This window comes from Ruditapes philippinarum, unplaced genomic scaffold (assembly GCF_026571515.1).
Source record: "Ruditapes philippinarum isolate M1 unplaced genomic scaffold, ASM2657151v2 ctg4496_1_1_1_1, whole genome shotgun sequence".
NCBI classification, from domain to species: Eukaryota; Metazoa; Mollusca; class Bivalvia; order Venerida; family Veneridae; genus Ruditapes; species Ruditapes philippinarum.
Genome location: NW_026852564.1, coordinates 69,958 through 142,046, shown reverse-complemented (window position 1 = coordinate 142,046; position 72,089 = coordinate 69,958). Strand labels below are relative to the sequence as shown.

The 72,089-nt window shown below is 32.0% G+C and overlaps 3 protein-coding genes across 3 annotated transcripts; 1 reads left to right on the top strand and 2 right to left on the bottom strand.

Moving 5' to 3' along the window:
* Positions 1–21,977: 21,977 nt before the first annotated feature.
* LOC132717163 (uncharacterized) lies at positions 21,978–27,540 on the bottom strand. Its single transcript, XM_060700576.1, has 6 exons — positions 27,409–27,540; positions 26,563–26,649; positions 24,732–24,965; positions 23,418–23,501; positions 22,646–22,731; positions 21,978–22,307 (listed from the first exon to the last, which is right to left on the bottom strand). Exons 2-6 carry the CDS (start codon positions 26,639–26,641, stop codon positions 22,194–22,196), a joined length of 597 nt encoding a protein of 198 aa, XP_060556559.1. The 5' UTR covers positions 26,642–26,649; positions 27,409–27,540; the 3' UTR covers positions 21,978–22,193.
* A 2,206-nt stretch (positions 27,541–29,746) lies between these two features.
* Positions 29,747–42,221, bottom strand: LOC132717153 (pre-mRNA-splicing factor ISY1 homolog). Its single transcript, XM_060700563.1, has 11 exons — positions 42,116–42,221; positions 38,705–38,727; positions 37,823–37,874; positions 37,436–37,544; positions 36,675–36,787; positions 36,229–36,290; positions 35,708–35,763; positions 34,952–35,074; positions 32,646–32,758; positions 31,731–31,829; positions 29,747–31,595 (listed from the first exon to the last, which is right to left on the bottom strand). The coding sequence occupies exons 1-11, from the start codon at positions 42,116–42,118 to the stop codon at positions 31,506–31,508; spliced, it is 843 nt and encodes a 280-aa protein (XP_060556546.1). The 5' UTR covers positions 42,119–42,221; the 3' UTR covers positions 29,747–31,505.
* Position 42,222: 1 nt separating this feature from the next.
* On the top strand, positions 42,223–70,463 carry LOC132717167 (U3 small nucleolar ribonucleoprotein protein IMP4-like). The gene is made up of 8 exons (XM_060700591.1): positions 42,223–42,365; positions 61,751–61,859; positions 62,243–62,318; positions 63,370–63,487; positions 65,056–65,343; positions 65,687–65,781; positions 66,513–66,589; positions 69,135–70,463. The coding sequence occupies exons 1-8, from the start codon at positions 42,363–42,365 to the stop codon at positions 69,245–69,247; spliced, it is 879 nt and encodes a 292-aa protein (XP_060556574.1). The 5' UTR covers positions 42,223–42,362; the 3' UTR covers positions 69,248–70,463.
* The last annotated feature ends 1,626 nt before the right edge of the window (positions 70,464–72,089 follow it).

Sequence of the window (72,089 nt, the reverse complement as noted above, 5' to 3'; positions counted from 1 at the left end):
GAAACACGTCAATTATAAACTACAAATTAGCAATCTCCATCATCATCAACAACAGCAGCAAGGCTTCTGACTCAATATGTTGCAATCTCTTTTTCTTTTTTCTGTAAATCTAAGAAACATGCATGTTATGTGCATGTCTATATTCAAGGGCATCTGCAATGCCTTGATTGTGTAAAATGTATATCTTCACTTCATGATGATGATGTATTGTAAGTTTGTAACCAATCCCTAAAGAATTGTGAAAGAAGCTGGCGCCACAAGAATGTAGGTATTTATGCATACAGACCAACCGACCACCCCAACAACCGACTCAATAATTTCCCTTCTTAAACTTCTTTTGCGGGAGAATAATGTACATGTATAACAAATGAATCGATAATTCTTTATTCTTAATTTTATTGTGACACCGTGATTTTATTTACATGTATTCCAAATCTTTTCACTTCTATATATTTCCATGATCAAATATGAAAACAGTTCAAATGCTCTATCAAGATTAGTTGGCATCTGCCATCTGTATTGTTCAATGACAGAAAGGGGCCAGTCGGAAAACATTTTTGACAGCAATATTGATTACGTTCATAACAGTTTTTATTTGCACAATGATCAACCTCCACTTCATCAGCAACTTTGCTCGGTACAGCAATACAATTCAGCAGTAGTGTACATCATGTTTGGTATTTCAGAAAGATCTTACATTCTTCATCTTTCGCACACGATGCTTATTCCAATGGTGTGCATGATGTTGAAGTTCATTACGAATTGCAGGAATGAAACAGAACTTCAAGCAATATATATGAAGAACGTTGTCTGTTTGCAAAACACCACTCAAATTAACCCATGCAAATTAATCCATGCACGTCTGTAACAGAGATTATCTCAAATATTGCCCAAACCATTCGATCCTTTGGTTGTGATTCGATAAAATATCCATAATTACAGCACATCTTGTAAACGTATCATTGTGGTATGAACGAAGAAGCGTTTTGACATCAGCAATATTTACATATTCTGTAGCCGGTCCATATGAACGGAACCTTCTTGAGTTCACGAATTGACTTTAAAAAGTAGGTGCAAATCAGACATGGATTTTTGTTTGTTTCGTCTACTTTGAGCCAAATCAACCTTCTGCTCAAACCATCTTTTGCCCCATGAATACAAATCCCTAAAGGCTTTAATTTGTCGTTTCCATCTATATGCCACATATTGTTTGAACCTTTAACTCTCTGTAATTGATGCAGCTCTTTGTGGATCGTTACAGATACAGTGTATTACGTCCCTGACAGTTGACTTACAAAACCGGGGGAGGGGGGGGTTAGTATAAATAATTTAATACTGAATCTTAGAATGTATAGTCCGACTACTAGTAGTACATGTAACTGTAAATGGAATGAGAGACACAAGTTTAATTTGTATGTGCCAGTTTATATAAATTCGTCAATTTGCTGGTCATCCATTCCAGCCCCAGAGAGTAAGAAGCGCATATAGCCATTTCGCATTTGTCATTTCGCAATAATCATTAGCAAATGTCATTTCGCAATTGCATTTCGCATTTATAATTAGCAAATGTCATTTCGTAAATTGCAATTGGCATGGCAGAATGGCGTTCCATAGCTTTCCATAGTTTACTACCTACCTTCCTGGAAGACAGCGATCTGAATTAATGGTGGAAATTGATCTGAAATAACATTGTGCCCATAAGCATTTTGCATTTATCATTAGCAAATATCATTTCGCATTTGTCATTTCGCAAATAGCAATTCGCAAATAGCAATTCGCATGGCAGAATGGCTTTCCATAAATACCGAATCTTAGAATGTATAGTCCGACTATTAGTAGTACATGTAACTGTAAATGGAATGAGAGATACGAGTTTAATTTGTATATGCCAGTTTATCAAAGAATAAAAGATAAATTCGTCAATTTGCTGGTCATCCACTCCAGCCCCAGAGCGTAAGAATTATGCGCATATAGCAATAACATTTCGCATTTGTCATTTCGCAATAATCATTAGCAAATTGCATTTCGCATTTATCATTAGCAAATGTCATTTCTTAAATTGCAATTGGCATGGCAGAATGGCGTTCCATAATAATAATCAACAACAACAACACAACTTTTATTCACTCAAACATGCATACAACATGTGATATGAGGATAATGTCAAAATGTTTACATGTTCATCGCCATACATTCAATTGCGGTGGTTACATACAACATGAGAAGAGCGTAAGCATTAATACATCTATATCATGTGTATATTTAATTTAGTAGTATCATTAGACCAAAAAACATGACACTTAATTGAATTGATACGCTAACCAAAATTAGCGTGTTGATTGTCGATAGGTGGATACTGTACTGTTATATGCATGTTGTAAATGGTATTATGATTTTGCAAGTGAATTCTATAATTATATATTATTATATAATTTGTTTGTGGTTCAATTTGAATTATTATGTATTAATTAATTCAAAAAATAAATTTAAATGTTTAATTAACTTTTACAAGCTGATTTCGGTATGGTAACATATATTTCGGTTCGTGACAAATAAAGGAAGTAATGTTCATATTAAGATATTTGTTTCTAATTTCATAATTATAAACTATTGTAATAAATTATGATGAAAAATATATAATAAACACTTAATTGTGATTTTATAAATTGATTTCGGTAATGAAAAGTTGATTTGGATAACTTTACCGAAATCAAGTTGATTTCGGTATCGTAACGTACCGCGAAAAATAGTTCCCGATTGGTCGAAGATTTCTAATATTGTGTTATTCTCATAGATATACATGCTTATATTCAGCTCCATGATAATTTACTCAGTGTTAATCAACGTTAAACAACAGGTTTACCGTCGAAATTAAAAAGGGTTACAAACTCTAATTTTGAATAAAATGGTATTCTTCATAACTCCCCATGGTTGAGAGGTTTACACGCTCGCTTTGGAAGCGAGAGGACTGGAGTTAATTAGTGCATATGTCCCAGTTCAGGCAACTCATGTTTTTTTTGTTTGTTTCCTTTTTTTAATTGTTTAAGCCAAATAAACATTGAATTGAATATCAGTGTTGCAATTAACTATAGTAATAACACTGGAAACAGCATTGGTGACACTATACAAACAAATTGGTTTATAATCTCACAACCTTCACCTTTCTGACATTCTGAGACCCAAACAAATTCGGCGCCTTCTGTGCTTTGATTTTCTATAGGATTTGTTTTGTTTGGTTTTTACGGCGCACCAACCTAATATAGATCATATGGCGCCGTAACTGGAATGATTGGTTTGGTTAACTTCGGATGTTACAAACTTAAAGCAACACCAGGGGCAAAACCACCTTAGCTGCTGGAGCTTAGAGATGGATAGACTCCAATAATTTGACCCATTTATTCGTCCTTTAGCAGGGATAAACAGTTGCTGCAATTCTGACGCCTCGAACCTTAAAGGAAACCTCTCAGCAACAAGGGTTTTCTTTCTAAAGAAAATGATAAACTGTTATAAATGATAACTGTTACCGTCATAGGGAATGATAAACTGTTAAAGGGAATGATAAACTTTCATAGGGAGTGAATAACTTTAATAGGGAATGATAAAACTTTTATAAGGAATGATTAACTGTTAAAGGAAATGATAAAACTTTTATAGGGAGTGATTTAACTTTTATAGGGAATGATGGAATGATTAACTGTTAAAGGAAATGATAAAACTTTCATAGGGAGTGAATAACTTTTATAGGGAATGATATAACTTTTACCGGAAATGATAAATTGTTAAAAATGATAAACTATTACTGTCATAGGGAATAATAATCTGTTAAAGGGAATGATTAACTTTAATAATAGGTAGTAAATAACTTTTATAGGGAATTATTTAACTTTTATAGGGAATGGTAAACTGTTAAAGGCAATTGTTAACTTTATAGAGAACTGTAAAAAGGATTGATAAATTTCATCTTTGACGAAAAAATATGCTTTTTTCAGCACATCATAGATACACATACATTTATGCTGCGATATACGTTGTAATTCATAAAACACAAACAGCAGAAGTTATCAAAATATAAAGTTTATTCAATAAGTTTCATGATTTCTATACAGTTCAATAAAATATAATGAAGGAACAATGAAAAAGTTAATCTTTGTATACTGTATGTCAATATACAAATGTATGAACAATTAACCATATCAAAAAAATAGCACTACTTTTTGCAATCATTCTTAATTTCTTACCACTTTTCCATATACTGTTCAAAAGTGTTATATTAAAGACCTGTTATGCCTCAGAAATGTCTCATTTTTATTTCTCAAAAACCTTTTATGTTTTGTGTCTATAGTTTCAAGAAAGTTACTCATTGGTCAGTTTACTGAATCATCTTTTGCTTCTGTTGCTTTTTGGAAATTATTAAACTTATAGTGGTTTAGTATTTTGTATTGAAGTCAAAATACTACTTTGTTTACATTTTGTTACTTTATGACAAAAATTATTTCACATTTTATGATTCAGCTCTATTTTTTCAGGTTAAAAGCATGTGACATGATCTAAAACCATTATTTACATGTTATAAAATTCCTGTTTGCTCTTTAAGACGTAAAAATTTATTCCATACTGAGGCATAATGTGCACATAAAAAAAGACATTTCCTTATTCAATATCCATAAAGACACAAGTTGTACAGAAACAGTAAGTAAAGAATAGGACCTAGTAAAAAGTATACATTCATGTTGTCGCTTCTAACATTCAACTTCTACAATTAGCTGCCAAGTCAATTCCACTTTAACTTCCTGCTTGTAATAAGACACATTCACAATAACAATAAGAAATAATAAAGACACATACGTCAAACTTGAAATTCTTTGTAAAGAAGAAAAAAAACACTAATAAGAACAACAGCTGTCCATATGACAGCGAGCACGCTCTACTATTCTCAGTGCTTGATAATAAGAAAAGAGGCATAAATCTGTAAAAATGTAATTCAGAGTTACAATACATGTGACCATCGTGTTAGATAATCACATTGAAAAAATTTGTGAAGTTTCAACCCTTTCTTTTCAATAGTTTTAAAGATACATTTTTTCAACAACAGTGCCACTTCAATGCTAGGGGGAATACAAAAGCTCTTCATATTCTTTTAACAGTTGAGCAAAATATGAAACTGTCACAAAACATCCTCAGTGCCTGATAGTAAAACATGAGCCATGTAATTATGTTCTTGGTTTACAATTGGCAATAATTCATCAAAATCCATGCTAGAGATACAGGTTACTGGTATTGGCTAGTGACCTGCATATATTGCACTTTTCAAATGAATATCTTTTGTGGCTGTTGAAAAATAATTTCTAGGATATTAAAGGGATTTAACTCAGTTACGATGTGCACACCTTAAAAAGACCACTATGCTTTCAAAAGTCAAGCTAGAAAAAAATGATAATCTATCAAATTAGTAATATTTCTTTGAGAATCAGTGTGAACAGCTAGATCTCTGATGATTAAGAGAATGATCATACACCTGATTGCAAAATAAATTTACAGTATCACTTTCTTGACATATCATTTATAGATAAACCTTCATCCCACCTTGTACCTGCCCCCCCCTCTCTCTCTCTCTCTCTCTCTCTCTCTCTCTCTCTCTCTCTCTCTCTCTCTCTCTCTCTCTCTCTCTCTCTCTCTCTCTCTCTCTCTCTCTCGCCCTGACAAATATCCCATCATTTCAGTAATCTGCCTTTTTCAACATCATTACATCAATAGTAAGGCGTATCTTCTTTTTTTCATTGCCATTGAGCCAAAGTTTTATCACTTTGCGTTTTGTCAAAAGTTAAGTCACTTGGTATTTATGCTCAATTATAACCCAAATATTTGCCTACCAATGAGCTAAGTTTTCACACTCTGAGTTTTATCAAACATTACGTCACTTTGTACATTTTGTATTTCTGCAAAATTTACCATAACCTAACATTTGCCTTTCACTGAGCAAAGTTTTATCAAATTGTTAAGACACTCTGTATTTCTACAAACTATCATAACCCTAACATTTGCTTCACTTCACCCTCCTCAGCTTGCAGATCATCACTGGCATATTTTTGAAGTAATTCCATCTTTTTTCGTTCCAGTAAAGCTTCTTCTATCTGAATCAGAAAAAGGAATATAATAATTATGAGGTACCGGTATATAGATTCTAGAAGTATTAGAAGATAACACCAATGGCTATTTAAGTTGAGTAAAAGTCTTGTCCTTTGCAATGACAAGAAAGTTACTGACCTGTTTTTGTGATGGTACATCAACATGTGCAATAAAATGTGTCATGTCGGATTCCTCTGCAGTGCTCGGTTCTTCAACATCAGCATCCATATCTTCTTCCTGTAATCAAATACATATACTGATAACTATATATACAAAATTTAATTTATTATTAGAAATACTTACTATATCAGGGACAGTAACTCTTGTTTTACTCAACTCACGCTTTACAGATACTATACATTTAAAAGCTTTGAGTATGTACATATACAAACACAATTATAACACCATCACTTGTGTTACCATGAATCATCTATGAGCTATCAGATGGACAGTGTGCTCAGCTTTTCTAATTCAAAAATATCAATCGGCAAATGTTCTTTTTAAGTTGAAACAGCACAAAATTGAGTGAAAATTCATTCATGAATACTAAGGAGTTGCACGTGAAATCACTTGGTAGACACAAAATCTGCCCATATGACCAGTGCAGCACAGGAGCAGCTCGCACATACACGCCACCCTTCTGATCATTGCCTGCGCTGCCTGCTATTCAGTCAATAAATATTTTGAATGGTATTGTCCAAATTGAATAGAAAAATAATGACAAATTATTTATCTAACTGAAATGAATATGACATTAGTGGCCTTCAATATTTTTGCTCTGGATATCTACATTTTTTTAAGATTGATCATGGAATCTGAATGATAGCCTATTTTTCTATAAAGATCTAATTAATGTTAAGTAAACAATGGTGGTAACTCAGAAGAGCTCAATGTAAATGCAACTTTGCTTTAAAGTGGCTAAACTCAAGAAGGTGCAAAATCAAAATTAAATTTCATAATTTCTTTATGTTTTTCATAAAAATTAACATAAATTTTGAAGCATGCTACTTTTTTTATTTAGCTGTGCCATGTAAATATCATACTTCTCTCTCAAACAATCTTGGTACTTCTGAAGTCACCTCAGAATCTTCCGTTTTTTCTCCTCTAGCAATCTGTTCTTGTTTCTCTTTCCATGCTCGTACCTTCTCTGCTATTGCTACAATGATAAATCGCTTGTTATTTTACGGCAATTTCAACACAGTTTTGGTGGTATCTCTGCAGTCTGTCAATCTTTACTGAATATCTAATCAGTAATTATCAATGCCTCTGCAAGTGACTGACTGCTAATCCCGCATGATGTCTGAATCAGAGGTGAGAGATGCATGACCATTAGACTTGATACCCTAGATCAATTGTCAAAAAGAAATTTCGCCTCATCCAAGGATTGAACCAATGATCCCTGGTTTACAACCCACCATAGTATTTAATAAATATCACATAATGTAAACAAATTTCATACATCTATAAATTATAAGTTGGACTTAAAGGAGCTTCACTGTGATTTTTGAATACATGTATTATCATTTTTAAACTTAAAATTCTTTCACACATCTACTGGGACACGTGACAAGGAAAAATTTACAAAGATATTAAAGTCAGAATTGAATTAATAATGGATTTTCTACCTCCAGTATTTTACTGGACAGAAAAAGGGCAGATAACCGAGCTGACATTAGCACAAACTTAAATCTAATTTTATATTGATATATAATGTTAAACCTTTCTTTTCTGCTTCTTTTTCTAGAGGTATAATAACACCATCATCTTCATCTCTGTAACCATAATAATCAGCATCTATATCCTTCATCAACTCTCCTCGTGTCTTTCTAGGTGGTGGGGGGGGGGGCTGTAACAAATACAAGCAAAATACTGTACATACTCAGTTATAAGACGCATCTTTGGCCATTCTGATTTTGGTATCAAACTAGGGACTGTGTCTTACAAGCGTGACCTAATAAGGTATCACTAAAGATTTGCAAGATCAGATTTACATGTTTTTGAGACTGTTTATGGACATTCCCCTTTTAGCTATCTATCTGACCCTGTTAACTTTGGTTTGCTGAACTGTACCTCATAAGCTAAGAATCTCTGGAAATCTAGTCAATTTCAATGTCATTCAGAATTAAGAAAAATCCACTTTTTTCTTATTGACTGTACATTACTTTCATTGCCTAGAAGTATCACCATGCTCTACACTATTGGTTGACCAACTTCAAATTTTCATCTTGAAATAACAAACATTGATAATGTCTCAACAAATCTTTTTAAGAAATTCTGTAGGTTACAGGTTAGATTCTACCAACTCTGTAGCAATGATAAAGTGTTTTTCCAGTGTTTTTCCAGCTTTACAGGTGGATTGTATCAGGCAAAAGGGGGCACCAAAGTAAGGCCACAAAATTTATGTAGGTAGTTAGATAGCTCCTGCACATAAAAGTCCTTGTTAGAATTCAAGTCACAGTGGTGAGAGGCTTTGATTCTTGTAAATCACCAAGTTTAGCCTTCTGTCAGAGGTGCCCACAATAGTTAATATTATTTGGGCTTCTATTTATAAATTTTCATTTGGAGTTTCTCATTTCTAACACATTTTAAATATCTTACGTTCTTGTTCAAACAATTCTCTAACACCAGGCAAATCTTTCGCTGCTCCAAAGTACCTGAAATAAAAGGAAAAATAAACAATGTCAAAGGGTATCAGGCTTTATTAGCAGGTCTGTCATTGGTGAAATATTGGTTTGTATCTTGATAAAAGTTACACTACCAGTAATTGGTGACATATTTGTTTGTATTTTGATAAAGATCACACTACCATATTCATTTTAAAAGAATAATCTTTGTCCACTTCAGGTAATTTGTATAGCACATGTGTAGAATTATCACTAAACATACTTAAATTAGGAGAAGCATATTGGGAATGAGTTTTATCCTATTTTCTTACATCATCTATATTTAATTACAGGTCAAATAAACACACTGATTCAATTAAGACATTCTATTCTTTATTCTAAACACATTTGTTATTAAGTCTACCCATAATTTTAATCATGAACTTGTAATACACACACCATTCTAGATTCGAATTTCAAGGCAATTTCAGACACCAAATATCAAATAACTTAGACTTTCAACAATTATAACAGAAAAAGTCTCACTTATAGCCTCTATTCCCTGGGACTTCTTTTCCTTCATGGTCTAACATTTTTGGTCCAATTTTCTGTGGTAAAAAAGTGAATATTTCAAAATATCATTAGGAAAGGGGCCTGTAGAGTACAAAGAATAATAAAAAGAAATGTAAAATGTGTTAAGATTATCCATTTCTTCAGGCTTAAATTCACGAAAACATGAAAGTAAAACTGAAAAGTACATCTTTTGGATATGATAATCGCTAGAAGGCAAACATACAAAGATTTCTTTGAAGATACAATAATACAAAACATAAAAATTACATATAAAGGAAGGTACATCACAACAGTAACTGTATGGTGGTTCCACAGGTCAGCAATGAACCAAACATTGATTTATAAAATATAAATGCCACAAGCATGATTTCTATCAAGCAAAATTGTTTCCGAAGGTCTTCTAGCCATAAAAAACATATTAACTTCATACCCTATAATCTGGTCCATCCAGTTCCTTTATTCTGTCCTCCCAATGTCCCTTCTCTCGTAATGCATGTAGTTTGTTGATTTCATCATTTATATCTCGCAATTTAAACTCTCCAAGATCAGCTGTAAACAAAAAGAATATATGCACTTAGATTTTAAAAAATATTTAAAATTCTCTGCTTAACCTTGTTTGGATATCAAAATGAGAACATTATACTTTTTCAGGACCTCTCTGGTTATTTATGTCACAATTAAGAACTATTCACAATATAGGGTAGAGAATGTGTAAGCGCTGGATAGCTCAGATGGTAGAGTTGTGAAACATTATTCTGAGGGTCCTGTTTAGAGTCCCAGTTAGGCTGCACTTAAATTTGATACTTTGATTTCTGGTCTAATATATAAAAGTTAATAATGTTTGTCATAAGAGTAACCTGTTTTGACCAACAAAATATCAAGCAAACAAACATTTCTTTGTAATATTTCAAGGACATAAAAACCCATCAAAATCAAATCAATGAAAAAAAATAACATGCAATATTACATTTTTTTTAACCACAGGTTTGCTGTAGATCAGAAAAAGAGATAAAATTTGAGTGGTAACACATCTTTCAGTGCTCATGTTGCAACTTTGTTATCTGACTAGGGTAAATCTGGGCAGGGGTTTTATTTTGAATAACAAAAAAGTGTTTGTGACTATGTTATATTTATGTTCTGTACACTTTAAACTTTATGAATTTCAACTTAAGTAATTTTGAGTCTGGAACCACACTTGAAATATCTTAACTTGGTTTGAGTCTTGAAGAATACTTGAAACATCTTAACTTAGTTTGAGTCTTTGAGAATACTTGAAATATCATAACTTTACTTAGTTTGATTTTTGAACAATAATTTATATATCTTAGTTTGAGTCTGGAACAATACTTGAAATATCATAACTTAGTTTGAGTCTGGAACAATACTTGAAATATCTTTACTTAGTTTGAGTCTTGAAGAATAGTTGAAATATCATAACTTAGTTTGAGTCTGGAACAATACTTGAAACATCTTAACTTAGTTTGAGTTTTGAATACCTGCATTTACTAATGAAGTGCAAGAAAGATCTGGTTTACATGTACTTTAAACATGCTATGCTAAAATCATAATTCATAAGAGCTTTCCGCGCCATAGGTAGCACCTAACTTCATATTAAATATTGTATCATGCAACAGTTTTGTCTTTTATGCAGTTGATTGATATCATTGATTTTGTAAACAAAAACAATTACATGTATTTTTGTATGCAAATTATTTTGAAAAACGATGAAATAGTACTGGAATTAAAAAGGATTTTTCTGAACGTGTTAAGTTATCTTTCCCCAATTTTATTAATAAGATACTTATCTAATATTTGTCAGATAGAGTAACATCCCCCGATAAATTCAAATTGTGTAAGGGACCGGATAGAGTAACATACCCCGAAAAATACAAATTGTGTAAGGGACCGGTAAACACACTTATCCTTCATTATTATGTCTATCTGATAGTGTTACACTCCACTGAAAATTGCAAATGGAGTGAGAAAGCTAAGGGAAATCAGTCTAACCTTATATTATTTATCCAGATAGAAAAATCACCCATGAAAATAAAACCAAAGGGAAATCACTCTTAAGTTTCATTATTAAGTCAGATAGAGTAACCTCCCCTGAAGGAAAGAAAGGGATATCACTCTGACCTTTCATTAATAAGCCAAATAGAGTAACCTCCCATGAAGGAGAGAAGGGAAATCACTAACCTTTCATTATTAGGCCAGATAGAGTAACCGCTCCTGTAGAAAACAAAGGGAAATCACTCTAACCTTAAATTATTAATCCCGATAGAGTAACCTCCCCTGAAAACAAAGGGAAATCACTCTAACCTTTCATTTTTAAGTCAGATAGAGTAACCTCCCCTGAAGAAAACAAAGGGAAATCACTCTAACCTTTCATTATTAAGTCAGATAGAGTAACCTCCCCTGAAGAAAACAAAGGGAAATCACTCTTACCTTTCATTATTAAGTCAGATAGAGTAACCTCCCCTGAAGAAAACAAAGGGAAATCACTCTAACCTTTCATTATTAAGTCAGATAGAGTAACCTCCCCTGAAGAAAACAAAGGGAAATCACTCTTACCTTTCATTATTAAGTCAGATAGAGTAACCTCCCCTGAAGAAAACAAAGGGAAATCACTCTAACCTTAAATTATTAATCCAGATAGAGTAACCTCCCCTGAAAAAACAAAGGGAAATCACTCTAACCTTTCATTATTAAGTCAGATAGAGTAACCTCCCCTGAAGAAAACAAAGGGAAATCACTCTAACCTTTCATTATTAAGTCAGATAGAGTAACCTCCCCTGAAGAAAACAAAGGGAAATCACTCTTACCTTTCATTATTAAGTCAGATAGAGTAACCTCCCCTGAAGAAAACAAAGGGAAATCACTCTAACCTTTCATTATTAAGTCAGATAGAGTAACCTCCCCTGAAGAAAACAAAGGGAAATCACTCTAACCTTTCATTATTAAGCCAGATAGAGTAACCTCCCCTGAAGGAAACAAAGGGAAATCACTCTAACCTTTCATTATTAAGTCAGATAGAGTAACCTCCCCTGAAGAAAACAAAGGGAAATCACTCTTACCTTTCATTATTAAGTCAGATAGAGTAACCTCCCCTGAAGAAAACAAAGGGAAATCATTTTTACTTTTTATTATTAAGCCAGATAGAGTAACCTCCCCTGAAGGAAAGAAAAGGAAATCACCTTAACGTTTCATTGTTAAATAAAAAAGAGTAACCTCCTCTGAAGAAAACAAAGGGAAATCACTCTTACTTTTCATTATTTAGCCAGATAGAGTAACCTCCCTTGAAGGAAAGAAAGGGTAATCACTCTAACCTTTCATTGTTAAATCAAATAGAGTAACCTCCCCTGAAAAAAACAAAGGGAAATCACTCTTACCTTTCATTATTAAATCAGAGTTACGTACCCTAATGAAAAGAATGGGAATAATACATTGGCCCTAACGGGCTTTTAACCGTTAAACTTTTGGTTCTAGTTACAGTAGCCTGATTGAAGCAAGTTGAAAATATTTTTTGAAAACTAAAATATACATTTTCAGATAAAATACACAAAATGCATTTTTTTTCTATATTGAGGCATGAATGAATGATCATTCATAAGATACACATAAAATATTATCATCGAATCATGTATTCATGTATACCTATTGTACTCAGGAATTTGAAATACTTAAAAAAAACCTGCCAAATACAAGCTTAAAAGCACTTTGAAACTTTGGAAGAATACACTATTTATACAACTAACATATTCAAATTCAAATTTTATTGTAATTAACAGAAATAAACTTTAGATCAACGACATTAAGACTAGGCAATGTCAACTGTATTTAACATTAAAGTGTCTGAACTCTATGTTACAATACCATAGTCTAATTCCCGTCACACAGTGTCCAATGGCCCAATGTACAATAACCTTCGTTATTATTTTAATAATTGTAATTAAATAAATAAATTAAATGTACCAATGTCAAGGTCACTAGAATTTTCAAATTTTTTCGGGAGATAAAAATTTCATTAAAATAAATAGTTAGCCAGTGTTTAAAGTGTGTGGGATATGGCGAGTGGATATGATAAGTTTGTGGATGAAGATTTTGGATATACGGATTTAGATGAAGGTCAGGATACCGAGGAATCTAGCGTTTTCTTTGCTGTCTCAACACACAACAGATTCGAACAAATGGAAAATGGCGGAGATTTTAAACAAATAACAAAGAAGAGGAAAAAGGGTAGTAGTGCTGGAAGTAGTGATTGTTTTAATGGATTAAGAACGGATGATAAGTTAGAACGCATCTATGATCAAGTGACTAAAACTATGACAAAATACGAGGAATTGAGAAGCAGCAGTTATCACTACATAAGGAGCTTCATAATGTAAACAAAGGTTTTCAGGACCTAGATGAGAGACTGAGTAAAATGGAGGATTTGTGTATAGAACAAGACTGGAAAGTAAAGGTATTGTCTTACAAATCAGTTGATTGTGAATCAAGGAGCATGAGAAATAATTTAGTGATATATGGTCTCACAGAAAAATCACATTTTCAAAATTGTAAAAGCCTCGTTTTGGGTATATAATTACACGCACTGATAAAATCAGTGTATTCACTCATATGTCAATAGTTTGCAATTTGTTTGTGATTTGTTAGATTACTCATTTCTGAATGTGTGATAATCATACATAAAACGTTTGCATTTATATTAATTGCTCATATGTGATTTTTAAAAAGTAGTATTAAAGTTATAAAATTCGGTCTTTTTTATAATTGTTATGCTCTATATTATTTGTTTTTTATATAAATTATATATATGGTACGTATCCTCCAAAATTTATAAGTGGTACGTAACATTCAAAAATGGTACGTAACCTCCAGGTACGTATCCTCCGTGGTACGTAACCTCCAGTAATCACAGGGACTCACAGGGAAAACATACAATAAACTAGACTCCAATGAAATGAAACATATATTCGAAAATAATGATATTGTTCTTTTAACAGAGACATGGTCAAGTGATCTTTTTAACTATGAAGTTACAAACTTTGATTATTATATTTTACATAGAAAATTAAAAATCTAAATGTGCAAAAAGAGACAGTGGTGGTTTAATAATATATGTTCATCATAAACTATAACAGTATGTTGAACTTGTTAAATTTTCAGGTGACTGTTTGATATGGATGAAATTTAGTAAATCATTGTTTAATTTTGAAAATGATTTATTTGTGTGTTTGACTTATAACACACCAAAGGGTAGTAGTAGGGAAAATATTGATGACCAATCTATATTTAAAATTTTACTTGATGACATGTTGAATTTTGAAAATATGTACAATAATAAATGTAATTTTATTTTAACTGGAGATTACAATGCTAGAGTTGGGGAAAGATTAGATTATGTTGAAGAATCTTACCATATTTTACATAATTTTTTACCAGAAGATTATATACAAGATGAAATATTGCCTAGGAAAAGTCTAGATAAAACTGTGAATGAATATGGAAAATTACTGTTAGAGTTTTGTAAAGCTTCTGGTGTTAGAATATTAAATGGCAGATGTTGTGAAGATAATAATATGGGTAAATATACATGCATTAATACACAAGGCAGCAGTGTAATAGACTATGTTTTATGTAGATCAGATTTGATACAATTTATTTCACACTTTGAAGTGAGTGACCCAAATATTTTGTCTGATCATTGCTGTGTGCACTTTAATCTAAAATCTTGTAAAATATCTGAAAATGAAGATAAAACTGAAACTGATAATTCAAATATACCTTACAGTTATAAATGGGAAAACAGTAAAAAGGAATTGTATATTAGTAGTTTATGTAGTAATAGCGTTATGAATGAATTTGTAAATATATGTCAAAATGTTGATGGTGCTGTAAGTAGCCATGAAATAGATCAATCTTTGACAAATTTCTGTAATATATTAGAAGATGTATGTAATCCATTATTTAAAAGAAATGTCACAAATAACATTGGTTCTAACATAAGAAAAAATAATGTATATTATGATAATGATTGTAAAGATTTAAAAAAAAACATATTATAGATGTCTGAATATTTGGAGAAATAATAAATGTGATGAAACAAGGGCGGAAATGGTACAAGCTCGTAGTAATTATAAAAATACTATTAGGAAAAAGAAATTTATTTATGATAAGGAACAAACACACAGATTAGAAAATGCTAGGCTTTGTAATGCTAGGTTATATTGGAAAATGTTAAAAGGCACTGTTCATGAAAATAATAAATGTAAGCTAACCACAGATGATTTTCAAAGATATTTTAAATCTGTAAATGATCCTGAGTCTGTATTTTATCAAGCTGATGAAGATGTCTTATATTTTAATGATAGATACTTAAATGAAGAATTAAATGTCATGTTCTCTGAACTTAATGTTCCTTTCACTGGTACTGAAATTTTTAATGCTTGCAAACAGTTAAATGCTGGTAAATCAGCTGGGCCTGATTATTTACTAAATGAGTTTTTTAAGTTTGGATTTGATTTTGATCACTTTTTACAGGTTATAGTTTCTTTGTTTAATAAAATGTTTGATATAGGTTACTTTCCATCAAGTTGGACAGAAGGTTTTATTGTACCTATTCATAAAAAAGGGGATATAGATAACCCTAATAATTATAGGGGTATTACCCTTCTTAGCATCTTTGGGAAACTTTTTACAAAAGTAATAAATGAACGTTTAAATATATGGGCTGAAAAATACAATGTGTATATAGAATATCAGGCTTGTTTCAGAACAAATATGAGCACTTTTGATAATATGTTTTATATAACATGGTATTATAACACGTTTATTAAATAATAATAAAAAGTTGTATGCTGTTTTTGTAGATTTCACTAAAGCTTTTGATTATTTGGTAAGAGATGTTATTTGGTATAAATTAATTCAATTTGGAGTGAGAGGTAAAATGTTAGATATTATTAGGTTCATGTATGAGAATGTAAGATCAAGAGTAAAATACAATAATACTATTAGTGAAGAGTTTGTATGTTACTTGGGAGTAAGACAAGGCGAATCCCTTTCGCCGTTTTTATTTTCTATGTATTTAAATGATATAGAAGAATATTTTATGTTAAATGGTTTTGAAGGTATTGACTTAGGTATTTTAAAGATATTTTTATTATTGTATGCAGATGATAAAGTGATTATGTCTGAAACAGAGGTGGGCTTACAAAAAGGATTAAGATTATTAGAAATATATTGTGATAGGTGGAAATTAAGTGTTAACTGTACAAAGACAAAGGTTTTGATTTTTAAAAAAGGGGGTAGACTTAGACAGAATTTGAATTTTTATTATAAAGGTCAGTCAATTGAAATAGTTAAAAAGTTTACATATCTAGGCATTGTTTTTTCTGTTGGTGGATATTTTAATATGACTTTTGAAACACTCTCTGGACAAGCATTGAAGGCGTTGTTTAAACTTGAAAAAAAGCTGATAAGATTCCCTTGTATGTCAGTTAAACATAAACTGGATTTATTTGATAAACTTATTTTACCAATTCTTAACTATGGATCACAAATATGGGGTTTACTTGATAGTCATGTATTAGAAAATATTCATTTAAAGTATTGTAAGAAGTTGTTAGGAGTTAAAAAACAAACACAAAACAATTTTATCTATGGTGAACTTGGAAGGACATCTTTAAAACAATGAGAGCTATTAATGTTATAAAATACTGGTTAAAAGTTGTTCAGTTAAGTAGTAAAAAATATGTCAAAGTTGTATATGATCTTATGTGTAGAGATTTAGAACTTAAACCGAATTCAATGTTCTGGGCTAAGTCTGTTATGATTTTGTTACAATCTTTAGGTTTCAATGAAGTATGGATTAATCAGGGCGTTGGTGATATAAATTTATTTTTAGCAGTAGTAAAATAAAGATTAACAGATACATTTATACAAAATTGGTATGCAACTTTAAGAGATTCATCAAGGGCAAGAAGTTATGTATTATTTTGTGATTTTGGTTTTAAGTCATATCTGTCAATGGTTAATATTGAAAAATTTAGGAAATCTTTATCACGTTTCAGGACTTCTTCGCATAGATTAAAAGTAGAAACTGGTAGATGGCATAAACCTGAAGCAATTCCTTATAATGAAAGAAAATGTAATATTTGCTTAAAACTAGAAGATGAATTTCATGTATTATTAGAATGTCGGATTGTCCACAATACAATATTTGAGAAAACAGCTCATAGATAAATATTATTGGAAAAAACCAAATATACCAAAATTTATTGAATTGTTAACATCTCAAAATGAAAATGTTATAAGAAAATTATCAATGTTTATCTTTAAAATGTTTGAATTAAGAACAAATGTTGAATATTCGTAAATTATAGTACCTAGGAAGGTAAATGTAATGTTACTTCATTGATATCATTATGCAAAACCTGTGCTTCATTTAAACCTTGCTGTAATATGTTATTCTGTTCATATTAAAGCAAACTTATGACTCAAATATACAGTAAATGTTAAATATATGTTATATATGTTTAATGACCTTGATATTATGTTTCTGTATGTATGTATGTTTGTATATATGCTGTGTGCTCATGGGTATAATACCCACATGTATTTGGAATAAAATCTTGAATCTTGTAATTAACAGTTTTCCCATGAAGAAATTACATGTATTAATATTAGCTTTTATGTAACCTGGGTCTTTTCGACCCTTTTACAAACTTGAAATTCACGGTGTCTCCTGTCATCTTAGAATGACTTCTAACACAGAAGTGGTGTGGATTTTGTCAGTTTCTAAAGTTTTTACTTCACAAAGACACATTGTTGAACATATCAGGTATCTTTGTTGACACAATCATGAAGCTATTGGAGTAGAAACATGACACAATTTTGAATATTTATAAAGACAATTTAATGCATTATCATTGCTTCCTTTTTGGAAATTTCTCGGTCTATGGAAGGAGACATTTCTCCCACACCCATCTGATTATAGAAAGGTACAACTAGATGCCTATATATTACGAAACATGTAAAGCGCCTGTTTGAATGCAATATTGCTATTTCTTTAATATTTTCATTTTGTTTCTAGTGGTTCTGTTATTCAGTTGCATGCAAAGTAATAAAACTTTGTTTCAAACTAATTGACAATTCATAAACGATGGCTCAAATGATTCTTGTCAGATATAGAATTGCACTTTTCCCCCGGGGAATGGACATTGGACCCCTTTATCTACAATGCGTATCCTTAAAATGTGTCCAGGTATGTCCCTGACTCGTGACATGAAGTCCCAATGTGCGTAAGTGTGACTATCTGACTATCTGTTTGAACTGACGTATCAAATCTTAAAAGGGCCTATACTACTTAAGCTCTAATAAACTTTGAGAACGGTGTAGTTACGGTGTAGTTACGCCCTTATAAAATTGTCCTTTTTAACTCGATGCACTTACGCCCTTCCAATCATTCTTCGATATCGAAGCCAACTTAAATGCTAGGGTAAAGATATCTAGTCAGCAGGTGCGCGATGACGCTCTGCTTCGAATGGCGTATAAACTTTTTAAAAAGCTAGTAGCGACTCGCTTCGTAATTTTTTTCCAGGGGTGTGTTTAAATGTAAAAATGACAGTTCTGTTAGCTGAAGAGACTTCAGCGAACATCAAAATAAAAGTGACATATAAAGTTATGGAAGCAAGTTTAACAAAGAGGAATATGAGTATATATGAAGATGCATGTAAACAGAGTAAATACATACACTAAATACTGGTGGGGGTAAATCCCGGGATCATCTATAGAAAAGCCGGGATCCGGGATCGTATTAAACATATAGTAATCCCGGGAATTGACCACCTGTTCTCGGTGTCATCGACACAAAAATCAGACTTGTAATGTTCAAATAATTTTACTCTTATCAATATTTGAGTATATTGTACCTTAAAAAATATTAAAACAAACGTTTCAATAGGACAGATTATCATTTTCCCTATGAAATCATTACGATACGTGTACAATATTTTAAACAGAATATCTTTGATCTAACACATCACATTCAGAAAAGCCAGGATGGTATTAGATATATAGCGATCCCGGGAATTAACCACTGCCATGTCATATTCAGAAAAACCGGGATCGTATTAACCCATTACGCGATATACACGCCTTTTAACGCCTTTTTCACCCCCTTTTTTTGTTGTCTCAAATGGTGAAAAAATGCCTAATTTAGGCCCCCAACACTTGTTTTTGGTTGAAAAATGTTGTTAAAAAAAAGTGACCACTTTTTCGGCGCGGCCCCAACCAAAATATACATCAGGGGGTTGCCAGAAGGGGGATGTGCCCCCTTCTGTTTGGGGGGTTTGAAGGGGGCGGCAGTCCCCCTGATCGCCAAGAAAATTTTGGACTTGTGACAGGCTAAAAATGACCCCAGATCGATCATAAGGTAACGTGTAACCAACGCTGAAAAGCATTTGACTCTATCTCAATCCATTAAGAAATTGCAGCACTTTGAAATCAATTTTGATGGAAAAAATCTTTTTTGTTATCAATTATGTTAAGTATATCTTATGATCTTATCTAAAAAAATATATAAATAAATGAACATAAAATTTAGCCAAATATTATATTAACAAAAACTTTGATTTTTTTCAATTAGGCATGTAATTACAAGTATTGCGATTTCCGCATTTTTAAGTTTGTTAATAAATAGCTCTAAATATATTTAAATCTAAAGTTAAATTAATTTACCATTCATTACATACAATACAAAATAAAAAGTTATCGTTTAATCGCCTTTCATTACGACAATAATCAACACAAATATAGTGTATTCCTTTTCCCTATATATCTAATACTATCCCGGATCCCGGGATTTTCCCCCCACCCTAAATACCGGAAAGAATAAAATGACCTTTTAAAAGGAAAGGCTTGCACAGTTGTGCCTTCATCCCAACCCTTTAAAAAAAATTTTTTTTTTTGTTTCAATTTATTATCACAATTTTTTTGAATTACGGTATTTGTATATCATAAAGGGTTTATTTAGTTGTTTTTTTTTTTTTTGGAAAAACGAATATTTTTTGTCAAAACGATTTGAAATCTATTCTCTATTGTATAAAACTAATAAAGAAAATGATCAATCGTAAAAATACCAACGTGGAGATCTATCTATCATACTGAAGGGAAACAAGTGTGCATATTTCATTTCCCCTTTTTCGCAGAGAAATCATTCGTTTGCTTTATAGACAAGTAAATGCACTAAAATACTTCGTTACGTGGTACCAATTAATAAGCATGTATCAACTATGTTACACGATCACAAATACGATGCGCTATCTGTAGATCAGCACGTGGCAAGGTTAATGATATGCATGGGCTATTTTTAGATTACCTCACCAAGAAGTTGAATTGCGTTCAGTAGATCTGAATATAACTCGATCATGCGTGATTTGGTAAGCAGGACCACCCTTTGAAGACGGAATACTACTACAATCACCATTCTCTATTGTATAAAACTAATACAGACAAAAAACAATTATGAAAGAAACCAACTTTTGCGTCTTGAAAAACAATTGAAACGGAACAATTTCGTTTATAATTTATTACGGTTTAAACCGATAAATCAAGTAAAAATAGAAATCCTATTTATATAAACAAACTGGGATTACCGAAGTAACTAAAATAGCTTAGATTTCCGTAATATTACTTCGTCCGATTCCTCAGTATGACGGAATCGCTCGAATTGTCACGATTGCAATCGGAACTACATCGGCTATTATCATTAATCCGAAGAGTGACGGAAAAGGCCGAAAAGTTGCGATTGGCACGATTGCAGCTGGTTTCCCGTTCAATCATGCACTAACAATTGGAAACAGGAAACCACCTTACCGGAACAAGTTATTCAAAACAAATGGCTTGCAGCCGTGGCTGCAAGCCAAAAATGCACATACCCAGATGTACACTTATGTTAATTAACCAATCAAAAACTTACTACAGAGAAAACAGGTGAAATCGCTAAATCAAAAGTCAGTGTAAATATGATTTATTGAAAAGAATTAATGAAAACAAACATTTTAATCATCATTATATCTTTGCGCTCAAAGCAATACTTGCTTCTTTTTAAAAATGGCGTGAAAATTGAAGGTTTTTTGACGCTATGTAAGATTAAATTTGATTGGCTAAATAATTTTGGATTCTAGCCCTGACAGATAAATTTTGTAGAAAGCTTGAAGCCAAGCTTCGATTAAAATTTTGGATGGATTCGGAGTTTTAGGCTGTTTCTCAGTAAAATCCTAACGTAATACCGGCTCGCCGTGGCGAGCCGGCAAAAAAGGGCCAAGTACCATTTACGCCCTTATAGCACTAGACCGTCGACTATTTAATTTATTTATTTGTAGGCGCTGCAAAGATATGGACATTTGAATTCTGATAAACGTGACGGTTTTTAATCATGTAATAAGCTTTTCTTTTTTCCATTAAACTTAATTTATTTTTTAATGACCGGACACACAATGCACGTGTAAAGCGGAAAATGCGCCGCAATCTGGATCCCGTTCCCGTTTTTCCCCAAAGATGCATATCTTCACGGAATTTATTAATTTACACATTAATTAAATGTAAATTAAAAGTCCGTGAAACAAGGTCTTTCTATTTGAAAGACCCTGCTTAAAATTAAAAATAATAGCAATCTGAAATTTTCTTTCTTTATTGTATTTTTATATAATAATATATGTTCAGACTGTATGCATTTAGGTAGATTAAACTAAATTCAGAATTTACGTGAATGTCTTGTACAAAATTTAAGTCGGAAAACTTTGCACATAGACCGAAGCTGGATGTGGACATACAGTTCACGTTAAATTAGGAATGCAGATTTCTCTGTGCAGCTTAGAAACGCTAGAATTCCTATAGCTTGAAGCATTGTGGACTTCTCTTTGGCCATTTAATTGTCCCAAAGAACTTCACCTTGACCTTCAGCTGGACACACAGTTGCTTCCTAGCGATGTCAATACCGGAAATCTGGATGGGGAAAAACAACAGTTACGATTATAAATATCAAAGTACATTTTTTTGTAAAACAATGTCGGTGTGTTCTCCTTCCGAGTTTTTCTAAAACGTCTTTTAGATTTTATAGGTTTATTTTTCAAACATAAATCATGTGTTTTCTGTACCAGAAAATGAATATTTTTAATTATTAAATTTTTGAAAGTTGTATTTTTTTAAAAATTTCGTATATGTTGATCTATCACTTATTCAATGGCGTAAACGTAATAAAACGATTCGAAAGTATAAAGAAAATGATATGTTTCCATTGTATAATTATCGAGAAAGATTTTGGTGTCAATTCTTGTTTGTACCCTTATTTCTAGATCGCTTTTCATCAGTTTTCTCATGGATTTGGGGAGTTTGCTTTTCTTCATTCTCAAGGTGAAGCTGCCATTGCCTGAAAAACAAATCCATTTATGACTTATTGCCCCTATCTGTGAAACAAATACAATTACAGTACACAAATTAAGATAAAAGAAATATGAACAAATAGATAAACAAGAGCGATCAGTGATCACATATGTGTCGCCTCATGATGGCCAATTTCATGTTGGGACAAGTTTTGTGCCAGACGGAGAAGTGATCGGGGTAGTGGCGACATAAATTCATGTAAAGTTAGGATGAAATTGCCCCAGTAGTTTATGAGGAGTAGTGGAGACAAGTTTTGTGACAGACGGACAGACAGTGCACAACTAGACTTGGTACTGATCATTCCTGTAAAGTTTGGATGAAATTGCACCAGTCGTTTATGAGGAGTAGTCCGGACAAGTTTTGTGACGGACGGACAGACAGACGGACAGACAGACGACGGAGAAGTGATCCGTATATGTCGTCACTACTCCGTAGAGGCGACACAAAAATGTAAAACAAATATGCAGGAAAAAAATAAGAAAATCCGGATATGTTTCCTCTTTCAACAAAACTTTTATCTCCTATTAGTAAATAAAACTCACTTTCGATAGCATATATATGAAATGCTTTTCCAAAGAATCATTTGTCCCGGAACACAACACGTGTACATTTTTCAACAATAACAAAACCCCCATTTCATAAAATGTGGACAATAAAATGAAATTCACTTACTTTTAATAACATGGGAAATACTTTTGCCATAAGCTTTGAAGCTCAGTTTGATGCCTTCGGAGGTGATTTCCGCGACAAAGCATGCTGTAAAAATATTAACATTTCAGAAATAAACAGTTTAGATAATCTAATATTGTTTTTCAAAATATATATATTAAGTACAATTCATTTAGAATATTCAACTCCTTTATGAAAAGTACAACTGACTTAGAATATAGATCTATATTTTATATTTTACTAATGAAAATACATGTACTGGGATCCTACATATTTACCGGACAATCAGTTTACCGGACAAAAGCTATTCCTGCCTTTTTGCGTCGATTCAAAAACCATACAGTCTGAATAGTACACACACTTTCTATTTCAAAGTAAATAAAATCAAAACCACTCTGCAGGTAAATATTGTTGATTCAGTTCTTTATCTACTCAGCATGTCCTTTTGTTTACTAGTTATTTCATGACCTGGTCGTGCGGGGGAATAATCTGTTCTGCGAGACCCGAATATGGAAGCCCTTAATAGGTTATTTTAGATAGTTTTACTTTTAATTCTTCTCAACGTTACATCTAGAGACAATCGTAACATATTTTAATGATAAAAAGTAATTTTAAATTTAGTCCAAACATTATCTCGTTGTTTTCTTTTACAAAGAAATGCAAATTAAAAAACATATATACTAAGGAAACGGGTAACACCCATGGGAGGAAACTCTTCATGAAATGTAAATAAAATAGATCTTATTTCTTTCGTAACATGCTACATGATGACCAAAATTAAACTGTATGACAAAGAACAGTATCAAAATGCTTCATACGTTTAAGGATCATGAAGAACCAATACGTTAATTGAGTTAATAGTGTAAATTTCAATTACACCCTATATATTGGCCTCTTCATAACAGGCATGGCTGCCGTGTCTATTTCTAGTGACATACTGGGTTTTTCAAATATCCTAACCTTGCCATTCAATAGTCGTAGTTTCCTTGCTGATTATTTAAAGATTAATTTGTATTCACGACTTTAAAGTTTTTTTGAAACACAATGTCCGGTAAATTGAGTTGTCTACACGATTTTTTTCCTCTATAAAGACACAGTTCTACGGCCAAATGTTTAATTTCATGTTTGATAAAGGAATGTTTACGTGCATTAAGAACCCAAAATTATTTCGGTAAAAATCCATTCTTTTTTATTATTTTAAAAAAAAGTGACTGATAAAAACTTCATATTTTGTCCGGTAATATGTAGGATCCCAGTATACTGTAGAAATTCTATAATACAAATATTGATAATTTGAGAAATTTTGTTGTGGCGTACCTTTCAATTTCCACATTTTCATACACGTCTCACATTTGCCATTATGGCATCCGGTAAGTTCATTTCCAACAAATACATCATCTTCAGCTAAACTATCGGAAGAATCCTCCACGAGCTGGTCGTCGAAATACGGAAAGACGTTAACGTCATCTCTGTTTTCGACGTCAAACGAAACGTCATCGTCTTCTGCATCGTATATGACGTCATCTAGTGGATTGTCGTCTCCAATGCTGTCTGAAAGAAAATTATTTTAAAAAAAATAGTGAAACTGGTTGAGAGTAAGCATTTTTATATGAATATGTGTGAATTACCATTAAGGCCTTTCCATTCTTTAGTTTACATCGTTTTACATTTCCTGAGGTTACAATAGCCTACTTTTTTCATTTTCCTTGTTTCATATTAAATTGATACTTACTAATTCTGACAGTGTGTAAATCATTAATGTAAAACGTTAACTTTTTAAAACAAAGGCAGAAAAAAACATATTCTGTAAAATACGTAAAAAATCCGATGTTCACTTATATGGCCAGTTAAAAGAAATGAACATTTCATTTATAATGATGAACAGTTAGAAATTGTTGATGATTTCAATTATTTGGGAATAACGTTGAATTACACTGGTACTTTCGCTTTAAATATAAAATGTCTAAAAGGCAAAGCACTTAGGGCGATGCACACATTGTTAAATAATATCAAAAGATATAACATTCGTCCGGATATTTCATTGCAACTTTTTGATGCATTTGTAGGATCGATATTAAATTATGGTTGTCCTATTTGGGGGTTTACTAAGTCTTGTGAATTAGAACGTATTCATCTACAGTTTTGCAAAACAATCCTTGGTGTAAAACAATCGACAAGTAACGCAGCTATATATGCAGAATTGGGTCGCTATCCTTTATATGTATTTCGTTTTGTACATATTATTAAATACTGGGTCAAGTTTATGCACATTCATTGGCGCAGTATTATAATGGTAGAAAGAATTGGGTTTTCCATGTTTTCCACTGCTTGATGATTATGGTTTTAGCTCTGTTTTTGTAAATCATGAAAACATAAATTTCAAATTATTTGTAAATTTGTTCAAGAAAACAGTAACGGATTGTGCCTTACAGAAACTATTTGGAGATATTGAGAAAAATGAAATACTGAAATCCTTGTACATACATTTAAAACCGAGCTTTGGTATATCGGATTACTTGATTAAAATAAATTCGTTTAAAATACGTAATAGCATAACTAGATTGCGCGTGTCGTCGCATAATTTATTTATAGAATATCTTAGACATGGGCGTAATCGAAAACCAAGAAATGAAAGATTATGTTATTTCTGCGGTAATGACATAGAAGATGAATTTCATTTTATAATCACATGCAAAAAATATTCTGACCTGAGAAACAAATTCATACCAAAATATTATGTGAAAAATCCGAGCATGTACAAATTTATTGATTTATTAAGTTCTAAAAAGAAACAAGTCTTGTTAAATTTGGGAAATTTTATAGCACAAGCATTTAAACGCAGGGAATTAAATCAACCGAATCTTCAGACATAATTATAAAAATGTTATCTTGTTAGTAATATTACTTTATTTCTTTTCATTCTCCATGTTTTGTTAATGCAGTCCAAAGATGTAGTTTTATCATTGTATGACACTTTGCTACTAAATAATGTTAACTTTGATGATTACGTGATGTTTAATTATATTTGAATGTATGTATTTTGTGACCATGTGCATTTTGTACACGTCTTATATGAATAAACTATCTATCTATCTTATAAATTATATTGTTCGAGAGAGTACTCGTATATATGAGGAAATCTACAAACCTCTGTCTGCGAAAATGAGTCTTCCATTCCCGGCAATAATAACAGCAGCAAAGACAAATAGCGGTAAGAATGACTTCATCTTGGACCCTAAACACATAAAGTGTCAGAAAAAATATAACATAGATAATAAACATTTATTTTTATACACCTATAATTTTATATGACTTTTTAACTGAAAATATACATACACGATATGTGCATTATAATATTTTTTTTCCGTACTCAACACCTTGATTGCTTGCGCATTGACGTCATATGAATGTTCATTGTACTCATACGTCGTTTCTCAAGAATAATGTTCATCCCTCAGTTGTGTCCGAATTTTGTTTATGGATTATACATTTAATGTTATACAATTATTGACTAGTAAGCCATTGAATATGATGTGAAATTCGGTTATCGCCTCGGTCAAAAATGAATATCACATCATATTCAATGGCTCACAAGTTAAAAATTGTATAATATTCAACATTTATAGATAATATAATAATGTAAAGAATACAGATATTTAAATGAAAATGAGTGTGCTATGAATTTGGTGGATTCCTTCACACTCGTTAATGGTCGTGCGTAGTAAAAACAACTTTGCACAACCATGCATGCAGCCATAGCGATACAACAAAACGGAATACCAACAAAACGGAATACCTTGCGCATGCGTTATTTCCAAATAAATCTATGTTTATTAATGCGAAGTTTTGGTTAATTTCATGCAATGTACAAGCATACCTTTGCCTTGCTTAATCTATTAAGAATAAATATCATTTATTATTATTATTATTATTATTATTATTATCATTATAGCAGAAATAAATGAAAATACATAAATAAAACATATATACATACCTTTAGAAGCGATTATAAGCTGACTTTTAGGCTGCTAATTAATGTGTATTTATAGTAAAACGGGGAACATACCTAACCAGGATCTCACATGTTGTTGTTTGTAGCAGGGACATAGATAACATTTTATCTACATCTCAGTTTGAAGCCTTGTCTTCATTGCCTTTTCCGTTTCTATTAAATGAGTACGTCAAACAAAACTCTTATCTGATTTCAAATGTCCATTTTAATGGACATCCTATTTAAGTACATCTAGTGGACGTCTACAATGGTATCGCTAGGTTAACATTTTGTTTGCTGCTGTTGTTGGTTTTTTTCTTCAATTTCCAGAAAAAATGGACTAAGCGGCGTGGGCGGCAAAGGCTGAATAAATCTCAAGTTAAATCAGGAACCAACAAAGGTCAACAGAGAGATGTAACAAACACAGTCATAAACGCATGTAAAAATGGCATTTCCGATAAGCAAGTGATAAATCATGGATACAAGAGAAAAAATAACAAAGAAAGAAAAGTCAGTTGTCGTAGATCCCAGTGGAATAATCAACTGTTTTCTTTATAGAAACTTTATCATTCGTTCGCACGAATTTTATCTTTCGAGTAAAACTATTCAGAACATGCAGAGGGATAGATGCACATGGCCGGATTATGCGTGCAGGAGTGCATTACGTTTCAGTGTTGTCGTTTTCTTTTCTTATTTATGTACATTTACTATGTATTTATGTGGCTTGTGGAAAGCCATTCATAATCTATAATCGATAACAGTTCATTTATCTTTTCTAGATAAAAATCATAGAAAACACTTGGTATTTTCCGCACTTAGATATAAATTAAGTGGTCTCAATTTTATCTGTGATGACTATAAATCTTATCAAACATCATTTTACTTATCTTACCGCTTTTCACATTTGCGCTTTTCCTTTGACGATATATAAAGTTCAAGTTACCGATGTTTATCAGATACATTTATCTGTTTTTGGTTATTGAACTTTTTGGAGTTAAATAAACTTCTTGCTTGATACAAGATTCAAATTTATAACACCAAACATTTTTTTTCTAAAATCATATTTGTAAGTTTCGCACCGTCTTTTTTTCTTAATTATTGATTGTTTCTATAGGATTTGTTTTGTTTTGTTCTACGGCGCACCGACCTTATCTAGATCATATGGCCCCGAAATAGGAAATATTGGTTTGGTTAACCTCGGATGTTACAAACTTAAAGCAACACCATGGGCAGAACCACCTCAGCTGCTGGAGCTAAAAGATGGATAGACTCCAATAATTTGACCCATTTATTCGCCTCTTAGCAGGGATAAACGAAACCTTTCAGCAACTAGGGTTTTCTTTCTTAAGAAAATGATAGATTGTTATAAATAATAACTGTTACTGTTAAAGGGAATGATAAACTGTTAAAGGGAATGATTTACTTTTATAGGATATAATAAATTGTTAAAGGGAATGGTAAACTTTCATAGGTAGTGAATAACTTTTATAGGGAATGATAAACTGTTAAAGGCAATGATAAACTTTCATAGGGAGTGAATAACTTTTATAGGGAATGATTAACTATTAGGGAATTATAAAACTTTCATAGGGAGTGAATAACTTTTATTGGGAATGATTTAACTTTTACAGGAAATGATAAACTGTTATAAATGATAAACTGTTACTGTCATAGGGAATTATAAACTGTTAAAGGGAATAATTAACTTTAATAATAGGGAGTAAATAACTTTTATAGGAAATGATAAACTGTTAAAGGCAATTGTAAACTTTATATGGACTGATGAACTGTAAAAAGGAATGATAGATTTTATCTTATGCTTTTATCAGCACATCATAGATACACATAAATTTATGCTGCGATATATGTTGTAATTCATAAAACACAAACAGCAGAAGTTATCAAAATATATAAAGTTTATTCAATAAGTTTCATGATTACTATACAATAAAATATCATGAAGAAACAATGAAAAAAGTGAATCTTTGTATACAGTAGGTCAATATACAAATGTATGAACAATGAATTAACCATATCAAAATAATAGCACAACTTTTTGCAATCATTCTTAATTTCTTACCACTTTTCCATATACTGTTCAAAAGTGTTATATTAAAGACCTGTTATGCCTCAGAAATGTCTCATTTTTATTTCTGAAAAGCTTTTTATGTTTTGTGTCTATAGTTTCAAGAAAGTTACTCATTGGTCAGTTTACTGAATCATCTTTTGCTTCTGTTGCTTTTTGGAAAGTATTAAACTTATAGTGGTTTAGTATTTTGTATCAAAGTCAAAATACTACTTTGTTTACATTTTGTTACTTTATGACAAAAATTATTTTACATTTTATGATTCAGCTCTATTTCTTCAAGTTGAAAGCATCTAACATGACTTTAAACCATTATATATATGTTATAAAGTTCCTGTTTGCTCTTTCTAAAAATTTATTCCATACTGAGGCATAAAGAAAAAAAGACATTTTCCTTATTCAATATCCATACTGACAAAAGTTCTACAGAAACAGAAAGTAAAGAATAGGACCTATTATAAAGTATATGTCGCTTCTAACATTCAACCTTTACAATTAGCTGCCAAGTCAATTCCACTTTAACTTCCTGCTTGTAATAAGACACATTCACAATAACAATAAGAAACAATTAAGACACATACGTCCAACTTCTTTGTAAAGAAGAAAAAAACACTTCTATGAACAGGGAGCTGTCCATAAGACTGAGCACGCTCGACTATTCTCAGTGCTTGATAATAAGAAAAGGGGCATAAATCTGTAAAATGTAACTCAGAGTTGCAATACCTGTGCCCATCATGTTGAATTGTTTGTTTGTTTGATTGGGTTTTACGTCACACCGACACAGTATAGGTCATTTGGCAACGTTCCAGCTTTACTGGTGGAAGAAGACCTTCTGCGCATTATTTCAGACACGAACGGGCACCTGAGAAGAACCACCGCAATCCGTAAGCTAGCTGGATAGCTTCCTCACATGAAAGATGTCCCTGTCAAGATTCGAACCCACAGTGGCGAGGGGCAAATGGTTTGAAGTTAACGACCTTAACCACTAGGCCACAGACGCCCCTCATGTTGAATAACTACATTGAAAAAGTTTGTGAAGTCTCAACCAATTTCTTCAGTAGTTTTAGAGACACCACATTGCATGTAAATATTTTGTCGTCAGTGTTATGATGACAGTGCCACTTAAATGCTAGTGCCACTTCAATGCTAAGGGGAAACTGTCACAAAACATTCTGATCAACTTTCTTCAGTGCCTGATAGTAAAACATGAGCCATGTAATTATGTTCTTGGTTTACAATTGGCAATAATTCATCAAAACTCATGCTAATGTTACAGGTATTGGCTAGTGACCTGCAGCTATTGCACTTTTTAAATGAATATCTTTTGTGGCTGTTGAAAAATAATTTTTAGGATATTAAAGGGATTTAACTCAGTTACAATGCACACACCACAAAAATAGACTATAATTCTTTCAAAAGTCAAGCTAGAAAAAATAAAAATTTATCAAATTAATAAAATTTCTTTGAGAATCAGTGTGAACAGCTAGATCTCTGATGATTACCGGTATGTGAATGATCATACACCTGATTGCAAAATAAATTCACAGCATCACATTCTTGAACATTATTTATAGATACATCAGCATCTAACCCTGTACCTGCCTTTTGAATAGAGCTGATTTCCAAAATCTCTCACGTCTTTTTATATGTCCCATCATATCATGACTCTGACTTTTAAACATCATTACATCAATAGTAGAATTCAATTTCCAAGCTCAGGCTTGTGTTTTTTTCCTTGCAATTGAGCCAATGTTTTATCACTTTGCATTTTATCAAATGTTAAGTCACTTTGTATTTCTGCAAAATTTATCATCACCCTAACATTTGCCTTTCACTGAGCCAAGTTTATCACTTTGTGTTTAATCAAACTTTAAGACATTCTAAATTTTCTGCAAAATTTATCATCACCCTAACATTTGCCTTTCACTGAGCCAAGTTTATCACTTTGTGTTTAATCAAACTTTTAAGACATTCTAAATTTCTGCAAAATTTATCATAACCCCTAACATTTGCTTCACTTCACCCTCCTCAGCTTGCAGATCATCACTGGCATATTTTTTGAAGTAATTCCAATCTTTTTTCGTTCCAGTAAAGCTTCTTCTATCTGAATCAGAAAAAGGAATATAATAATTATGAGGTACCGGTAATATAGATTCTAGAAGTATTTAGAAGATAACACCAATGGCTATTTAAGTTGAGTAAAAGTCTTGTCCTTTGCAATGACAAGAAAGTTACTGACCTGTTTTTGTGATGGTACATCAACATGTGCAATAAAATGTGTCATGTCGGATTCCTCTGCAGTGCTCGGTTCTTCAACATCAGCATCCATATCTTCTTCCTGTAATCAAATACATATACTGATAACTATATGAGCAAACTTAAACTATCATCAGAAATATTCTTCAGAAGTAAATTACTATATCAGGGACAGTAACTCTTGTTTTACACAACTCACTTTTTACAAATGCTTTATGAGTTTAAGGTTTGAGTCGGTACATAATTATACAAATACCATTAAAGCACCATAACTCATGGTTGCAACAGTTACAAGGAATCTTCTATAAACTATCAGGTGGATAGAACACTCACCTTTTCTTATTCAAATATTTATCAATTTTATTCTTTCTAAGTTAACAAAGCAGAAAAGTTAAATGCATGAATAATGAGGTTTTGCACAAGAAGCCTTGACCCTTAGCCTTCTTGTAACGACTGCATCTACATCCGTTTTAGACCCCTGATCATAGTCTGCACTATTTGCAATTCAGTTAGTTAATATTTTGAGTTTTCCCTTAAAATTATGAATGGTTTTGACCAAATTGAAAGGAAAAGTGATATAGAAATATCATTTTTATATTTAACCGAAATGAATTTGACATGAATGGCCTTCCATAATTTTGCTCTGAATATCTACATTTTAAGATGGAATCAGTATGATGTTTTAATTTTATATATAATGATCTAATTAATGTTAAGTAAACAATGGTGGTAACTCAGAAGAGCTCGATCGAAAAGCAACTTTGCTTTAAAGTGGCTAAACTCAAGAAGGTGCAAAATCCAAATTATATTTCAGAAAAATTTATGTTTTTCATAAAAATTAACACAAATATCGAAGCATACTGCTTCTTTATTTAGCTGTGCCAAGTTAATATCATACTTCTCTCTCAAACAATCTTGGTACTTCTGAAGTTTCCTCAGAATCTTCAGTTTTTTCTCCTCTAGCAATCTGTTCTTGTTTCTCTTTCCATGCTCGTACCTTCTCTGCTATTGCTACAATGATAAATCGCTTGCTATTTTACTGCAATTTCAACACAGTTTTGGTAGTATCTCTGCAGTCTGTCAATCTTTAATGAATATCTAATCAGTAATTATCAATGCCTCTGCAAGTGACTGACTGCTAATCCCGCATGATGTCTGAATCAGAGGTGAGAGACAAATGACCATTAGACTTGATACCCTAGATCAATTGTCAAAAAGAAATTTCGCCTCATCCAAGGATTGAACCAATGACCCCTGGTTTACAACCCACCATAGTATTTAATAAATATCACATAATGTAAACAAATTTCATACATCTAGAAAACAAAAGCTGGAATTAAAGGAACTTCACTGAGGTTCACCAGCATAAAAATATAATACTTCAAAAATTCTTTCACAGATCTTCTGGGACATATGACAAGGAAAAAATTTATAGTATTAATTAAAGTATTATAGTCTGAATTGAATTGAAATTTGATTTCTTGTGCAATTCTTTGCCAGATTTCAGTTTATAGCATTTAAATGCCTTTAATTTTGCGTAATTTTGCACGCTTCAAATGACTGTTCTGGTAGAATAAAGTAGGCAAATGATCTGAAATTTGTAATTGACCTAAATCAAAAGGTATACAAATCTCGAAAAATTTATTACCAGTCATGTTAAAAACAAGAGGGCCATGATGGCCCTGAGGTCGCTCACCTGTATATAGTTACCCGGAGCAAGGCCAGTTTAAACTCAAGGGCTTTTATTTGAACAAACTTGGAAGACACCCATTAGAAGATTTTTCATGATGTTAAGTTTTTACTATACACATATAATGAAAAACAATGACCTCCCCCACCCCCCACCCCCGGCAGGGCTAATTTTAACCAAAGGGCTTTTATTTGAACAAACTTGGTAGACACCTATAAGAAGATGTTTCATGCTTAACATCTAAGCTCTAACTCATTGGGTTTTTCAAAAGAAGATTTTTTAAGTTTTTACTATACACATATAGTTAAAAACAATGACACCCCTGGGGCGGGGCCAGTTTTGACCCCAGGGCTTTTATTTGAACAAACTTTGTAGACACTTAGTAGAAGATGTTTCATGCTTAATATCTAAACAGTAGCTATTTGGGTTTTTTCAAAGAAGATTTTTAAGTTTTTGCTATACACATATAAGGAAAATCAATGACCCCCGGGGCGGGGCCAATTTTGACCCTAGGGCTTTTATTTGAACAAACTTTGTAGACACTCACTAGAAGATGTTTTATGCTTAATATCTAAACTCTAGCTATTTTGGTTTTTTCAAAGAAGATTTTTTAAGTTTTTGCTATACACATATAAGGAAAATCAATGACCCCCAGGTCGGGGCCAAGATTAACCCCAGGGCTTTTATTTGAACAAACTTGGTAGACACCCATTTGAACATGATTCATGCTAAATATCTAAGCTCTAGCTCTTTGAGTTCTTTAAAAGAAGATTTTTTTAAGTTTTTACTATATGCATATAGGGAAAATCAATGACCCCCTGGGGCCAATTTTGACCCCAGGGCTTTTATTTGAACAAACTTGGTAGACACTCACTAGAAGATGTTATATGCCAAATATCTAAGCTCTAGCTCTTTGGGTTTTTTAAAAGAAGATATTTAAAGTTTTTTCTTTCGGTTTTTTCTTTCGGTTGCCATGGCAACCAGAGTTCTGCATGGAATTAAATTCTTTGAACAATTTTTAAAGGTGACCACCAAAGGAACATTCCTGTGAAGTTTGGATGAAATTGGCTTGGTGGTTTATGAGGAGATGTCATTTAAAGTAAAAGTTTACGGAGGGATGGACGGACGACGGACGAAAAGCGATCACAAAAGCTCATCCTGTCACTTTGTGACAGGTGAGCTAAAAATCAGTCGAGTCCCTTTAATAAATTCTGTTATAATCTTCAAAATTAAAATTGTAAAGAAACTATGCTTTGAAATCAGCAAGTCAAAATATAAAATGCCACATTCATGCCTACCCAAAACAAACACAAACATATATACAATCCATTATAATATTTTCACCTCTTCCCTTTGAAGTACCTATGACATAACATTTAAAAATGATAATACATTGTACATGATTTAAATTAACTTTAAATTCTAAGCTAAATTCACAATCAAGCTAAATGAAGTAACATTTCAAACTAAAATCAATCTAAGTTTCTATATTGGTATATATGGTTATCTTAAACCTTTCTTTTCTGCTTCTTTTTCTAGAGGTATAATAACACCATCATCTTCATCTCTGTAACCATAATAATCAGCATCTATATCCTTCATCAACTCTCCTCGTGTCTTTCTAGGTGGTGGGGGAGCTGTAACACACACAAGCAAAATACTGTACAAACTCATTTATTAGATGCATTTTTGGCTATCCTGATTTTGGCATCAAAATAGGGACTGTGTCTTATAAGCATGACTTTATAAGGGATAACTAAAGAAATGCTAGATCGAAGTTATTTTGAAACCATACATGGACATTCCCCTTTTAGCAATCTATCAGACACCATTAACTTTTGTTTTCTGAACTGTATCTTCTAAGCTAAGAAACTCTAGAAATCTGTTGGTGATATGGAGACTTTCCAGCTTTACTGGGACAGAGACCAAAGATGCCCTTTGCTATATCATTTCAGGCACAAATAGACACCCGAGTAGAACTGCTGACATTTTATAAGCTAGCTGGATAGCTTCCTCACATGAAAGAATCCAAAACCGCTATCAGGATTCGAAGCCATAGTGGTGAGGGGCTAGTGGATAGAAGTCAACGCCCTTAACCAATTGGACACGTATGCTCATCACACTGGTGAGGGGCTATGATTCTGGTAATTCAGCAACTTAAACCTGTTGTCAAAAGTGCCCCCAATGATTATTATTTGGGCTTTTATCTATAAATTTTCATTTGGAGTTTCTTACTTTATAACACATTTTAAATATCTTAAATATCTTACGTTCTTGTTCAAACAATTCTCTAACACCAGGCAGATCTTTTGCTGCCCCAAAATATCTGAAAAAAAAAAGAAAGATAAAATATACAATGCCAAAGGGTATAAAGCTTTATTAGCCAGTCTGTCATTGGTCAAATATTGGTTTGATTCTTGACAAAGTTTACATTACCCTGTTTATTTTAAAAGGATAGTCCTTTTCGCCAGTTAATTTCAGTTTATGGGTGTTGCACATATGCAAAATTATCACTTCACTTACTTAAATTAGGAATAGCATATTGGGGGATGTGTTTTATCCTGTTTTCTAATATCTTTCAACTATATTAAATTACACATCAAATAAACACACTGATTCAATTAAGACATTCTATTCTTTATTCTAAACACATTTGTTATTTAGACTACCCTTAACTTTAATTATGAACTAGAAATACATATGTGATTCTAGATTTGAATTTAAAGACAATTTCAGACACCAAATATCAAATAACTTAAACTTTCAACAATTATAACAGAAAAAGTCTCACTTATAGCCTCTATTCCCTGGGACTTCTTTTCCTTCATGGTCTAACATTTTTGGTCCAATTTTCTGTGATAAAAAAAAGTTACATTTTTCAAAATATCATGGAAAGTGGCCTGTAGAATACAAAGAATAATAAAAAGAAATGAAAAATGTGTTAAGATTATCCATTTCTTCAGGCTTAAACTCACGAAAACTTGAAAGTAAAACTGAAAAGTACATCTTTTGGATATGATAATCGCTAGAAGGCAAACATACAAAGATACAATAATAGAAAACAATAAAAATTTATATATAAAGGAAGGTACATCATAACAGTAACTGTATGATGGTTCCAATGGTCAGCAATGAACCAAAAATTGATTTATAACATATAAATGCCACAAGCGTGATTTCTATCGAGCAAAATTGTTTCTGAAGGTCTTCTTTCCATAAAAACATATAACTTCATACCCTGTAGTCTGGTCCATCCAGTTCCTTTATTCTGTCCTCCCAATGTCCCTTCTCTCGTAATAGTTTGTTGATTTCATCATTTATGTCTCGTAATTTAAACTCTCCCAAACCAGCTGTAAACAAAAAGAATTCATGCACTTTGATTTAAAAAAAAAATTAAATTCTCTGCTAAACTTTGTCAGGATTTCAAAATTGGAACATTATACTGTTTCAGGACCTCTTTAGTTATTTACATCACGATTCAGAACTGTTCACAATATAGGTGAGAGACTGTGTAAACAGCCGTATAGCTCAGATGGTAGAGTTGTGAACCATTATTCTGAGGCCGAGACTGAGGGTCTCGGTTTAAAGTCCTGGTTAGGCTGCACTTTTGATACTTTGATTCCTGGTCTAATATATAAAAGTTAATAATGTTTGTCATAAGAGTAACATGTTTTGACCAACAAAAAATCAAGCAAACAAACATTTCTTTGTAATATTTCGAGGACATAAAAAAACATCAAAATGAAATCAATGAAAAAAAATAACATGCAATATTACGAATTTTTTTGTTAACCACAGGTTTGCTGTAGATCAGAAAAAGAGATAAAATTTGAGTGGTAAAACAACTTTCAGCGCTCATGTTGCAACTTTGTTATCTGCATAGGGCAAATCTGGGCAGACATTTTAAATGTATTTTGAAAAACAAAAAAGTGTTTGTGACTATGTAATATTTATGTTCTGTACACTTTTATTTTGATAATCTCAACTGATTAACTTACCATTCTGTATCTGTGCAACCTTCTTTGAGATTTCTCCAATAATTTGACGGCGGAATTTCTCCGCCTTCTTCACATCATCACATTCAGTTGCCAAATATGGACGCCGCTCCTGATAACGACAATAAATAAACACAACAACATTAAACAGAAAAGACAGAAACCTTTTAAAAGGTACAACTACACGCTATGATGAGAAATATAGAATATAATGTTTGTTATTATAAACTATCATATAAATATAATAAACAATAAATTTTTATATATATTTTTTTGCAATATAAACCCAAAAACATATTTTTGCCCCTTTTCATAATTAAGACAGAAAATGCAAAAGTAAAAACATGTATGTATAAGTAATCTGCAACCTAATGTAAAGTGATAACTTACCACTTCTTTCTTGTCATCCAAATGAGCAGCCCTCCATCGTGCCAAGGCAGTCCTATAAAATCATATCATGTCAATTATGCCTCTTAGGCAATTGTTTCAGATAAATTAACTTCAAACTGAAATTCATCTTAAATGCAAAGTGCTGGTGATTTTTGTGTTCTTTTGTTGTTGTTGTTGTAAGATATGAAATGTCTTCCTATTGAAAAAAGAAAGAACTTTCAAAGCAAAGGAAACAAGATTTTGGTGAGACTGGGCAGAGTGAACAAAATACCACTTCAGGGCTTTTTTTTTCACAGGTGTGGGAAGCAGCCCTGACCTTAATTTTGGGGGAAAATGACCAGGTATATTTGCAAAATGGGAAGAAAAAAATTGATGTAAATTCAATTTTTGGGGAAAACTGCATGATTTTAAAGAATTTTTCTTTAGGGATAATGGGGAAGCAGCCGTATTACAGCCCCTGCTATAGAAGGAAAAAAAGCCCTGTCACTTATCTTCATGTTCCCAAAAATTATTTTTTGATCTCTTTTTGTGAATAAATAAATCTAATAAAACACATTATTAATTATTATCATTATAAAAGTCTTATTAAATCATAATGCACTTGCATCAAAATTTTAAAATACGATAATCATTTTATGTAAAAGTATATATAGCTTATATCTAGCTTATTTTTAACATGTTTTAACGCAAAAATCTGGCATCATGATCATGGTTATTTTATGTCTTGTAAAGAAAACAATAAAAAAAAAATGTATTCTGATTGATAAGTGACGTATTATTTTGTTACACAAGTAAATTACTCTTCAATTCACTGCATAATATTTAAGCATGCAGTCTCTGTATTCTGTTCTATAGTTGAGAAATAAACTTTTGAAAACTCACATTGCCTTTTCACTATTTCTTGCCTGAAAAGAGAAGAAAAACTAGTTAATAGTCAGAAACCATAATTTTTAAAAATAAAAATTGTGACAATTTAATTCAACTCATATGAAGCTGCTTGCTAAATATCTGTAATAGTAAATAGCAAATTGTCCCATTTTGTTAACTCAACATTTGAGAATAAACTTTATTCAAGTTGAAAGCCTTTTGCATTTATACTCAACATCACTAATTCCGCGTCATCACTTACATGTATTTCACGGTAATAGCATATTTTCATATGACCAGTGTTAAAATTGGTCAAAATAGACATATTTTATTCAAACACCTTAACAACAAAGTTTTTGTGCAAAATAATTTAAATCTATAGATTTTTACGTAAAACTGAACAACATTTTACAAACTTCTGCAAAAAACAACAATAGTCCATTAAAATTGTGGATACGTCTGAAACAATCATCATTTTCTAAATGTTCTTGTTTGTTGAAAGAATAAATTTTGAGTTACAATGTAAAGATACTTTTAATTCTTAAAATTATGCAAAATAACATAAAGAAATTTTAACTGAAACATGAAAAAACTGAAATAAAACACCATTACCGCGAGTTAAATGATGACATACTGTTTTCAAAATGGCCGACACATGGTCTACATCTGACAAATTAAAACTTATTTTGATTGAATATATTGTTGTTTCCTTGTGTCATATAGCAGAAAAATGACTAAATGATACAGTTTATGACAGTTTTTGTAGTGTAAGTTTATTGTTTGTGTTCTTTACTGTTTTAAAGTGTTAAGTACCGTGAACTAAGAGGAGCACAGTATACTCAGTTTATGCTCATTCGATATTGATTTTGCTATTTTATTAAAATAAACCACATCATTATCAAACAACTGGCAGATAAACCAAAATAGTTTATCCAAAAAAAAGATTCAATTCACAAATTCGAAAAAAAATAACTAAACACTATTTAGTGATTTACCAATACTTTCTGTACATTCAAGATGTTAGCACTGGGGAATTCACCTACATGATGTGTAATATTATAGAGATAAGTTTGTTTTGGATTCAAATGAAATAAAAGAGATATTACAAGGGAAAAAAAAGATTTAAAATCAATGTACAAATAATTCCACGCAAATATATGTAAACTAGAACTATCGCTGAATGCGATTCATACCCCCACCTATGTCCTTGACAGAAGATGACTTGGAAATGTTTTTAAGGGAATAACTTAAGTGGCACAAATACATAAAAAGAAATTATCTCTGGTGAAAAAATACTAATTGTACAGGTAATAGTATAAATATATATTATCAAATCATGTTCGAAACATTTACAAATAACCTTTAATTTTCCCAATGTACTAAACATTTTATTTATAAGTCAATATTTGACCTTCAAGTGTGGCCTTGAATCTGGCACAAGGGTAAGATGGGTTTTGCACATCGCCCAGTTGGGTTTAGCATTTGAGTAAAGTTTGAAGAAAATCCTTCCATTAGTATAGAATTTATATAGCTGACACAACATATTGTCTAGAATTGATTTGTATGTAAATTTGAAGACTTAAAAAGGGGCATAACTTTGTCAAAATGCAATACAGAGTAATGAAACTTAACCTGCATGTCTTATTTGCTACACCTCATATATCTTTTAAGTTTCAAGCAAATACCTGTACTAGTTTCAGAAATATTCAAGTACATGTTTAAATTTAAGAACATTTTCTAAGTCAATTTTTGACCTTCAAGTGTGACCTTGACCTTTAGCCGGAACAAAGGTGACATGAATTTTGCACATAACCTTGTTGAGGTGAACATTTGAGTAAAATTTGAAGAAAATTCTTCCATTAGTATAGGATTTATAGAGCGGACACGACATAGTTTCTAATACTTGATTGTATGCAAATTTGAAGACTTAAAAAGGGGCATAACTTTGTTAAAATGCAATACAGAGTTATGAAACTTGACCAGCATATCTTAATTGTGACACTTCATATATATTACAAGTTTAAAGTAAATACCTTTTTTAGATTCAGAAATATTCAAATAAATGTTAAAATTTAAGAATATTTTCTAAGTCAATTTTTTACCTTCAAGTGTGACCTTGACCTTAAGCCGGCATCAGGGTGCCATGGGTTCTGCACATCCCCATGTTGTGGTGAACATTTGAGCCGAGATTGACCTTGAAATTTTTGACCTTCAAGTGTGACCTTGACCTTTAGCCGGCACAAAGGTGACATGAATTCTGCACATCCCCTTGTTGAGGTGAACATTTGAGCCAAGTTTGAAGAAAATCCTTCAATTAGTGTAGGACTTACAGAGCGGACACAACATATTGTGTAATATTTGATTGTTTGATATTTGACCTTCAATTGTGACCTTGAACTTGAGCTGACACATGGGCAACATGAGTTCTGCACATCCCCTTGTTGAGGTGAACATTTGAGCCAAGTTAGAAGAAAATCTTTCAATTAGTGTAGGACTTACAGAGCGGACACGACATACTGTGTAATATTTGATTGTTTGATATTTGACCTTCAATTGTGACCTTGACCTTAAGCTGACACATGGGCAACATGGGTTCTGCACATCCCCTTGTTGAGGTGAACATTTGAGCCAAGTTTGAAGAAAATCTTTCAATTAGTGTAGGACTTACAGAGCGGACACGACATACTGTCTAATATTTGATTGTGTTTGATATTTGACCTTCAATTGTGACCTTGACCTTGAGCTGACACATGGGCAACATGGGTTCTGCACATCGTCTTGTTGAGGTGAACATTTGAGCCAAGTTTGAAGAAAATCCTTCAATTGGTATAGGAGTTATAGAGATACAAAAATGGAGACGAACCGACGGACGGACAGACCGACCGACGCGACAAAGCAAATCCATTATAGCCCCCCCCACATTTTGTGGTGGGGGTATAATAACAAGGTTAGGAAGAAAATATCTCTATTTATTAATGCAGGTGCCACTATGTCTGTTTTAAATTTATAGATTTTCATAATAAAAAATTTAATTTTTGTAAAATTTGAGAAAGACAGCAAAGGAAGATTGATTATTTTCTAACACATCAAGTTTTACCACCCTACATGGTAAAATAAAATTATAATAATAAAATAATCGAAAAATATCACATAATTTAATGCTGGTATCACATTAGGTGTAATTTCCTAAAAACTAAATCCATAACATAATAGAAAATGGTGTTTAGATAGGTTTTCAAAAAGGGCAATACATGTTTCGCTTTATTAAGCTTCAACAGTAGATATCATAAATAAAGATAATGTCCAAAAATAAGATATCCGAAATGTATACTCTTTTAGAAAACTTTCAATCCGACTCATTCTATCGTGATATAAAAAAATTGTTATATTTAACAAAAAAATAAGATATATAAGGAAATAACTTACCATGTCTGAAAAGTATAAACTTTGTTTTTCTCACAAAGAAATTAAAAAATAAATTCTACGTTTCTCTTTATCGTCACAGTCACGCCGACGCTTGTTCTTTCAATTCACTAAGAGCGTTTGTTGACATAGAAAATCAGTAAAAAAAACGTGTTTTACAATTATATGAAAAATAATAACACAAGGGATAAATTTATTCATTTTGTCTTCTTCTAGTTTACCGTTGATCAATTATCAACGTTTGATCAAAATGGTAGGAACATTTTCAACAGTATTATCACAGAATTAATAAAAATAATATGATTTCGCGATATGATTTTCTAATGTGGGCTTCTAACAGGGGTAGCTATTAGCGCAGCTTCAGAGATAATATATTATGGCATAATGTATATAACATTTCAATCCATTCTGCATTCAAAAACATTCATGTGTTCTGTCTAGGACACTGAGGAGTGTGTTTTTATCTTCTATATATTTCTTTAACATGTTTAATGAACAGTTACACTGTGCATTGGATTAGCCTAATTATTAAGCGTGAAAGGTTTAACTAACTGTTTTTTTGTGCCCCCACTTTAGTGGCTGGCATTTAGATTTACCCTTGTCTATCCGTCCTTCCTTCCGTTCGTTCTCTTTTGTGTCGCACGTAACTCAAAAAGTATGGCTTAAAAAGGGCTTGGCCCTTCCATCAGAGCCCAGAATCATCCTACAGGTATCCTACAGGTATTAGACCTAGAGTCATGAGACTTTAAAGGAATGTTGATCAGCATGTGCAGTTGTGCACCTAGGTATTTTCGTGTGGATTTATTTAGTAATTTTAGAGAAATTGCCCTTGACTTAGTAAAAATTTGCAATTTTCAACTTGTGTGGCATGTAACTCAAAAAGGATTTGACCTAGAGTCATGAAACTTTACAGGAATGTTGATCAGCATGTGCAGTTATGCACCTGGGTATTTTCGTATGGATTTATTTAGTATTTTTAGAGTTATTGCCCTTGACTTAGTAAAAATTTGCAATTTTCAACTTGTGTGGCACGTAACTCAAAAAGGATTTGACCTAGAAACATGAAACTTTACAGGAATGTTGATCAGCATGTGCAGTTGTGCACCTGGGTATTTTCATGTGGATTTATTTAGTATTTTTAGAGTTATTGCCCTTGACTTAGTAAAAATTTGCAATTTTCAACTTGTGTCGCATGTAACTCAAAAAGGATTTGACCTAGAGTCATGAAACTTTACAGGAATGTTGATCAGCATGTGTAGTTGTGCACCTGGGTATTTTTGTGTGGATCTATATAGTATTTTTAGAGTTATTGCCCTTGACTTATAAAATTTTTGCAATTTTTAACTTGTGTCGCATGTAACTCAAAAAGAATTTGACATAGAGACTAAGAGTCATGAAACTTTACAGGAATGTTGATCAGCATTTGTAGTTGTGCACCTTGGTATTTTCATCAGGATTTATTTAGTATTTTTAGAGTTATTGCCCTTGACTTAGAAAATTTTTGCAATTTTCAACTTGTGTCGCATGTAACTCAAAAAGGATTTGACCTAGAGTCATTAAACCTTCTGAGAAGGTTGCACAGCATATGTAGTTGTGCACCTGGGGTTTTGCTTCTGGATTTATCCAGTATTTGTTGAGTTATTTCCCTTGACTTAGTAAAAACCGTTTCATTATGTTGTTATTTGTTCCTTGAGAGCTTCAGTTAGAATCAACCAACTTTACAGGAATAATGATCAACATCACTAAATTACAGGAATAATGATCAACATCACTGTGAAGCTATGCACCTGGGACTTTGCATGTGGATTTCATTCAATTTTGTTAGAGTTATTGCCCTTTACTTACAGTAGTACAGTGTTTCTTCCAGCTCCAATTTTTGGGGGTCATTTTTGACCCCCTGTATCAGATTTTAGGGGTCCCTTGAAATTTTTGAGGGTCATGCCAAACCATATATTTATTAACCAAGAAGTACATAAAAGAACTGGAACCACTAATTTATTAGCCTATTTCATATAAATCATTCAGCCATTGAAAAATAATAGATGAATAGAAAAGAAAATGTTGCATAAAATAATTTGAAGAATCTCTATAAACAGAAGAAAAATAATTCTTTAATGAATTTCATTACCCCCAGCTAGCTACTGTAATTCATGCAGCGTAATATGTACTGACAACTTTAAATCTTAATCATCCTTTCCATATTTGGTCATATAGCTATGTCACTAGCAGTACTGTATACAGGTAACAATTGAGAGAGAGATGTGTAGTACATACGAGTTTGTTTTGAAAATTAGATAATTAATTGATAGAAAAGTGGACAATAATTGGATAAAATTATATTGTCCTCTTGGATGCATGAAAAGGAATTTTTGTCTGATTAATGGACAATTAAATTGGAAGGTATTAAGTCGTAAAATCAAAGCAGTGCATGATTTGTATTTTAATTTGTTAAATAGTTTGCAATGGATTTGAAATTGTCATAATTTGAGATTTACTGTAAATTAATGGAGAATAAATAACTGCGTCACTGGAAACACACAAATTGAGTCTCATTGCGTCAAGGCAGTAAAAAAATGAGTCAAAAACGCACTCTGGAAGAAACACTGGTAGTATAAATTTGCAATTTTCAACATGTTCATGCATAGCTCCAAAAGTATTTGACTTGTAGGCCTGAAAGTTTACAAGAATGTTGGTCAGCATGTGTACTTATGCACCTTGGGCTTTGCTTGTGAATTTATTCAGTATTTGTAAAGTTCTTGCCCTTTACTTAGTAAAAGATTTTTATTTTATAACTTGCCCAGAGTCATAAGATTGACAACAGTGGCGTTTGGAGGCACCCATGTCCTATGGACACATTTCTAGTTTTATACTACTGTCAAACTGTTGCACCATATTTTAATGTAATCATTTTTCATCGTAAAAGTCAATTGATAACTTTTAGTAAAATGAATATAGTCGATCGGGTCTTATCATACTATTAATGATGTTAAAAGAAGAGGGAAGGCATTTATTAGTCCCCTACCGGTTTACCGGAGGGGACTTTAGGTTTACCCTCCGTCCGTCTGTCCGTCCGTCATTCCGTCCGCTCTTAGGGGAGAGACATTGTGGGGTATTTCTTAAGTCTATATGGTATTTATGGGGTTAAAATCACATGTGGGGTCGACCCCACATGCTGATTGAGATTGATCGTTATTTTTGTCGTTCTGGGGTCTAGAAAAAAGACCCCACAAATTAAAACCTATTGTTGGTTGGACTCGGAGTACGGACAACACCGTAAATTCCACAAAAATTCCAAGGGAGACTAATCTTAGATGTTTTCTTATCACGTGATGCAAAACTAATCGAGTGCTTCGGCTTTTTCCATAGGGAGGTCATTTTGAGCATGCGCACTTCGCCGGCGTATGCACATGTGTAATAATGGCTGCCTTGTCAAGGTAAGAGTTTGCTTGTGCTGTTTTATTTTTATGTACTATTAAGGTTTGTGGTGTCTTTTAGGAAATATTTATGTTACATCCGGGTCACAAATATCCGGGTCAAACCGTGAATTACTTCCGTCTCGCCATTTTTCAACGCGTCTTTATGTAATTCAGAGTGGGTGGAGTAGTGTTGAACAGTTAAAATTTGAATACTACTAACGACTATACGCTAATAAAAATGGAAAGTTTAAGCATTGATTTTTTGAATTCAATACTTCTGTTTATAATCGCATGTATTTTACTAACAATTTTAATTGTATTCCATTCGTTGGAACGAAGTTTAAATTACCATGGCTCCAATTAGGTCTATAGAAGTGCTGATTGTGTCCAAACCAGTTGTTTGGAACTTAAAATTGATGATGTCCTACATGCTTTTAAATGGATTAGGCTGTAGATTTATATCTCGGTTCATTAAAAATGAAATACTCCAAGAAATGTATGGGTTTGAAATATATGAGCAATCAGAAGTTCAGGAAATAATGGCATTCTGTGAGTTTTATAACATTAATGTCAATATAAGTGCAACAGTTTGCAGAACTTGCCTTAAGACAGCCAACTACAGGTATATATTTGAATGTGTGATATTTTTCTTTTGCTATTTATATTTTTCTACTTACAAAAAAAGTTAAAATGTTATTTAAATATATGGTATGCCTTTTATAATGCATATTTTTTTGCCTGTTATTGACAGTGTGAAATCCCTGGCATTGTAAAAGGAAAAGAGTCAACTCGGCCCTATACCAACTCGGCACGGGTCAACTCGGCACGGGTCAACTCGGCCCACTTTACAAAAATATATAGAGCTATAACGTATTTACTTTGCTTTGCATGTTGTTAAGGTAAATGAATAATAAGAAATATCTTATTATATTATATAATGATGAGCATTGTACCTCTGCTGAAATAAAATATGTTTAGAAAAAAAAGTTATTTATTTGTCTTGCAGATTCGATAAAATTAATATAGACACAGGCACGATTATCGAACCTGGGAAGAAAAAAATATGAACAGATTGATAAAATATCTTCATATATTTTCTTCCCAGGTCCGAAACTTGTGCCTGTGAATATAAGATATAATAAAAATGTGTTTCCTTAGATGCATTTTGTTTGTAAAGTAATTTTCAAAAAAATATGAAACAAAAAGTGTTTACTTAATAGCATAAGCTTCTAATTAATTGCAGGTGGTCACTAATCAAATTTGAATGAATGAGTCAATCATAATTATCACCTAATTAATCGGTATCTTTAACATACACATTGATCAATAAAAATAGCCCGTGACAATAGGAGTCCTTTGATGTCCTTTACCCATTTTCAAAAGTGGGCCGAGTTGACCCGTGCCGAGTTGGAACAGGGCCGAGCTGACTCGGGGGCCGAGTATGTTTTAGGGCCGAGCTGACCCGGATTCTTGTAAAATATGTTGAAAGTCTCTCATTCTACAGGATGTACTATGTGCAGGAAACAATTATTATTTTCTACTCTTTACTTCATTAAATACTACTTTAAATTACGAAGGGACTGTAGGAGTATTTGATCTGATTTTACACACTAATTATATTCCCAACCAATTTTTCCTCCATTTTTTTCTTTAAGTTTTTGGGTTAAATGTCTATAATGTATGGGGTTAACATTGTTGTCAATGATAATTTCAAATTTGGGGTTTTTATCATAAACTTTTTTTGTCTATCAAGTTGGGGGGGCAAATTTTTCCCCACATTTAACTTTACAAATTTTTCCATATAAGGTGTTTTTCATCAGTACCTTTAATTTTTTATTTTTTTTTTCATCATTTTCATTTCCCATTTATTTAAATTTTTTTTTCCCAAAATAAGTTTTTCAAATTAACTTCATTATTTTTAAATAATTTTTTTTTTTTTTTTTCTAGAAAGGGGGTTTTTTTTTCCCAACTTTATTTATTTTTTTTTGTCCATAATTTTTTTCAAAAATTTTAATTTTTATAATTTTTTTTTTTTTTTCCATAAAGGGTGGGGTACACCCTAAAAAAGTCAAATTGTGTACTTTTTTTAAAGGCTTCCAAATAAAAAGTCTTAAACCTTTAATTGACTCTTTTTTAAAAGTATTAAAATTTCTGCTTAGTGCTTGAAAAGTTTTGAATGACATGAATATATATAAAAAAAAAAATTATTATTTTTTTGCACTGATAAAGGGCATATAGCCGAAACATATGCAAAAAAAAATTACTGAATGTTCGGTTTGGTTCATTTTCTGTTTATAGAAATTTACATGTATGTAATGTCGGTAAAATCCACAGTTACAAAAAAAAATTTTGTATAAACAAAACAATAATTTTTGATATGTTTGCACAATGTAAAAACACAAATCCATGATTTGCGTACACTAAACCCCTATATAGGGCGTTATATTGCAAAATATAAAAGCACAAATACCAGTTTTTTTAAGTAAGGTCTTTTGGGGCCCAAAGGCGTGACAATACTTTTTTTAAATTAAACTCTTATCCCCCCGTGCAATTCGTACAGAATATTATTAAAAAAGGGGGACGTTTGATTATGAAACCACTGAAGAAAAAAAAAAACTAATCGGGCATTTTTGGGGGCTCTGGGTTTAAAGTGCCTTTAATTAAAATTTTTTACCTTTGACTGTCAAAAGTGGTTTTTTTATTTATGTTTTGGGGGCCCGGGGTTGTGAATTCCCTTTTGCCTTGTTGATTTTTTTCTTTTTTTTTTTTGTAGCAAAAAATTTATTTTACTTAAAGTGTACCGAAAATTGTATTAAAAAAAAGCTTAAAATTTAAAAGGGGTTAAAGGAAAAACTTTTTAAAAAGTTCCTTAAATTTTGGTTTATGATTCTTTGTTTTTTTAAAAACCCTTTTGGGTTTTTTTTGTTAAAAAATTTTTTTCATAATTAAAGGAAAACCTTTTTTCATTTTTAATTTCATAAATTAATTTAAAATTGTCTTTTTTTTTTAAAATAAGTTTTTAAAAATTTTCCCAATTTTAACATTTTTTGAATAAAAGGTTGTTTTTTCTATGAAGTCAAATTTTTCCCAAAAAGAAAAAAGCATGGAATTTTTGATTAAATATAAGCGCAAAAATTTGCAGTAAAAATTTAACATATTTCTTGTTTTATTTTTTTTTTGCATAATTATATACAAAAATTTTTTCAATGGGTATACACACAGTAACAATATTAATCACAAAAACCCCTTTAATAAAATAGATTTTTTTTTTCTTTTTAAACTGTCCAGTATTTAGCGCTGTCTCCGGGGACAGCTTTGTTTTCTATAGGTTGGGGATATTTCCCAAAATTCAGGGGTAACAATTTAGTCCCTAATGGGGTTTTATCAAAAAATTTATTTTTTAAAAATTTTTTTGATTTTTGTTGTGGGGGTATATTCCAAAGTGTGGGTTTAACATTTTTTTCATGAGTTGGGGTTTTATAAGAAAATTTCAATTTTTAAGATAAATTTTTACTTTTTTTTATATATTTTGGGGTTTTTTTAAATAGTGGGGGTTACATTTTTGTCCAAGTGTGGGGGTTAAAAAGAAAATTTCAAAAATCTTTTTACTTTTTTTTTATAGTTTGGGGGTATATTTCCCTAGTAGTGGGGGTTACATTTTTTTCCCTTTAGTGGGGTTTAAAGACAAATTTTATTTAAAATAAATTTTTTCTTTTTTTTCTATATTGTGGGTTAAAAATCCATATGTGTGGGGCTTACATTTTTTTCCTTTAGTGTGGGGAAAAAAAAAATTTTTTTAAATATTAATTTTTATTTTTTCTATGGTTTTGGGTTAAATGTTTCCTAGTGTGTTTGGGGGTTACATTTTTGCCATGATGTGAGTAATAAGAAAATTTCCCTTTAAAATTTTTAATTTTTACTTTTTTTTTATTTGGGGGGGGTTAATTTTTCCCTAGTGTGTGGGCTTACATTTTTGTCCATGAGTGTGGGGTTTAATAAGAAAATTCATTTTTAAAAATTTAATTTTTTACTTTTTTTTCTAATAGGGGTTTTGGGGTTAATGTCCATGTTGTGGGGCTACATTTTTTTCCATAGGTAGGTTAAAGAAAATTTCCCTTTTTAAAATTTTTATTTGACTTTTGTCTATAAATTTTGGGTTATAGCCATAGTTTGGGGCTTACATTTTTGTCCCTGAGGGGGGGTTTTTAAAAAATTCATTTTAAATTTTTTTTGACTTTTTTGTCTAATTTGTTTTTGGGGGGGGAACCCCTAGTATGGGGGCTTAATTTTTTTTCCATGATTGGGGTTTAATAAGAAAATTTTATTTTTTAAAAGATTAATTTGACTTTTTTTTCTTTTAAATTTTGGGGGTTATATTGTCCATAGTGTGTGGGGTTTCATTTTTGCCCTGAGGTGGGGTTTTTTAAAAATTTATTTTAAAAGATTAATTTTGACTTTTTTTTGTTTATTTTTTTGTGGGGGTTAATGTCCCTAGTGTTTTGGGGCTAACATTTTTGTCCTGAGTGGGGTTAATAAGAAAAAATTCATTTTAAATGATTAATTTTTACTTTTTTTCTATAGTTTGGGGGAATGCCATAGTTGTGGGGTTACATTTTTTTCCCTGAGGTGGGGTTTAATAAAAAAACTTATTTTTAAAAATTTAATTTGACTTTTTTTCTATATGTTGTGGGGTTATTGTCCATAGTATGTGGGGGTTTATTTTTGTCCATGAGTTGGGGTTTTAATAAGAAAAATTATTTTAAATGATTATTTTTACTTTTTTTCTAAGGGGGGTTTTTTGTCCCTAGTTGTGGGGTAAAATTTTTTTCCCAGAGTTGGGGTTTAATAAGACAACTTCATTTTTTTTTTTAATGATTAATTTTGACTTTTTTGTCTATAAAAAAATTTTGGGGTTATAGTCCCTATATTTGGGGTAACATTTTTTTTCCCAATAACCCCCCAATAAAAAAATAAAATTTTTCAAAATGAAGTTTTCTGATGAAACCAAAATACATTACAGACAAAAAATTTAACCCCCTAAAATTGGGCAATGCCTTCATGATGGGGGGGAAAAATGTTTTCCAAATAGTTGGGGTTTCACAAAAAAATCATTTTTTTAAAAAAATTTTTTGCCCTTTTTTATCCATTAATTTTTTTTTAAGTAAGTTATGGTTTTATCAAGAAACCCATTAAAATTTTTATTTTTTGTTTTCAATCCTTGAGTTTTATTTATTTCTCTTTTGACCAGATTTTTTTACAGGGGTATGATATGGGCCCCAAATGCAAGGCATACCAAGACAAAAGGAGGCCATAAAAATTGTGACTTTGCCACTTTTTACTGCAATTTATCGGCCTGGTAAATTTTAATATATGATTGTCTTTTTTTTTTTATAAAATTTGGCCTTTTTTTAACAAATAACATTTAATCAGATTTTAGTAAAATTCCTCGGGGTTTTTTTACTTTTAAAATTGACCCTTTTTTTTATACACATAACTTTTAACCAGATTTAATACTTCCCCGGGGGCAAGTGAGAAACTTTTTGAAGGCAGTCTGACATGTCTTTTTTAAACTAAGCTTTCAATAAAAAATTTTTCTTTCAAAAATCATTTGTCCATAAACGAACCCCTTTTTCATGCATTATAGTTTTTTAATAAGGCATATCACATTGAATTTGTGCAACTCTTTTACTTGGTCTTCCTTGATGTCATATTTTTTTAAAACCCCCATTATTTTTTGCTATTTAAACATATAATATGAAAACCTTTACCCCAAATTTTTTGACACGCATTTATATTTTGTACAATTTTCCTAAAAAAAAAAAGTCAGTTTAAAGGGAAAATTTTGGAAGCGATAAAAATACCAAAAAAAAAAAATTGATTTTTAGACACAAAATAAAAAAATTAAATTTTTTGGGTTTGATAGATCCTTTCTCTGACCTTTTTTTGAAAAACAAAAAATTTAACCACAAAAATTGACAGTGCTCTTTAACAAAAAGGTTGTGGGAAATTGTTTTTGTTCCACAAATTGTAAAAAAATTTAAAAAGGGCCCGGGGTTATGATTAGAAAATTTATTTTTGATAAAATTCTCATTTTCTCTTTGAACAAAACTTTTCACTAATTTTATTACAGGCTTAAATTTAAAAAACAGTACACAGTTTAAGAATTTCAACTTACAAAATTGATAATGGAAATTGCTGCAGAAAAGTAATTTTGTCAAATTTGAAAAGTTGATTTTACAAAAATCATGGTTTATTTATTTATATCTAAACATATGTCTATTTTTGTACTCATTTCTTGCAAAAATTTTCCCTAGCAGGTTTTGTTTTAATAGGCTTGGGATTACCTGGCTCATTTGGGGGGATAGCACATTCAAATGACAAATTGTGCCAAAACTGACTGGAAGTTAACGGGAAAGGTTTATTTGACACAAGTTCTACATTGGTGGGATTTTGTCAAATAAAAACCACATATAAAGGTACGAATATATGAACACAGGAACGTGTCCAATTTAAAATGACTGCTGCCGGTGGAATGAATGTTTCTTAAAAAGGATATAACAGTATAATTGTATTGGTGTAATTTTAGGTATATTTATGAGTTATACGGTAAAGAGTATTTAAGAATATTATATTGAAACGGACAGTTTATGAGACTGCCTATTCCTTCATGCGTGTTAATTAAAAGGTATTCGTTTCATAAATAAATCATTGTCATAGTACAATAACTCTACTGGTACATAAAATGTCTAAGTGTATCCATAGACAAGGAAGGGATATGTAAAGCACAACAACATAAACCAAGTCAAATGCTCATAAAGAACTTAATTCGTACATTGGGTCAAAATACCAATTTGGGTAGTAAAACAGAATTTACTTTATAGTATTAATATCAAATACCAAAATACCAGCTGAAAGAATGCATAAAGAGGGAAAAGTATAACATCTTATTTTGCAATGCAATGAAACTTACCTTAAATAATCAATTTACGTAGTTAGAAAATTTAGGGAATCAATATAGAGAAAATTTATGTAACAGTCTAGCATGTATACTTATTCACTGAATCACAGAAACAAATAATATTTCCACATTGAATAGTACGTAGGTTGCAATTATAAACAAAAAAATTCGATGATTAACAACTGATATCAAACATGACAATATACCCCAAAAATTAAACTGAAATAATTTTTGGGTATAAAACGATTCAAACAAATACTGCTAATTTACAATATTCAACATAAAGCTATATTTCTATGCAGAGCCATTTATACGAAAACTAACACCACATATTTAATTCAGGAACAGGAAATACAAGATCATCTTGACTTACAGATCTTTCAAAGAAACGTGAATTATTTTAAACAGTATATTACATGTTCAACAATAATTTTCAAGAAAATACTTTTAATTGAGAAATATAACAGAAAATAGAACTGCACGATTTATACAGATGAAGATTACACTAGTGCATATAATTTCAGGTAAATTTGACGAAATACTAAACGAATTATTATTTACAAAAATGTAAGAGAAACTGCATATAAACTGATAAAGAGGACTTTGTAATATTCCAATATGATATATATGGGGTTTATTGTTAACATTTGTATATACCAATCTCATGCTAAGTACAGCGGACCCACCAATTGGAATGAGGAAAGTTTCGTCGCAAACAGCAACAAATTTAATGCTATAAGGTACTTGATTGCGACGAGCGCGGACAGATCTACATGAAAATTCTCACTAAAGCAATTTCAGACAACATGTTTTAGCAAATTTCCATTAACAAATTACTAATTGTCCAATAAAAATACATAAATGGAAAACATTAGTTGCCACATTCGACAAAGAATAAGAAGACTATGCAGCACCCGAGCGTCGGCGGCATAAAGTTATTTAAAGTTGGTAATGTTCCAATATTCACAAGTCCAGACAATTCTTGGAAACTTGGCACACTGGTTACCATCATACCAACTGTAGACAGAGATAACTCATCAAGCATTGACAGAATTCCCTTTCGACTAGAATTATGTTAAGTTTTGTAAATTCAACATATTTCAAAAGACCAGACACATCTGAAACTTGCACAATGTTCACCATACATACCCCAACCTGTTAAACAGGAAAGGATAACTCTATCAGCATCGACAGAATTATGCCCTTTCGACTTAGAATTAACGTTAAAATTCTCTGTTAAAGTTAAATTTTCAAAGTCCATTGACTAAAGGATTGGAGAAACTGGCACCTGTTCACATCATGACTCAACATAAACAGGGAGGAGAGTAACACTATCATCATCTTTTATTACTATCTAAGACAAACTAAGAATAAGTCCGAGCGTGCTGTCCACACACCGACAGCTCTGTGTTTATGTCAATACTGTCAGGTCTCATACGCCAGATTCTCATCGGAGGATGACAAGCAGATTTACTCGAGTCTGTAAAATCCATCATCCAAAAAAAGCCTTCTAATACCATAAGATACACTCAGCTCTTTGCGTCGGCAAACAAACAGTTTAGTTTAAAACAGGGGCCTTAATAAAGTGGATATCTCAATATTTATAACGCTAGAACTAAATCTAATTCAATTTAGGCATAAAATAAACAAAAACTATACAACTGGGCAGAATGTCACCGAGATGGTTAATACAGATATAGTGTCCGACATTGAACGAACCGCCATACATTGGTACAAATGATCGAATCCGATCATGGTAAAAATAATTAATGGTAAGGAGCAGTTGAGAACCTTGTTTTGTACCTTTGTCCCCATGAAACGGGATCGCCACCATCGAACAAATTGGACGCGAATCAGATCATGGTGATAAAATAGAAAGGAAATACATACTCTCAGTCTCTGATCAAATAACAATTGAAATTTTCAAAAATGCAAAAGAAAGACACCTTAAACTTTGAAAATAGCAATGTCAATAAAACAAAATAGAAGCAATTCAAGTCTGAAAAAAAATGCATGACTGTTCTCAATTTACAGGTTTTTTTTTCACAATTTCATGGAGCATCACGCTTTTTTTCACAAAATGAACAGGCCCAGGCCCCTTCACAATTGTGACAAAAAATGCCCTGTATTTTATTCTTTGTTTCTTTTTTTTCAGAGATACTGAAAAAGAAACATGAATCCTTGGCCGCTTTTTTAGACGATGTGGATTGGGCTATTTGGCAACTTCAAACTTGTAAGTGTTCCACATTTTTTTCTTTCAATTTTTATGCCACAGCAGCCTCTGTCATATGTAGGCAAAAACTGAATCAGATGTATTTGTGTGTGTCTGGGTAAACTATATCAACAAAACTTGTCAAATTGTTACTTGGGTGAAGGGCTTCCAAATTTTTTTTTTTTTTTTTTTTTTTTTTTTTTTTACTAATTAATTGTTTTTTTAACCTCTCAGTTTTAGTTTTGATATATGTAATCAAATATATATATTTTTATGTAAATCTGAGAAAACAAATGATTTTTTTTTTTTTTTTTGTAAATCTGAGAAGTTTGCCATTCTGCTCGCTCCTATGACAGCTCTTGCTTGCTTTAAGTTTAATCACAGGTGGGTATTGTTGTTTTAGTGCATTATTAGCATTTAGTTTTTAGGATTGTTGAATGTTGGTCGTCCGCCCACATTAGTTTAAGACTCTTATGGTCACATTTTTGTCTCAATCATCATCAAAACTTATCAGGATACCTATTTTCAAAAAAATCTACTTCTGTTTTAATGGTGCGGTGTCATAGCATTTTTTTCAAAATGCATTCTTGCTTTACTTAGAGACTTAAAATTTGAAATCAGATGACATACATATTTTATTATTACCATGTAAAGAATGTATAAAAAAGCTTAATACTTTTGTTGTCCAAAACAGTAACCTTCAAACTATTTTAATTTGCATGTCACATTTGAGTGTATTTATTTATTAGTTATAAAAAGATTGTCCCCATCAAAATTTACCTGCTCTAGTTTGTCATTAATTGTACATTTATCCTACAAAGTCTCCTAGAAACACACTTGCATTATTGGATATTTTTTACAAAGCCTTTACAGAATATTATAGGACAAAATATCTCTATTAATATAATGAACAATGAAATGATGGGTCATGTGAGCGATCTAGGGCCCTCTTGTATAATTTGATAGGTCTGTTTGCTATTTACACAAAGAGTATTCCAGGTTCTTTATTTGTGACTTTCACCTAAAGTAACTTTGAACTTGTAGCAACAAACCAGGAAAAGCAAAGAGATGATTCCCTTACTGATGAAGTAAACCATTACCTAATGAAGACAAACCCAACACTGTACATGCCCAACATAGCTTCAGATACAAGTCTTATTTGAGCACAACTAACACAACAAACTGGGGAGCTATGACAAGCCATACATATCAGAATCATTAGACACAACCCAAGTTGTGAATCGATAGACACAGCCAGTGCAGATAGCTAAAAAACAGCTTAACTAAATAATAATAAAGCCTACTTTTCTTATATACATCAAACAGTATTACATTTCAACTAAAACAACAAAAACAAAATAAAGTTCCCGAAGTAGGCATACTCAAGCTCTATCAATGATTTACCCATAATAAAAACGTGAATATAAGCTGAAATTGGCATGCAATGACTCTCGATATAAACCTAGAAATAGAGGATGATGCGTAACAGGGGAAATGAGATAATGAGGAAATATTATACCAGCTCAGTGATGCGCTTAGCAGCAAAATTGAAACAGGCCACTCAAAAAACTTTCCAACACAACTGTAGAAATGAGTAAATATTTGGCACCAAAGTATTTTGAAGTTGTTACAAAGGCAGCCTTAGTGTGCTGCCATGCAGAGGATGAAGAAGATTTAAAGGCCCCTAGCAATGCTTTAAAATTAGGGCATGATATAAAGAGAATGGTTGATGCGAAACTTGCCAAAGCAATCATACAAGAAGATAATGATGAGCAAAAAGAAGCCCAAGACTTCCTCAGACTTATGTCAATGCAGTGGGGCCTTCGAGTTACAAAGTTAGCAAGATATGTTTTAATTGAACGCTCGTTTAATCAAGTAAAAGAGCTACCTCTTCCTGATGATGTAAAAAAAACTGTCAGTGCACCTTCAAAAAGAATTGTCAGGTGTTGATTTGGAAGACTGTACTTTCTGTAACTTCAGGAAAATCGCTATATTGACGTTAACCAGAATAACACTATTCAACAGGAGAAGATGCCATGAAGTGCAGGCTTTAAGAGGAATTCAAATGTCTTAAACTACCAGGACAGAAACGAATAGAAAAAATAATGAAAGTAAGCTTATCAAAGAATGGAGAATATACAAAACGAAAAGAGAGACACCATTAAGAAAAAGCTAAGCAATATGATGATAAAATTAAGAAAACAAGTAACATGATTTTCAGGTTAAAGTGCTGAAAATGTGAACGCCAAAAAGTTATTTTTTGCCTTGCTGTCTCCTCTGACACTCGTGCTAGTCTGAATTGGATTATTTGTTCATTTTTCAAAAAATTAAAAAAAGTCTAGGGTTGCCTACCCAGAATTTATTCTTGTTTTTGTTGTTTAGTTGAAAATGTTAAATAAGCTGTTTTCAAATGTAAAAAAGAAACAGTAGTGCTTAATAGTTTAAAATGTTTAAAAACAGTTTTAAAGACAGTTGGCAAGAAGCACTTCTAAACAAATATTTACTTTCTGCAACAAATTTAAATTTGTTGTGTGTTGGTGCATTCCATAACTATATGTTAATAATTAACTGTGAAATATATTGAAATAATTACATTATTTTTCCATAAACTTGGGCTTTATTTTGTTAGTATTCAGTAGAAAATGTATTTTGATTACAAGGTGACTGTCAATTTTATGTATTGATTTTTTTTAAAGGACAACTGCTTTGCCAGTGGTATAACAGATGATTGCTTGTCATTGTTGCATATCACACTCTTATGTTTATGTGCCTTTGTGATGACTGATGCTGGGCAATGCATTAAGTAAAGAGTTAAGTCTATTGAATCAAAATACCTTTACATTTTTTTCAGGGGTACATTTTTTCAGGGGCATTTGTCACTTTGCTCAACAGCTCTTGTTCATTTAATTGATTGATTATGTTAGATGGATCAGTGTCACATCTGCCTACTTTTTTTTTGTTTCCTTTTTGTTGCGTTTTGTCATTGTATTTCACGGAGCAAGCTGGGAAAGTCTTGTTAAATCTTGCATTAACTTAATTTCAAAACTGTTATATTGACACATTTTTTTTAGATATTATTGTAATAAAAATGCACAAAAGTTTGTTTCTTTATATCATTGATAAAATGAAAGTACATTGCAAATTTTTCCTACATTTATATTTTTTCTCTGCTTTTTTGAAGACAGATATTACCATGACATCAGTGTTAGTTAACCTTTTTAGTTTTTTTGTTTATGGTGCATCATTTTAATATTAATTAACCTATAACAAAATAACTTCATATTTGAGTTTACCTCTAACACCCATTTTCAGGTCAAAAGGTCAATGTCACTAAAAATATTCAATGGGCTGTAAAATAATAATGCATATACCTTGATGAGTTCCGCCTGCCACACCGATTCTCAGGTTAAAGGTCACATGGACCATACATATATGTATGTATGTAGTTATGTAATTGGCCATAAAATGATAGTGCATATATTCAGGGACTTGAATATTAGAATATAGATATATTTCCATGAAAATTAAACTTCATCTATTTATGTCAAAGGACAATGTCACTGGTACCTGATATTTTTTAAAATGTTACAGGCCATATTGAAAGTGCATATAACTAGGGACTACATCTTGATGAGCTCTACCTCTCTGAACCATTTTCAGGTTCAAAGGTAAAGGTCAATTGGACTTGTTTTAAGAAATGCAACTGGTCATAAAATGAACGTGCATTTACCCAGTAACTTCAAACTTCCTACATGGATGAACCTCATTGACTTCTTCCTGCCACTTAAAGTTTCAGGTCAAAGCCTCTTGCAACCTGTAAAATGAAAGTGCATATGACTTGTAACTTCAAACATCATTGTTGAATGTAATTTTATCATTTCAACCTTCTACACCTATTTCAAGTCATTATGCCAGAGGTCAAGTTCACTTGCATCTGGTTTAAAATTGGTGATGAAATGACCAGGAACTCCAAACTTCATGCATGGATGCACATTGATGATTTCTACCTCCTTCAGTCATTTTGTGGTCATAAGGTCAAGGTTAATGTGTAAATCGTGCTTTTTACTAATCCAGATCCATGCTGCTCATTTGACAGCTCTTGTTTAAAAAACAAATTGACTTTTAACTTTTTAAAGTTTGTAGTTTGTTCTCAATGAGAGTCCATGATGCTTAGTATAAATAGAATGTCCTGAAAGAAATTTAACTTTACTGAAGTTGTCTCTGTATTTTTTTTTGCGCTTTGACATACTTGTTTAATATTAGAATTATGTATGTTCATGAAAATTAATCAATATCTTTGATGTGAAAGCATAACTTATGTTGAAAATAAAATATATTTTATCTTGAAATTCTTGTTGAGTTTACATCTCAATTGATTAAGAAGAAAGGAAAATAAAAAAATATATACAGTAGAGCTCCACCATAAAACCACCAGTTTGCATGACCAGTCTGCTATTACGATCAATTTTTCAAAGATTTTTTTTCTTATTAGAGTCTTTCTATCCAAAATTGAGACCAACCTGCTATTGCCTAATACAACTATTTTTTTCCAAACAATAATTTTGTATGTATTTAGACCATACCTGTTAAATTGTTTAACCATGCGTGACAACACTAATTTTCTGTCAACTGCTGTAGTCAGTATTGTACTTAATTATTAACCCTTGTCCTAACAACATCATGAACGAGTTATTGCAGTTGCTAATTGAAAGATATAATAATTGTCAGATATTCTTCATGTTAAGGTTTTCCTTTTTTTTAAATGGTAACAAAAATAACCAATTTGTAACAAGAAAATAGAAGGCTTTGTTAATTAATAATGATATTTTCCGATTTAAATTTAGTTTACCTGCTTATTATTCTTGAAAGTTTTGTTCATAACTTCTGCTTTCAGTTAATACAGTGATACCTTCTTAACGGTGTTTTTAGCCCGACTATTCCATAAGAGTAAGTAGAGCTATACCAGTCGGCGTAACCACTTGTGTTTTGTAACATCTCAAATATTTTCAAAGTCTGTTTACATATGTCTTTGAAACTTTGCACACATGTTCAACATCATAACTCCCAACATGTACACAGGAGGAGATAAATCTATCAAGCATTTAGACAGGATTATGTCCCTTTTTCAACTTACAATTTACGTTTAAGTACCACCTGAAAATAAAGTTGATTATTGGCTTTGAAACTGCACATTTGCTTACCATCATGCCCCAAATGTGATCACAGGAGGAGGTAACTCTATCAAGCATTTATCAGAATAATGCCCCTTTTTCGACTTTTACTTTACATTTACATTAAAGTTGGTATACCACCTCATATTTTCATATTACATTGATATTTTGCTTAAATACAAGTTGAAATTTTATACACTTCTTTGAGAGCCTAATAAGACTCTCCAAGGCCTATAACAGTAACATTGATTTTAAGAAAAAATGGCCCTTTTGTTAAATTAGAAAATTTTACATTATCAAGGCTCTTTTACTATTAAGCACTAAGAATAGTCAAGCGACAGCTCTTGTTATGCTGTACTGATGCTGTTTCTGTCATTCCAACTATGAGCTACCATAATTTAATAGTGATACAGAATTTAAATGGAAAGTATTATCTTTAAAAGAAAAGACCAACAAGCGGTCTGGTCTCATTAGTGGGGTTCTATTGTATATTTAACCCCAGAGTGATCTTGGGAAGACATCCAACCCCAAAATGTATCATTTATATGATTTCCTGATGTCATCCCCAGAACAACCATTTGTGCAAACATTTGGAGACCTCGCAGTGGTTTTGGACATCAGACTCCACAATGTCTCTCCTGGCTGTACGTCCGTCCGTCCACAAAACTGGATCCCGCGATAACGCAAAAAGTATGAAAGTACTTTAGGAAACTTGAATATATGGATAGATGGCAGATGGAGAGTATGCAACGTCTTTTCCTTTTCTTTCCTATGTTGAAACTTCTGGTTTGCTATGGAAAAAAATACTGAAAGTTGGCAATTTACACAAAACCGTTGATCAGTGATAAAGCAAAAGCGCTGAAAATATTTGATGAAACGTAAAATCTGGTAGATGCAGCCTGGAATTAGCACCCCTTATCTTTCTCTATTGAAAGTCTGTTAATAATTGCAACAAATAAGACAAATTGCAGCGCTTCTGATTCCTAGTCTTTTACATTTTTTTCACTCATAAGTTTTATTTCTAAGGTATTCTATACAAAACTTTACTAAGTTTCTAGCATCAAAACCAATCAATATGTGACAAGGTTACACTCTAGCACAAAATTTTATCAGAATTTCCTCCCTTGAACTTAAAATTTTCATGAAAAAAATATTGTTTTTTTTTAATAACTTTTTTTTTTCTGAATGCATCTACTTCGGACTTCATATATATGTTTCTTATTATCACTCAACATTTGTGAGAAAGTTCAATACTCTAGCAAGACTATTTCCAGAATTATGCCCCTTTTGAACTTAGACTTTTTTTCGAGAAATTGGTAATTTTTACTCCAACTGCTTTAATCATTATAGGATTTTCTTTAAACTCCCTCATAATAATATGACAAGGTTTATAAATCTAGCATCCATATTTCCAGAATTATCTCCTCCTTAAACTTTGAATTTTTCTTATTTGTTCTTTTAACTTTCTTTTACTTCAAATTCAAAATAAACATTCATTATCAATACCTTCATTACTAATTGTTCTTTGTTACACTCACATCATGTATGACGTCTTGCATCTTTATTTCAAGAGTAATATCTCCTTTTTAAGAATTTTGCTTTTAAAAATGTTATATTTTGATAAGAGGGATGTTTAAAAATATAACTTTAGAGTGTCCTTCAGTCCGTCTGTCTGTCTGTACATAAAAACTGTTTCCTGTGATCACTTTTAAAGAACTTTTTCAACAAATTTACTTAAAATAGAAACATAAGTGATTGGCCAATGGCCCTTCAGAATGTTGCTGGGGTTCTAACCGGTAGAGGACTTATGGATTGCTTGCAATACTATGATAATTGCTTGTTTTATTTCTCTCAAGGCTTGCATTCTATTCAACATTTTAGATTCGTCGTCAGGCAAGACTGAGACGAGAATATATCTACAGGAAGTCAATTGAAGACAGGGAAAGAACAATTCTTGAAAAGAAGCAAAGACTTAGAAGTGCTTTAGATGGTATGAAGATTTTTTTTTGATTTTATTCAATTTTACCAAACTACTTGGTTTTACTAATCTGACCCTGAATATATGATGCATGTTTCTGTAAAGAAATTTCACTTAAACTGCTTTACTTCATCAATGAGATTTATGGTATTTATTAATAGCATTTTAAATAGTCAATCACTTGATATAAAACATTTTGTACAATTAAGAATATATTGAAAAGGTCTAATTAATCTAAAAATGGCTTCATACTATATGATGTATAAGATACATTATACATACTATATAAGATATATATAAGATTGCTGTTGTTTTTTTTTAGGATTTTTATTGACAAAATATTGATATGAAAAAAAGAAGATAGAACTACATGAATAGTGTTATTTTCATTACAGAGAATAAACAGATACCATCAGATCTACAGGATGATGCTATACCAATCCAGAAAACTCTAGACTGGGATTACGAGGAGCTGATGTAAGTGATTTTTTTAACAAAAAATACTTTCCCTTCAGGAACGTTTCCCTCTATAGCAGGGCGTATGAGGTCTGCACCCTGAAAATGTGACAGTTTCCCCGCCAAAAAGCAATTTACATAAAGTTTTTCGTCCTTTAGGCCTTTGCAAAATATGTGTTATTTTCCCCCAAAATTAAGAGCAGGGCTGCTTTCTCAACCTTTGAAAAAAACCTTGCCCTTGGTAAATGCTGGAACTGAAAGTGAAAGCCTTTGTCACCATGATAATGCGAAGTCTCATCAGACTCTGTTCTGTTGGGTGACATGTATTTAGATTCTTAAAAAATTGATCATTATGAACAGTCACAAGATTGGAAGCTGGACTAGTCCATTTTAAAAATTCAACAGGTTATGGGTGAAAGGTTTTAAACATGTATGTTTTGTCATAAATATGACTTGATTACATGTTGTGAATGAACTGTGAGCCAGCTGGCAGCAACTGAATCAACCGGTAACACAGGTGCCAGTGGGGACCAAGATCAGCCAACACATCTGTGCCTTCTGATCCTGGTCTACACTGTTTGCTATTCTGTCAGAATGTCTGTTCATATTTTGCAACTTTTCCCATAGAGATGATGAATGGTTTTGTCAATATTGAAAGATGAACAAATCAATTTATTTTAAGATATTTTAGAGTTAGGGGCCTGTTTGTTACAATATTTCAGTGGACTGCCACTGATCATTTACTTAACAAGTGTCCAGGAACGCTCTGCCAGAATTAATGTAGTTTTAATAAATAACATCATTCAATGTTAGAGATGTATACAATTATTTAGATTGATTCTTATCTTAGAAAATTATTGAATGTTCAGATCTTATAAATCTGAGGACTATTGACCCTTACACTCCCTGCTTAATTAAGTTGATTAGCTCAGGCTCATTAAAAGCTGTAAGCTTAGTTCTTATATTTTGAAGCTGCTAGCCTAGGTTGGTTTGTTAATGGCAGTATTGGGCATGAATATGAATATTCTTTTTGATAATTACATGTACAATGTTTTTGTTGAATGTTTTTTACAGGAAATACAACTCATATAGATGATGAATATAAGTGGGCGGGAGTAGAAGACCCTAAAATAATGGTTACAACTTCCAGAGATCCTAGCTCTAAACTAAAACAGTTTGCCAAGGTATTTCCTTTTTAATACTTGAACAGTTGAATGAAAATATGCAAACTTGCCCGAAGGCATTAGAAATGTTTTTCTTGTTTGGAAGCTATCCAGAAAGCTTACAGTAGTCCAGTGGCTCTACTTGGGTGTCTTTTTCTTGAAAAATGCACAAAGTGACGTCTTAGGATTTACCTCACAGTGACTCATTAGCAATGCCTAAAAGTCACAATTTTTACAGTGCTATTTTCAATAGCCAACAACAAAAAAGGGGGAGGAAAAATTTGGAATTGTTTATATTATATATTAACCATTTAGATAGGGAAAAATGTAGAAAAGAGGAATTTAATTAACTACTTATTGACCACAGGTCAATAAGGCTAAGTAGGCGTAGTAGCCAACTGTTTGTTTCCCAACATGAAAAATGGTGATTAGATATTCTCCCGCTTTATACCAAAAGCTTAATTATGCCTCTAAAATGAGTCAAATTTTTGTGTGAGAATTCCACTGTATCCATATGGCACATAGGTATTTGCTTCCAAAAAGACCAAATTACTTTGCTAAAATTACCATTTTTGTGCCCCCAAGTTAGTGGCGGGCATTTAGATTTACCCTTGTCCGTCCGTCCGTCTGTCCGTCCGTCCGCACTCACAGGAGAGTAATTATGTGGCTAGAGGGACAATAGGTAACTGTTCTTTCTCTTTGATGTCATTCATTCCGTAATGCTTTTATGTGGCTATTTTCTTTTGTGTGGCTAAAAAGAACAATAGAGAGAACAATAGAGTAGCCACATAATTACTGTCCTGTGAGAACGTCCGTCCGTCCGTTCACTTTTGTGTCGCACGTAACTCAAAAAGTATTTGACCTAGAGTCATGAAACTTTACAGGAATGTTGATCAGCATGTGTAGTTGTGCACCTGGGTATTTTCGTCTGGATATTTTTAGTATTTTCAGAGTTATTGCCCTTGACTAAGTAAAATTTTGCAATTTTCAACTTGTGTCGCATGTAACTCAAAAAGAATTTGACCTAGAGTCATGAAACTTTACAGGAATGTTGATCAGCATGTGTTGTTGTGCATCTGGGTATTTTCGTCTGGATATTTTTAGTATTTTCAGAGTTATTGCCCTTGACTTAGTAAAATTTTGCAATTTTCAACTTGTGTCGCACGTAACTCAAAAAGTATTTGACCTAGAGTCATGTTACTTTACAGGAATGTTGATCAGCATGTGCAGTTGGGCACCAGGTATTTTTGTCTGGATTTATTTAGTATTTTTAGAGTTATTGCCCTTCACTTAGAAAATTTTTGCAATTTTCAACTTGTGTCGCAAGTTACTCAAAAAGGATTTGACATAGTCATTAAACCTTATGGGCAGGTTGCTCAGCATATTTAGATTTGCACCTGGGGTTTCGCTTGTGGATTTATCCAGTATTTGTAGAGTTATTTCCCTTGACTTAGTAAAAAGATTGACAGAACAGTGGCGCGGTGGGGGCACCCGTGTCCTATGGACACATTTCTAGTTTTACAAAGACTTGTCCATGCACTGTATCGTTTGTATGTCTTTAATAGTCCATTTATTGTTCATTTCCATAGGAAGTACGACTTTTGTTTCCAAATTCACAAAGAATCAACCGCGGTAACTACGAGATAAAGCAGCTTGTGGACGCGTGTCGGTCCAATGACGTAACAGATCTTATTATTGTACAAGAACATCGTGGAGTACCTGATGGTCTCGTTATATGTCATCTACCGTACGGACCCACGGCATACTTTAATCTGTCAAACGTCGTGATGAGACACGACATTCCTGATACAGGGACAATGTCCGAGGCTTACCCTCATTTAATCTTTAATAACTTTTCTTCAAAGCTTGGAAATAGGGTATGATATTTTGTTATTCGTATAATTTCAACCAAAATAGGATTATGATAAAGAGTTACAAGTAAATTGATAAAAGGAGGCTATTTGTATGTGCATTTATCATATGGCTTTAATAAAAAATGAAAAATCACTTTCTGTTCATCATTCAAAATCCAGGGAGATAAACTATAAACTTCTTTATGAGAATATTTTACAGTTAGTTCCCTTTATACATGGGAGCCTGTCTTAAAGTTTGATGTTTCATTACTTATTATTTTATTTTATATTGCTTTGAAAATGTTTGATAAACTTGTTACAGTTAAAGAATATTCTTAGACTTTGAATTCTTTTTCTTGTTTCCTAGGTGAAGAGTATATTGAAATATCTATATCCTGTACCAAAAGAGGACAGTAGAAGAATAATGACATTTTCTAATGATGATGATTTCATATCTTTTCGGTAAGATTCTGTTTTACGATATTGTTTTATTCCTTTTAGATTTTGATGATTTTGATGAAAGTATTGTTATCAGAAGTCTTATTTTGTGTTTGATGCCCTAAACTATGTTTCAAGTTTGAGACAAAGCAATGTCTTTAGTTGATTTTATGGACGAGTCTAGAGTTTATGTCCAATAGAAGCTGAATTTGGGTATGAGTTTAAAATTTTTCTTAGCTTTGTTTAGTTGTATCTGAATTAATGAACGCACCTAAACTTTTGCCAAATTCAAAGTGTTTTATAAAAAATGAGTCTTAATAGAGTGTTGTCAGTTTTGTAAATTTGTAGCAGAATTTATGTTTATTCATCTAAAACAGTTTCAGTTTTGTTAAGTTGTTAATCATGAGAGAGGTTTTCCTGATTTGTTGGAATCTGGTCACTCGGCTGAATAGGGAGAGCATTAAATTTGTAATCCAGGGGTCACAAGTTTCTATCCTCGCATGAGGCAAAAATCTTCGTGACAATTAATATCAGACATTTGTCTGTCCCTACTGATTCAAAAATCGTGATAGATAAGTAGTGGTCATTTGCTTAGAAATTGGTACTTAACTGTTAGTTATCCAGAAAAGCTAGTTAGGTGTGTTTGATATGTGTTGAAGTTGCTGTAAAAATGTGTTAAGATTGGCGTAAAAAGCATCAAAACAAACATGAATGATATGAGGAGTTAAATAATTTTATTTGTGTATTTATTACAGACATCATGTATATAAGAAAGTTGATGGTGGGAAAGATATTGAATTAGAGGAAGTTGGACCAAGATTTGAAATGAAAGGTAATTTAAATATAATGAAAAAAATAAATGGAATGATAACTTTGTTATCTCTTTAGTGGCATATTAAGTGTTTTAGTTGTTTTGTAATAGGGTCAGTTTAAGGACATTTTTGGGAGTTTTCGCTTCATTGTAAATTATCTGCCCTTGAATTTAACGAAAAATTCCAATTCAAGGGCAAATAACTCGAAAATGAGAGTGATGACCCCACATTTTTTTCCTTTTAAAATGTTTCTGTTATCATTTTCTAATAACATTAGTTTAAAGAAATTATATTGAACAGTTTTAATTTTGCCTATATGTCTATATGAAAACTCAGAAAACGTCTTTAAAGCAGCATGCCCCCAGATTCATGCTTATTTTCATGGCAATTTTAAAAATGTATTAAAAAGTAAAATATTATGAAGTGAACTATAAAAATATTTTACATATTACAATTGGCACTATGATCCACATTAATTAACAAAAGGAGCAAATATGAAAAAATAGCCCTTAGTCACACAGCAGAAATATGGTGATAATTACTGCAAAATTAGTCATAATCACACTTGTAAATAATTACTTGAATCTACAATCATTTTACTTTTCTTAAAATCTAAGTACATTTCTCTTAAATTTGATTTTCTTGAATTATTTTGGTTCATCTAGCATTAAATAAGTATCTATAATAAAAAAAGACTGTTTGAAGCTAAGGTCACACTTTGACAACCTACATTATCTTATTATATTGTCATTTAAAAAGTCTAAATTTGGAAATTACCGACATTCTTTTCCCATAAACAGTTTACATTAAAGTTTATTTAACCATTTATTTAAATGTCACATCTATTTAGACAAGCTGCATTGTTCCATTTAAGCTGTTTAAAGTATTTTGCCTTTTGTATGTCAAAACTGTGAGTTTCCAACCAATAACTTGCCAACCCATGGGCCCTCAGCTCTCAAACTTCACAGGTGTATTGGTCTTGTTCAGTTGTGAACCCTATTGATTTTGAGGTTGCTGGGTCAAAGGTCAAGGTCACATTGACCTTGAATGTTAAAATGGTTTCTGACCAATAACTTGACAACCAATCGGACAAACATTTCTTGTACATGTATATATTATCTAGTACGATTTGTGATAACTTTGTCATAAAATTGCCGCACACAACATTTAAGGTCACAATAACCTTGTGACTAACCATGTAACCCTTATTAATTTTTGGGTCAAAATTGGCTGCTAGTAGGAGGCATACATGTTTTTCAAACATATCTTGTTGTATCACAGTACCAGTAATATTTTGGTTTTCAATTGTGCCACTCAGTAGGTTTTCTGACCTCATCCAGATTTTATGTTTTAAAGGCACATTATGCTTTGAAAATGAGTAAATTTTAACTTCTTTAAAAAAAGAAAACTTGAATTCTATAAAGTTTATATTATGGTTTTGGAGCATGTTAGATGCTTGTTGCCTTAAGAAAATGGTGCTTGATTTTAAGTTATTTGTCATAAAAGTAGAAAAATTTAAGCAAAGTGGTATTTTTACTTCCATACAAAATACTATTTCACTTTAACTGTACTAATTGCCAGTATACAACAGAAGAAAAAAATGGCTCAGGTAATCGGCCAATATGTAAGATATTGGAAAAGAAGTGCACCAAAAATAAAATGCTTTGGAAAAATAAAATTGAAAGCATTTCTAGGATATGATGGGCCTTTAAATACCCAGACTGAATTATCTCATTATTTGGTTTATATCAGTAACGTATAATTAATTATTTGATAATAGTAAATGAGTTTGCACTGATTTGGTTTTAGCTTTTAGTTCATGAATAATTGTTAATGTTAGAAATATAGTGTAATTCAACTATCTTTCTATTGCGAAAAGCCGTTACAAAAAACCCCCCAAAAGATATGATACTTTTGGTTTCATAAAAAAAAACAGGTAAACCAGGCATGACTTGTTGCTTGCGCTTTATCTTTACTTCACAGTGCATAGATATAATGTTAGGTAGATGTTGACAATTTTTGTAGATAAAGTAATTTTTTTGATAATTGATAGTGTAAAACTTATACCTGCAAAAGAATTAAGTTTTAATACAGTCTTACTTCCTTCCATTTAACTGACTGGTTTTCTATATTTTTATCTTAGTTTACCCAATAATTCTGAGAACCCATGACATATTCTTTATTAATGCTATGGTCCAGTGGTTACGGTTGTTGCCATTCTACAACTTGACCCTTACCAGTGTGGGTTCAATCCCACCAGAGACTTTGGATCCAATTAGGTATCAGCTAACTTACAGAAAGTCACTGGTTCTACTCAGGAGCATGCTCATGCCAAAAATAATGCACAATAGAGCACCAGATATCTACCATAAGTTGCCATATGACCTTTATAGTCTTGTTGTAACTTTAAACCCATCAAAAATGTATATAATTATATCATTGTAACAGTAACTTGTTTGATATATTTTACTGTCAGTTTATAATGTACTAGTAATTTTAGGAATTTTTGGCACAGAATATATTAATTCCTTTTTCACTGACTGGTTTTGTGTATATTTTTTTCAGTTTACCAAATAATTCTGGGAACTTTGGACACAGTCTCTAGCTCAGATGTAGAATGGGTGTATAGACCTTACATGAACACTGCCAAGAAAAGGAAGTTTTTGACAAATGAATGAAATCAGTGATAAGACATTGGATATACATGTGTAAATTGTGAAAGATCAAGCCAGACCTGTTAATGGATGTTGCAGTTATTTACCGCAGATAAGCATGGACTGCAATGTTTGTGCACGCCTTGATTTGAAACTTTAAAAGGAATAACAATATCAAGTCCTAGGCCATTAAAAGTAGCTTACATTAATATAAAAGATTTAAAGCTCAGAAATTGGATATTTTTTATGCATCTTGATAAAGATAGTTCATCTAGAAAAATATTGAATTCATAATAATTGGATAAAAACAACTAATGACTTGAGTGAAGTTTACTCAGAAAATGATTCAAAACATCCAAATTTATCTGAAACTCGGTCCCATGTGAAAAGAATCTTGTCTAGAGTGAGTCTAATTAATAACAAAAAAAAAAGCAACAACAAAATGCAAACAAAAAAGTACAAAAAAATACCCAAGCAATGACTAAAAGTATTTCTTCAAAAAGAAGAACACAAGGATGATATGTTAGTAAATATGTTTTATGTCTTTGTTATTGTCGGTAAATAGCTTATTAGCTAATGTTTCTTGTAATATGTATACCGACTCAAAATAAAGTTTCTTGTATCTTATCAATAAGAACAGTTTTAATGTTTTTGGGTTTGTTTTTTTTGTCTTTTTTTTAAGTAACCGGAGTGCATATTTCAATTAACTTTATGATTCAGACAGTTATACTAGTAAAAACGGTTTATTGATGGGGTAAAAGTTTTAATGATATGTATAAAGTATTCTTCATCTGCACAGTTTCTGGATGACTGTATGCATATATTGTTATAATAAACAATTCATTTTTTTGACTGCACTCGGTAACAGCATATTTTACGTGCAATAAATAAATCTGCTTGAGGGTGTGTGTAAGAATAGTGCATTAGTAATAACAACTTGTTTACTTGACACTTTTTTGTGACAGTTATAAATTGGTTTCACTGACTGACTTGGTGAGATGAGCAGAATATATTCGGCAACTAGTTTCAGTACATTGTGCAGTGCTGTTATGTCAACTCTCTGAATAAAGATCCTGAACTATGATTGTCCTCTTCATTTTGTGCCATTGTTTTGTGTTTTCTGCTATATAATAAAAAGGTTAATGATAATTATATTAACTTGTAAAGAAAGACCACCTGTTGATAACAGTTATCAGTACATTGCAATGCTGTAAAACCTCTGAATAAAGATCCTGAATTATGTTTTGTCATCTCAATTTTGTGTCATTGTTTTGTGTTTGCTGATACATAATAAAAGGCTAAAAATTTATTAACTTGTATATAAAGACCACCTGTTAACAACAGTTGTCAGTACATTGTAATACTGTAAAACCTGTGAATAAAAATCCTGAACTACCACTGTCAAGAAAAGTGTACATTTTCCTTTTTCTGGAATTGTATCACTTTGAGTTATTATGTCTCCCCCACCTCGGGGGGAGACATATTGTTTTTGCCCTGTCCGTCCGTCCGTCAGTCCGTCCGTCAGTCCGTCCGTCCATTCTTCGTTTCCGGACGATAACTAGAGTTCCTTTTGACCTACAGCCCTCAAACTTCATAGGATGATTGGTCTTATAGAGCTGATGATCCCTATTGTTTTTGGGGTCAGTAGGTCAAAGGTCAAGGTCACAGTGACCGTTGGTCAATTTCTCGTTTCCGGATGATAACTAGAGTTCCTTTTGACCTACAGCCCTCAAACTTCATAGGATGATTGGTCTTATAGAGCAGATGATCCCTATTGTTTTTGGGGTCAGTAGGTCAAAGGTCAAGGTCACAGTGACCGTTGGTCAATTTCTCGTTTCCGGATGATAACTAGAGTTCCTTTTGACCTACAGCCCTCAAACTTCATAGGATGATTGGTCTTTTAGAGCTGATGATCCCTATTGTTTTTGGGGTCAGTAGGTCAAAGGTCAAGGTCACACTGACCGTTGGTCAATTTCTCGTTTCCGGATGATAACTAGAGTTCCTTTAGACCTACAGACCTCAAACTTCATAGGATGATTGGGCTTATTGAGCAGATGATCCCTATTGTTTTTGGGGTCAGTAGTTCAAAGGTCAAGGTCACAGTGACCGTTGATCAATTTCTTGTTTCCGGATGATAACTAGAGTTCCTTTTGACCTACAGCCCTCAAACTTCATAGGATGATTGGTCTTATAGAGCAGATGATCCCTATTGTTTTTGGGGTCAGTAGGTCAAAGGTCAAGGTCACAGTGACCGTTGGTCAATTTCTCGTTTCCGGATGATAACTAGAGTTCCTTTTGACCTACAGCCCTCAAACTTCATAGGATGATTGGTGTTATAGAGCAGATGATCCCTATTGTTTTTGGGGTCAGTAGGTCAAAGGTCAAGGTCACAGTGCAGTGGGGGAGACATGCGCTTTTTTACAAAAGCATCCTCTAGTTAATAATTTAATATTGAACATTACAACTTTTATAATTTTTCCTTAATTGGTTCAACTTCTCTATTAAGACCATTTTAAGGAAAGTGACATTTTATTGCAGATGGTCTTGTGGTAATAAAAATAGTCATTACTAAAGTTCAAATAATGTTGTCAAGATCCAGGTTACAATGAATTAAAGGAGGTATTCCCTTTTTTTACTCTCTTTCTCTTGGGAACACAATCTTTATTGAAGGTTTACTAAAATCGCTTAATAAAATTCTTTTCAAAATATTTATGGAGGAAATTTTAATTTATTTGTTTTCAAGTTTGAATAATAAAGCAATCAATTTGTTTTGATAGGAATGCAACCAACTGCAAAACTGCAATTTTTTAGCGCATTAACAATTTCAAAAGTCTGTATTTGTTTGCCATTTTATTTGTTTTTGAAG

Bases quoted from the DNA above. Each gene is read 5' to 3' on its own strand.
- LOC132717163 (XM_060700576.1), bottom strand. From the start codon at position 26,641: ATGAAGTCATTCTTACCGCTATTTGTCTTTGCTGCTGTTATTATTGCC. The intron at 23,502-24,731 runs GTACGCCACAAC...ATATTTTTACAG, and splicing joins GAAAATGTGGAAATTGAAAG to CATGCTTTGTCGCGGAAATC. The intron at 22,308-22,645 runs GTACAAACAAGA...TTCCCCATCCAG, and splicing joins AAAGCGATCTAGAAATAAGG to ATTTCCGGTATTGACATCGC.
- LOC132717153 (XM_060700563.1), bottom strand. The intron at 36,291-36,674 runs GTATGAAGTTAT...TTTTTATCACAG, and splicing joins TGGATGGACCAGACTACAGG to AAAATTGGACCAAAAATGTT. The intron at 35,764-36,228 runs GTGAGACTTTTT...TTTTTTTTTCAG, and splicing joins CCAGGGAATAGAGGCTATAA to ATATTTTGGGGCAGCAAAAG.
- LOC132717167 (XM_060700591.1), top strand. The intron at 63,488-65,055 runs GTATTTCCTTTT...TCATTTCCATAG, and splicing joins AACTAAAACAGTTTGCCAAG to GAAGTACGACTTTTGTTTCC. The intron at 65,344-65,686 runs GTATGATATTTT...CTTGTTTCCTAG, and splicing joins CTTCAAAGCTTGGAAATAGG to GTGAAGAGTATATTGAAATA.